This window comes from Pseudorca crassidens, chromosome 10, assembly GCF_039906515.1.
Source record: "Pseudorca crassidens isolate mPseCra1 chromosome 10, mPseCra1.hap1, whole genome shotgun sequence".
Classification (NCBI taxonomy): Eukaryota; Metazoa; Chordata; class Mammalia; order Artiodactyla; family Delphinidae; genus Pseudorca; species Pseudorca crassidens.
In genome coordinates this window covers 10,389,945-10,443,190 of record NC_090305.1, presented here as the reverse complement: position 1 = coordinate 10,443,190, position 53,246 = coordinate 10,389,945, and the positions used below count along the sequence as shown (strand labels likewise).

The 53,246-nt window shown below is 41.6% G+C and overlaps 1 protein-coding gene and 1 long non-coding RNA gene across 5 annotated transcripts; one reads left to right on the top strand and one right to left on the bottom strand.

Moving 5' to 3' along the window:
* The first annotated feature begins 18,388 nt into the window (after positions 1 to 18,388).
* Positions 18,389 to 41,379, top strand: MCUR1 (mitochondrial calcium uniporter regulator 1). Of its 4 annotated transcripts, XR_010946662.1 has the most exons (11): positions 18,536 to 19,064; positions 24,898 to 25,017; positions 28,346 to 28,449; positions 28,926 to 29,027; positions 30,018 to 30,059; positions 30,889 to 30,960; positions 35,080 to 35,133; positions 36,487 to 36,601; positions 37,592 to 37,651; positions 37,844 to 37,938; positions 38,254 to 41,379. XR_010946662.1 is itself a non-coding variant. In XM_067752033.1 (10 exons), exons 1-9 carry the CDS (start codon positions 18,665 to 18,667, stop codon positions 37,645 to 37,647), a joined length of 1,065 nt encoding a protein of 354 aa, XP_067608134.1. In that variant the 5' UTR covers positions 18,536 to 18,664; the 3' UTR covers positions 37,648 to 37,651; positions 37,844 to 41,379. The 4 variants fall into 4 exon arrangements, 2 of the variants coding, with proteins under 2 accessions (XP_067608133.1, XP_067608134.1); XR_010946661.1 differs by lacking the exon at positions 37,592 to 37,651 and having other exon boundaries at positions 18,389 to 19,064; XM_067752033.1 differs by having other exon boundaries at positions 37,844 to 41,379.
* Positions 30,778 to 43,553, bottom strand: LOC137231575 (uncharacterized). The gene is made up of 3 exons (XR_010946663.1): positions 43,355 to 43,553; positions 41,762 to 42,038; positions 30,778 to 30,933 (listed from the first exon to the last, which is right to left on the bottom strand). It is a non-coding gene; the product is annotated as an uncharacterized lncRNA (long non-coding RNA).
* Positions 43,554 to 53,246: the final 9,693 nt, after the last annotated feature.

Sequence of the window (53,246 nt, the reverse complement as noted above, 5' to 3'; positions counted from 1 at the left end):
AACATTTCAGTCCTAAAAGCATAACCCAAAATGCAATTTAAAAGAATTCCTCATATCACCAGCCATTTAACTGGTGGAAATGTTCAGACAAGTGGAAAGGTACTTTTTTTTTTCCCTCTGTCCAGTATCCATGCTGTAACAGATGCTGTTGGTTGTATAGTTCCAAAGCATCCCCTGCCTGTTTGTCCTTCACCTACTATAAACTAGAGAGGATGAAAACCTCAGAAACTTGTTTTGCCAACATACCTTGAAGGCAGGGTAGCTAAAAACCCAGTTCTGGCCAAAGGTTTGTGACAGAAATCTCCTTGGGGGAACAGGGACTATAGGAAATATATTTTAACTCCCTAAAAAGAAAAAGAAAGACTGTCATTCTGCCCTCACCTCTTCCACTTGTTTCCTATCTTCAAATGTAATCACAGTATCTGGAGCTGTTATGTCACCTGGCAACCATGAAGCAGCACAGCTTAGCATGAAAAAGTAACACGCTTAGGCTAGAGCAAAATGACAGTAGGAAGTGTCCTTGAAGACACTGTTGAGCTGCTGCACCAAACATGGAAATGCCTATCCCAACTTCTTGTTTAGTGCTATAATTACATGCTTTCTAGCTTGAACTACTCTTTGTTGGTATCAATATTATATTACTTGCAGCCAAAAGTATTTTTAACCATATGTGCCCCAAAGGGAGCTTTCACTATCAAAGGAGCAATTCTGAATCTCTGTAAATGATAAAAGGAGTCATGAAAGGTACTTAAATCTTTTGGACTTGAAAATACCAAATGTAAATAATTAACTTTGTTACACTGCCAGCTATAAGCCAGGCACTGTGCTAGACCCTTCGGGGATGTTACCTAACCTACAACCTCCTTCATATACTGACACTGAAGAGCCTCTGATTCAAAGAGCTACAAAAGCTCAGTAAGAGGCCCAACAATGATGGAAAGAAGCTCAAGAAAAATTCGTGTCCAGGCAGAGTGAGACATTAGATGCCCATATTAACAGGAAATTGTAGAACCTCTTTGGGTGTCCTGTGTTCCACCCCCCTTGACTCAGCTCTGATTTTGGTCACACCTGCAGTAGGCAGTTCCTACTAGTTTAGACCCACACCTAAGGAGCCCACTCCGAGCCTTCACCTCCTGTCTCCATGACCTGCCTCAAGTATTTCTTTGAACTCTAAGGAGCCCACTTGGACCTCATGAAGACAGGGCCTGGACACACAGGGCAATTAACACTCCTAGGGTGATCCCCAACCCATGGAGGTTGACAGAGCTGGTGGTGGATGATGCCCCAAGTGTTAACCTGTGGAGAGATAATTCTGGGAGGTACCCTACTCAGGGGCAAGTGGAATTGAACCCCCATCACCTGGATAACTCACCCATACATCAGCTTTCCCTCTTTCCTGGTCTACTTCTCTCCACTTCTTCCTTTCTTTTTCCTGGAATCACCCTTCCTTCAAGTATTTGATTCAGGCTTACCTCTCAAGAAGTATTCAAACTATGATGGTAATTTTTTTCAAAACGTGTATGTTTCATATCAACTTTTTCTTCTCCTTCTTCCCCTCCTCCTTCTTTTCCTTCTTCTTCTTCTTCATAGTGTTAGCTTTTCAAAATGAATCGATATCAAAATGGTCAGGCTGGAAGATTTGTCAAAATATTATGGACTCATATTGGAACGTCTTCTTTGTAAGATGTTGGGTTTGTTTGTTTGTGCCTGTGTGTCTTAAGCCACACAACTCTAGTTATTTTCTGCAGTGTGGTATCCCTGTGAGCAGAAAAAGAGTACATACAATTCCCACTTTGCTCAATGGTTCTGCATCAGCCTAGGGGTGTGTAAAGTAGATCCCTCAATAAGGTGTGTGCGAGTGTGTGTGTAGATACTACTACTGTAGGTCCAGTACTAGGACAAGTTTCTTAAGGTAGCTCTAAGTTTTAGCAGAAATCATAAAAATGGGCAAATACTATTTGCATTGAAAGAGTACTTAGATATCATCTTATGCCTTTTTTTTGGCCACACTGAGTGCGGCTCGCAGGATCTTTGTTCCCCGACCAGGGTTTGAGCCCCTGTCCCCTGCAGTGGAAGCACAGAGTCTTAACCACTGGACCACCAGGGAATTCCCTTATCCCATTTTATAAGTGCGGAAGCTCAGGCCCAGAGAGGTTAAGCAACATGTTCAAGGCATCTTGTGGGAATAACGGAAAACTGGGATCAAAACTCATTGATTCTGAACCCAAGTCCAGGGATCCTTCATTTATACCCCATAATAAAATATTTCAAACATTATAAAGGAGCCCATTATTTAAATGACAATGATAATAATAATAGTACTTATGGATGCTTACTCTGCTTTAAATGGTTTATCTACACAATTCATTTTGTTTGCATGGCCTTGAGATAAACACTGTTATCATCCCCATGTTGCAGATAGGGAAACTGAGGCACAGAGGGATAGGATAACCTACCCAGAGTCACAAGACTAGGAAGTGATAGAACCAGGCCTTAAACTCAGGGAGTCTATCTCTAGAACTTAGAGTTTTAAACCTTATGCTCAAGTGAAAATTCATCCCCAAATTCCTCAGTTTTATAAATGTATATCTTTTCATATAAAATCAAAGTCATTGTTTTGGGGAGAACAGAAAAAAGGGTTTTAAAGTGACATTATCTTTTCTAGTTTCAGAGGGAGCTGTGGCACTGATGTAGCTTTCTTGGGAAAAGGCCAGAGCTGAACTGCCACCACAGATGGCACCTTCTCCAACCACCAGTGCCGTGACGGCAATACTGGCCACAGTCAAATCTTCCATCTGGAAAAAGGGCTGGTGCCCTTTCTTCCTTCTCCTTCCCACAGACTCCACTATTCCTGAAGTTCACTGGAAGAGATGAGGTCTTTGTTTTAGATGCTGAATTAATTCTATATTCTAATTAACATGCCAATTTACCTAGTGCATTAGACAGCTTGGGCTGCCAAAACAAAATGCCATGCATGGCAATTAAACAACAGACATTTCCTCACAGCTCTGGAGGCTGGGAAGTATAAGATCAAAGTGCCAGCCTATTTGGTTCCTGATGAATACTCTCTTCCTGGCTTACAGATGGCCACCTTCTCACTGTGTCTTCACATATCAGGGAGGGAGCTCTGATGCCTCTTCCTCTTCTTACAAGGGCACTAATCCCATCATGGGGGCCCCACCCTCATGATCTGATCTAAACCTAATTACTTCCCCCCAAACCCCATTCCCTAATACCATCACATTGGGTTTAGGGATTCAAAATAAGAATTTGGGGGGAGGGGACACAGATATTTGTCCTATAAAATTCTTGCCTTATTCAAGCAGAAAATTAATTTAATGAAGAGTCTTAGGTAGGTTACAAAATTTGAGGGAGTATCAGAGTCAGGCTTGGAGGGTACACAGCCAGGAACAATGCCCAAACCATGCTACGGTACTACACCAGCAAAGACCCTGCAGATCACATTTGTCCTGTGCATTAGATGCCAAAGCTGCTGCCACTATTGCCCCTGTACTAGATGTCTCAACCACCATTATTACCAGAAAAATGGTGCTTGCACCTCCCATTGCTCACTTCCCAATCAAAGTCCCACTCTGACACATGTGTCTGATGGGTAGAGATTCAGTCGCATATCTAACTGCAAGAGATGTAGGGAAAGTGGCTTCTCTCTTGTAGGGGCAAGTAGGGTCACTGTGCAGACATGCAGGCTGCGCACTGCACAAGGTCCTAGTTACGTGAGTGGCTCTCCTCAGAGCTGTACAGTTAGTGTATTATTCAGGGTATGCTGACACTTATCCCAAGATCACCCAAGTCCCAGAGGCTTATCATATTAGAGGTGTTGTTTCCCACTCATATCACAGACCAATCATACATTCAGCAGGCAGTCATCCACGAGGCAATTCAAGAAGCCTGCTCCTTCCATCCAGTGGGTTTCACAGTCATGCGTGCAGGGCAAAGACCTACTGTCATCCTGTACTATTACACTGGAGAAGGCTTAGGCAGAAAATAAAAGACACAGAGTTTATGCTCAGGGTGAGATGCTGTCAGCAAGAAATGAGCCCAAGCCCACAGAAAACTATCTGTTTCAGCCATTACTGAAACCAGAGTTGAAGCTAAGAGGACGCGAAGCAGTACCCGAAAGGCATCGGAAACATTAGCTTCTACAACATTGCTCACCTTCAAAGGACCGTGATTAAGCCTAGCTCTAAATCCATGAGTCCCTTGAGTTTTATTGAACAGTCTGATACACTCAGGGTTGAGACATAAAAGGAAAATGGCAGAAGTCCCCCCAGTGTTCTCATCAATCTTAAACCAATCACAAGCCTCCATCCAATTCTCCCTGGGTGTTGAATGCTGCAAATTCACTCAATTCAGCCATCCTGTCATTTCATGTCCTTGTTATAGAAAGTTCTTCCATGCAGTTCCCCAGAATTGTTCTTTGCAAGTAGGAACTACTCACTGGCTCAGTCACCCCGAGTGGGTATACGTGCCAAGACCTGACGTCCCCAGGACAAATCCCTACACGTTTAAAAGCCACATCCTGTATGTCTTTTAGCCCTGATAAACTTCTTCTGGGGTAGGACTTTTCCACTTCGATCTGCACAAAATCTGCACATTAAACTCCCATTTCCTAGATTTCCTTTAAAGGAAATAATGCAAGGGAAAATGAAAACAAAAAAAAGAAGAAGAAGAAGAAGAAAAAGAGGAAGACAGGAAAGCCTATTCTTCGACCTTCAGAATATCTCCTCCTCCTTTTTACCTCTGGACTCATCCCCAGAGCTGCTTTCCTGAATGACTCATATGGTCGGGCTGGATCAGAGCCCACAGGATGTTCTCACCCATCTACCCAGGAGTCTTCCAGGAGTTTGGACTGGCGTGCCCCTTTCCTTAACCACCAGGTCCCTTCCTAGCTGCTCCCTGCAGGGTGGGCCTACAAGCGGTACTTCTGCAAACCTGCTGCCCCCAAAGTGCCTGGCAGGGCTCCTGGTAGCATTGTTCCTATTGGGTGCACCCGAGCCACGCAGATGTCTACACTAAGCATTCTTACTGAAGCCCCTCAACTTGTCCCTTTAAAGAATTTGGTGAGGGCTTCCCTGGTGGCGCAGTGGTTGAGAGTCCGCCTGCCGATGCAGGGGACACGGGTTCGTGCCTCGGTCCGGGAGGATCCCACATGCCGCGGAGCGGCTGGGCCCGTGAGCCGTGGCCGCTGAGCCTGCGCGTCCGGAGCCTGTGCTCCGCAACGGGAGAGGCCACAGCAGTGAGAGGCCCGCGTACCGCAAAAAAAAAAAAAAAAAAAAAAAGAATTTGGTGAAAGGGAGGCTAAAATGTCCTTTGTGGCTGCCTTAGGGAGTAAGTGAAAATAACCTCCTGAGTAAAGCTCATGATGCCAACTCAGGGCACTCCTGCAGGCTGTGGTTGGTCTTCCCTACCCTCCCTCACATCACCTAGTCTTCCACGTTTCCTCAATATCCACATGCTCAGGGCCGCCATGCAAGTGTGTTTAGGTTGTGTACTTCGTGAGATCACCACACAACATTGGCATCAGACAGCTGTATTCTTCTGATTTTTGTGTATGTGTGTTTTTATGATACCTTTTTTCTTCCAAATGTGGGCATTTTTGTACATTCAGTATAAAATTTTTCCAGAAAATGGAAGTGAAGTGTCTTGTTCTAACAGGGTAAATATAAATGATACCACTTTAACTTATTAAAGAGGAGAAATGACCTTGTTGATCTATCAATAACTGAAGTAACCTGAGTTTCTGCATGAGCTGTTCCTTTCATGAATGATGGACTAATCAGTTATTATCTTAAAATTAATAACCAATCCTCTCTTGATATTAGTATACCGGTTACATTTGGTATTTTATATTGAGTTCATATCATTTGTCATTTTATCATATCAGAATGATATTGCTGAGTTCACAATTTACATCCACAATCGTTGTATAACAACTAATAGTTATTTAACATTTATAATTCACAAACATAACTATTGTATGGAAATAAACTAGAATCTACTAATTGTTTTGTAGCAATTGTTTAGTTACGAAATTTGTCCTCAGTACAAAAATTTAACTGTTATTAAAATTTAGCAGCTTGTTATGATATATTACTTTTAAATGTTATAAATTCTAACCTAAGATGCTAAGCTATTAAATTATTTCTCTTGGAGAATATAGCTCCTCAAAATTAAATTTTATTTAAAACCTACTAAACGTCTACTATGTCAAAAGACAGGGTGTCATATTTAAGGCCATTTCTATAGAAAATAAAATACTAAAGCAAGCAAGCATTGGAATGGGCATAAAGAATTTAATTGTTCCACAAACACCTCAAACTCAACTAGTCCAAAGTCAAACCCATCATCTTTCCTAAAAAATTCCCTCGCTCCTCTCCAGTATCCCCCATCTCATCATGAGCCACCCGGTTGTCTGAGACAGAAACATGGGGTCATCCTCGGTTTCTCATTAACACACAGATCCAATCAGTTATCAAGTCCTATTGATTTTACTTCCTCAGCATCTCCCAGACCACCAGATGCCCTCCAAAAACCACACTGGCTTAGTCATTGTTTCTCCCTGAACCTTTCACTTACCTTCTAATTCTTCTGCCTCTGATCTCATCTGCCTTCCTGCAGTCATCCTGCACATTGCCTGTGAAAGCCAATTTAAAGGTATTCCCCTACTTGAAGTCCCTCGGTAAATTTCTTCATTTGGCAAACAAGGTTTCCTTGAGCCTGCCTCTGCCTAGCTCTCTAGTCCTATTCTCTTTAGGCCCCAACATAGACCCTAAGCTCCAGTCCTAACAAACTCCCAGGGTACTTTGAGTCATCCGTGTGGTCTTTCTACTCCAGGTCTTTGCACATGTTTTCTCTACCCATAATGCTGTGCCACCTCCTTGTTCACCTTCTCAAGTCTTTGTCACCTTTCATAACATAGCTCCAGTGTCACCTCCTCTGGGCAGCTTTCCCTAATTCTCCAATCTGAGCCAAACACTCCCTCCTCTGTGTTTCCCCCATAGCATCCTGTGCATCTCTCTATGGATGGAATACCACACGGTGTGAGAAGTAGGTGTTCCTCCAGCCTTGAGGGCAATGGCTGTGCCAATATCATTCAACTGTGTAGTTGCAGCTACACAGCAGCCATTTGATAAGTGTTATGAAAGAAAAAAGAAGAGTCTCTCTTTCTCTCCCAAGGGCTTGGCTGGAAGTAAAATGCTTCCGCATGTGCCCACATCCTGCTGCTCTGGTTTTCCTAGGTCCCTGAGGTGGGGGAAAGGATGCCACCTCCATAGAAGCTGACCTCCACAGAAGCCCTCCAAATTATACTAGCTCCCTGTCCAGATGATAGAGGTTGGATCAACATTCATTCCCTACTTTTGCCTTGCTTTGCTTTTCTATGAAGGCAGAGAAGGTAAATACTCGACTTCCCTGGGAAGGGCATCCCTTCCTGAAATAAAAGGCAAACCCTTAGTATGAAAAAGCTTTTAACCCTTCATCTTTTGCTTTTCTTCAGGCCTGGTATGTGGTTGTGAGGTCTAGTGGCACAGCAGTCATCCTGTAACCACGAATCCAACAAGCCTGAGAGTGAAACCTCACCCTGAGCAGGGCAGAGTAGGAAGGAGTCTGGGTCCTTCATGACATTGAAGAACAGTATCAACTCCAAATTGCCAATCTCCAATTGGATTCTGTAAGTTAAATAAACTCTTAATCGTTGGGAGCTACCATAGGTCAAATTTTCTGTTATCTACAACCAAAAGCATTTCTAAAAGATACACTACATTACGGAGGTATAAATCTCTTATTACCTCAGATTCCTTGGATTCTTATACAATATTAATAAACAAAATAAGTGCTATTTATTGATCACATACTATAGACCATGCACATTAGTAACTTTTGACCGTTCATTTTAATCCTACCTAAGAGGTAGATGGTATTATTATGACAGAATTCTCTTTAAGAATGGGATAATTCAGTGTGAGAACAAGAAAGAAATTCACCTTAGGTCACACAGTAAATGTCAGAGTGGGCACCCATGATCTTAACCACTATGCTATTCTGCAAATAGATCTTAATTTTTGGAATAATAGCTGTTAGATCATAATTGTTGGAAGATAGACAACATTCCAGGACAAAAGTCTGCCTGTTACCTGAGAATTGTTAATACAACAGAGCTTGGCTCGTAATGAGACTTACACCACCTGTCTCTCCATAAATAAAACTAGCATAACCTAATGAATTGCGATTACTGTAAAGATCTCATGGAAATTTGCAGAGTTTAACCTTCTAGAAAAACCCAGAAGGGGTCCATCTGGTTTTGAAATGCAAAGTTGCCTGGGCAGAGTCTATATGGAAAATGTTTAGACAAAATACTCTACACGATAAAGTCTCAAGAAAGTCTGAAGTTGTCAGGCAGGGCTATGAGGAAGGGAAATGGACTCCAGAAGAAAGAAGGTAGGGGTGGCAGGGTGGAGCACAGTGCGGGCAGAGCTTGCTGATGGAGGGAGAAACTCCCTCTCATAAGGGTGACGGGAAAACGTACCGGGAGAGCGTTATCATTTGAGGTCATTTTCTGCTTTTGCTGTAGTTATCCTCTGAAACTTCATAAACATCTGTTAGTCAAAAAAGCCTCATATTAGCACTGTTGTGGAGAAGGAATGGAAAGGGGTGGGGGAGTAGTGACCAACAGCAAAATGAATACCATTCCCAAGAATGATGAGATGACAAGTTCCAGCAGCGAGCCCCCCTGCTCTGTGGATTCATTCTGGGTTTGTCCCAAATCCAGTACACTCTGGGAAGAAGCAGAAAGAGGAACTAGATGCTGTCAGTAGATAGGATGGAGGGTGTGATACAATAAGAAATACATACCTTTGGTCTTTGTCCCCAATTCCTGGCACATAAAGCCCTTGGGATATCCAAAGTGATGAGTGCCTTTTGTGGGCTGAGCTGACTGGTGGCTGGGGGCCCCTGGATAGCTTCAGGATGGGAGCTGGTCTCCAGAAAGACCAAGGCATGGAAGACGAGAGGGGCTAGAGGTTGAGACAATCACCAATGGCCAATGAAATTAATCAATCATGCCTAAGTAATGAAAGCTCCATAAAACCCCCGAAATAACAGAATCCAGACGGCATCTGGGTTGGTGAAGAGAGCCATTTATTTAGGCAGAAGTACAGCCATCCCTTGGTATCCACAGGGGATTGGTTCTGGGACTTTGTGGATACCAAAATCCACGGATGCTCAAGTCTCTTATATAAAAGAGCAGTACAGACAGGTACAATCTGAGATTTGTAATTGGTACCTCAAGTGGGGACCATCTTGTGGGACTGAGCTCTTAAATACATGTAGTCTGACACTAACTCCCAGAGTTGTTGAACTGAATTATAAGACACCTAGTTGGTGCCTGGAGAGTTGGAGAAAGTCGGTGTGGAAAAACTCCCCACACATCTGTCAGAAGTGTGAGTAAAAATGGCTCAGAGAGGGTAACGTCTTTTATCGAATGGTACAGAAATAGTTGACACTGGAAAATAGAGCACTTGAAGTCACTTGGTTTTCACTGGTTTATTAAAAATTGGATGATGGGGACTTCCCTGTCGGTCCAGTGGTTAAGACTCCGAGCTCTCAATGCAGAGGGCATGGGCTCAATCCCTGGTCAGGGAACTAAGATCTCATAGGCCGCAAGGCGTGGCCCAAAATATAAATAAATAAAATAAAAAATAAATAGATAAATAAAATCAATATAAATAATAAAAATATAAATAAATAAATAAGTTGGATGAAATACAGACCAGCACTGCCTCATAAAAGCATAGTCACAAATGCAAACCACACATGTAATTTAAAGGTTTCTTTTAATATGCATGTTTAAAAAAGATAAAAAGAAATACATGGAGTTAATATTAATAATGTATTTCATTTAACCTAATATATCCAAAATTATCATTTCAATGTGTAACCAATGTCTAAAAATGCAGGCGATATTTTGTATTCTTTTTTTTTTTTGCAGTAAATCTTTGAAGCTCATTTTGTTTTTTAATTAATTTATTTTATTTTTGGTTGCATTGGGGTTTTCGTTGCTGCGTGCGGGCTTTCTCTAGTTGCGACGAGCCGGGGAGACTCTTCATTGCAGTGCGTGGGCTTCTCATTGCGGTGGCTTCTCTTGTTGCAGAGCACGGGCTCTAGGTGCGTGGGTTTCAGTAGTTGTGTCATGCGGGCTCAATAGTTGTGGCTCGAGGGCTCTAGTGCTCAGGCTCAGTAGTTGTGGCATACGGGCTTAGTTGCTCTGCAGCATGTGGGATCTTCCCAGACCAGGGGTCGAACCCGTGTCCCCTGCATTGGTAGGCAGATTCTTAACCACTGTGCCACCAGGGAAGTCCCTCATTTTGTATTTTACACTTACAGCTCTTCTCAGTTTGGACCAGCCGCATTTGAAATGCTCAGTAGCACTGAAGCTTCTCTGGTCAAGGTTTTTTTTAAAAAACTGTTTAATAATTTTTCATGGCAAGTTGCATAAAATATAGTACTATACACTTTAATATCTCCCTTTTTTGCAACTTCTTCTGTATTATAAAAGGAATACATGTTCATTTGTAGAAAAGTTGAAAAATAAAGGAAAGTACAAAGAAAAATAAATAAATCCATCTATAAACCCCCCTGCGAAGTATGTGTTAAATATTTTAATACATGCTTCTAGAATAACATATATATTACTCTCTATATATAATAATATATAGTATATATATATTCTACTACATGATAGTAACACATACTATTATTATATTAATAATACATTGATTATATATAATGCTATGTTTATTATTATTGATTATATGTAATCAATAACACATTGCTTTCTTTTTCACTTTTGAATAGTTGTATACCCAAACTGAGCTAATCTTTTCCTGCACATTTAAAAAAAATCAATACAGTTTTCAGCAGATAGCATTATCAATCTTTCAGTCTCCAAGTTTAAATATATAAACTTTGAATATTTTCAATCCTTAGTTATCTTGTCTCTTCTGTCACCATAGATTTGTGGCGGTTTTTTCTCCTCAAATGTTTTACTTTTTGCCCTTCATACTCAGTTTCAACCTAATTCATTTCTCACCAACATTACCATAAGAGTTACCTCTTTGCTCTCCCTGACTCCAATCTCCTCCATTTCAATCCATGTTGACAACTGATATAAGACTAATCTTCCAAAAATGCTATTTTCCAGCTACTGGGGGAAGGCAAGTAAAATGAGGGCTTGAATAGGCAGGTTTGACTCTAACAGAAACATACACTTGAGGAAATTTTTCCTTCTAATGGAAATAGAATTACTCCTGCATTACCTCTTCCTCAACATCCAACCCATTGTGGTGAAGCAAAGTCTATAGCAAGATACTTAATAAAACCTCAAAAAGATTTTAGAGTGCAATCTCTCCAAGAAAGGCCGGAGGCAATTACATCTGAGCTCTCTCCCATCAATGTTACAGCTTTAGGCTATGGAAAAGTGGATAGAGCACGAGAACCACGCCCTCAGGCTGAAGTTCAGACAGTGAGACAAACAGGTCTCACATCAAAATGAGAAAAGATTTGTGATGAGTTCATCCACATAGAAGCAAATTGAAGGTCTGGATAGAGTTGCCTACCTTAAGTATTAAGAAGGTGAAAACACACTATGTGTTATGAAAATATATTTTTTGAAGGAGAAGGAAACAAACAAGATTAGAAATAAAGACACAGAACCCACTATCAAAGAAAATATAACTCAAGAAGAGAATTATCTATAATGCCTTTGCTATAAAACAACTCAATAAAAATATGAATTCTATAAAACACGAGGGCTTCCCTGGTGGCGCAGTGGTTAAGAATCCGCCTGCCAGTGCAGGGGACACGGGTTTGAGCCCTGGTCCGTGAAGATCCCACATGCCACAGAGCAACTAAGCCCATGCGCCACAACTACTGAGCCTGCACTCTAGAGCCCCGAGTCACAAGTACTGAAGCCCGCGCGCCTAGAGCCTGTGCTCCGCAACAAGAGAAGCCACCGCAGTGAGAAGCCCGCGCACCGCAGAGCAGCCTCCGCTCGCCGCAACCACAGAAAGCCCGTGCACAGCAACAAAGACCCAACGCAGCCAAAAATTAATTAATTTTTTAAAACCCCACGAACTCAAAGACAAGATGAAACACAAAGCAATGATATGAAAAGAGAGATCTGTAATTCTACACAAACAAAATAAAGACAGAAAGAATACCTAACTAATAAATTGTTTCTTTTCTTTTCTTTTCTTTTTTTTGAAGTATAGCTGAATAAACTCTGTTTCTTTTATACACCCTTACACACAAGCAAAAGAGATCCCTGCCCGGGACCCTGATCTTTAGAGTGCTGGTGATCTCACAAATGTTCCAAACATCCAGGAAAATAAACTTTAAAGAACACACAGGCACCTCCAGTGCTCTGTTCTGGCACCGTGAAATCCATAGCCTTAAACTCTGCTTCATAAGTAATACTTCTCAGGCCCCAAGGAAACATTTCTTCAAATGCATTAAAGAATGTCAAATGCCATGAAGGTTCGTGTGCCTCTGCCAACCTCAGAGATGGCCACTGGTTGAGAATATGAGCAGGATTTGAGCTGATGTGTTTAGGAAAAATAAAGGACCAATTAATTAGCATATCAAATAGTCTCAGATATCATGAATCCATTAGATTCTTGTCTAACAAAATACTGCTTCCCAGTAGGCCAAGCTTCCATTTTGTCATTTCTCTTTGTATCTAATTCATTGGTTTGGGAGATACTAAAAAATCAGGGGATTAATATGAAAGGAAAATCAAAATGGAGTCAATATTGCTAAAAGAGCTCCCTAAAATGGAGCCAGGAGGCCACTGAGGACATGTGACCTATGCACATCTCAGCCTGGATGGAATCCGGTCTTTTGACCATTTATTGTCCTAACAAAGGCGTCCAGAACATCTGCTAGAAACTCGGGATACTCATGGACCCTTCCCCTAAAGTAACTTCTGACAGCCATCCCTAAAGGACAAATATTTCTTTTCCTGTATTAGAGTACAGGCTCATGGATTTTGCCTTTAGAAGCCCCTGACTCTTTCTCTTCCTTGGAACACTCTTTTGGTTTTACCCAAATCTGTGTCTCCCAAATTGCAATTTTTAAGACCATAAATAAACTCTTTTTTTATTTGCAGCCTTCTGCAGGTTTTCTTGGTTGACATTACATGGTGTCAGATGTAGGCCTTCTGTGTTGTTTTTTTTCTTCCTTTTTTGGTTGACATTATTCACAGCTGTTGCACATGGCATCCAAAGAACATTCTGCAGTATTAAACAATTATATATTATTCTTAAGTGTGTACATACATACACTCAAGACATGACATATCTGAAGCATGGTTCTAATTCTTTACATTGGTAACTATGTGGACATGAAAAACTAAAACTGCAAATAGTTTTTCAATACAAGATTTACTATGATTATATTAAAATTTGTAAATATTAAATTAAAATGTCAACTTTAATTTTGATTTTTGTTAATTGTAATTATTTTTGTCTTTGTTTTGTTGGGTTTTTTTTTTTTTTTTTTTTTTTTTTGCGGTACGTGGGCCTCTCACTGTTGTGGCCTCTCCCGTTGCGGAGCACAGGCTCCGGACGCGCAGGCTCATTGGCCATGGCTCACGGGCCTAGCCGCTCCGCGGCATGTGGGATCTTCGCGGACCAGGGCACGAACCCGTGTCCGCTGCATCAGAAGGCGGACTCTCAATCACTGCGCCACCAGGGAAGCCCTATTTTTGTCTTTTAAAAGAGAAATTTCTATATTTTAGAAGAAAATAAAAATCATCAAAGCAATTTGTTTTTAAATTTTTTACATTTACCTTATGTTTTTGATGTAAATCATTCAACTTTTGTTCAATTTGAGTACATTTTACGTTTTAATCCTTTAGATCTTTCCTATCCTAAGAAAACAAACTATGTGAAAATCTTCATTATACTGAGATAATTAGTGATTTTGCTGAAATCAATTTCATAGAGTAGACAAAAATAGATGATCTAGGAGAGTCTTTATTTCAGTATTCATCTAAGCATTGATGGCCAAAGAACAGAACACTCAAATGTGCCGAATGATAACTGCATTCATCATCTTTAATATCTTGCCAAGTTTCAGTCATGTAAAAACCATACAAAACCATGAAAAATCATGACTTTTACACATATTTTCTATTTTTCCAGTTTGAAAGTATATTTGTCAAGTGTAAGGGAAGAAAAACAGTTTTCCCTCTTCTCATCTTAGACTCATTGGCTGGGGCCCCATATATTAGGCTGATTAAAAAAGATAGATTTACAAGAGAGAAACAAACAGAAGCTTATTAACATGTACAAAGCGCATTCACCGGGGAGTACTCAGAGAGGAGTAACACAGAGGAGTGGTTAGAACTTGGGCTCACATAGTATCTTAGCAAAGAACAATAATTTTGTAGAGAAATGGCAACACAAAGGAAAAGGACTTTGAGTTCCTAGGGCAGCAAATTGTGGGAAGGCAAATACATGGGGAATAATGGTAGATAAGGGCTAGTCTGAGTGAGTTTACTATATAGATTCCTCTGATTCTGTCTCTGGGCTGGTAAGGGTTCTCTCTGGTGATTACCTTCTGTCCTTCCTAGTAGAGAGAGGAGGGGGGACAACTTTACAAATTTACGTCCTGCTTTTAGGCCAACAGGGGAAGAGTAGAGAGATTTTCTTGTATCTACTTTTTCTCAATTGCCTTCAGCTCAAAATAATCTTCATGCCAAAGTGGTATATTTGGGGGTGGCATAGCCTGCTACTCTTCACAAGGAAGAAGGACAGAACATATTTTATTTAACAGTATTTTAGCTTGATTTTCTCTGGTAGAGATCATTTACATTGCATATAATTATTACTATGTTTGGATTTAGGTCTACCATTTTACTATTTGCTTTCAATTTGTTCCCTCTGTTTTTGGATTTTCCATTTTTTCCTTTCCTGTCTCCTTTTGGGTTATTTGAACATATTTTATTATTACATTTTATCTATTGTGTGTTTGGACTATATCTCTTTGGATAATATGTTTATTGATTACTCTAGGGATTACAATGTACATATTTAACTTTTCTAAACCTATTTAGAATCAGTATTTTAGCACTTCAGGTGCAATATAGAAACCTCACTACCACAGAGGTCTCTTTATCCCTGCCCCTTTACTTTGTAGTTATGTTATATTTGTCACCTTTCTGCCACCTCCTGGTAAGTACACACTGGGCAGGCCCAGAGCTTCCAGCGGCAGCTCTGCCATCCTTCCTCTCCTTTCTCCTGGTGACCTCAGAGTGTGTGAGGCCCACCTAGAGACCTCACAGCTGGTGGACGTCAGAGGGTCTGCTCTGTGAACCCAACTCTGCTCATGGCAGGTCCCCAGGTCCAGACGTGGGGAGACAGTAGGAGGGCCCCACTTTGGCCCCATGTCCAAGCTTATTCTCCAGTCCAACTTTGTCAGAAAGTCCTGAGCCCTGGGGGTTGTTTGGCCCCTGCCTGAAGGCTTAATTTGTTGATACTTCTTTTCCATGTGGGCTTTAGATTTCTGTACCTAGTATTAGTCAGGATAAGAGGCAGAAACCCTTCTCTAGCTATTCTAAACAAAAGCAGTTTATTGGTTATATAAATAAAAACGTCGATTTCAGGCTGAGCTAGAGCCAGGAGCATTTCTTGTCGTCTTTCAGATCCCCTTTCTCCATAATAGCTTCAGACTCAGGCCATGTAGTAAGCCCCAACGGCTCAAGGTTCAAAAGCTGTATCACAATAAAATGTGACCTTCTTTTTCCAATAACTCCTAGAAAAATCCTAGAATTGAAGCTCATCAACTCTGACTGGGTGACATGCTCACGCCTGGGGCCTGGAGGAAGACTGGCCCGCCCAAACCACATGGGCTAAGAGCGGGGAAGAATGGCTCCCCATGGAAAACTGGAGTGCTGGAACCAAAGGAAAGAAGGTGTCTGATCACCCTCCATATTTGGTCAGGTTCCTCATCCTCTACCATCCTCTGTGCGACGTCCGATCACACTGGCCCCTCTTCAGCAAGAGTCCTGTTAGCTGGTTTAGCCAAAATCCCCCTTACTCCCGATGTTTCCTCTTAGTAATTTCCCATCCACTGCTCCCCACACTGCTCCTTGGCTATAAATTCCCACCTGCCCCAGCTGATTTCCAAGTTGACTCCATTCTCTCTCCCTGCCACTACAACATTCCAGCACAGTGGTCCCCGTACCTAATGAGACAGTCCACCTCCCTTAAATAAAGCCTTCCTTACTGGGCTTTAAAAAGCGTAGTTGAGGGCTTCCCTGGTGGTGCAGTGGTTGAGAATCTGCCTGCTAATGCAGGGGACACGGGTTCGAGCCCTGGCCTGGGAGGATCCCACATGCCACAGAGCAACTAGGCCCATGAGCCACAACCACTGAGCCTGCGCGTCTGGAGCCTGTGCTGTGCAAAAAGAGAGACTGTGATAGTCAGAGGCCCGCGCACTGCGATGAAGAGTGGCCCTCGCTTGCCACAACTAGAGAAAGCCCTCGCACAGAAACGAAGACCCAACACAGCAAAAATAAATAAATTAATTAATAAACTCCTACCCCCCAACATCTTCTTAAAAAAAAACACCAAAAAAGTGTAGTTGACTAATTTTTTCTTTAACAAGGGATAAATTACATATGTCCACACAAAGACTTATGCAAAAATGTTCGTGATGGCCTTATTCATAACACCCAAAAACTGGAAACAAAATAAATGCTGTCAATAGGAGAGTGGATGACCAAACTGTGGCACAGTTATACAATGGAATACTACTCAACAACAGAAAGGAACTAATTACTGATAAAACAACATAGATGAATCTCCCAGCTATTACACTGAAGACAGACACAAGACAGAAGGAAGTCAGATGAAAGGCAATGCTTATTGTATGATCCCATTTATATGAAGTTCAAGAACAGACCAAATTAGGCAATTCCCTGGTGGGCCAGTGATTAGGACTCCATGCCCTCACTGCCGAGGGCCGGGGTTCAATCCCCGGTCGAGGAAGGAAGATCCCACAAGCCATGCAGCGTGGCAAAACAAACGTGTTCTATATCTTGTTTGGGTGGTGGTTACATGAGGTATATAATTGTTAAAAATCATCAAATCGAAGTAAGATCTGTGGATGTTTATTACATGCAAATTATACCTCAACCTCAAAAACTTACAAAGGGCTTTCATTAAATAAAGTTTGTGCCACTGTTTATTTAACCAGTCCTCTAATGTTGGACATTTGTTTTTTTCCATTTTTTCACAATCATAAACTATGATACAATGAATATCTTTGTGCATATATTAGGTTGATCCAAATGAAATTACCAATCTTCAACATTTCGACCTATAAAAATGGCAAGTTCCTATGGTCCAATCTAGTAGATTTTTAATATTTTGGATTATTCTCTTAGGTTAAATTTTCAGAGTTGGGTGACTTGAGCAAAATTTACAACCATAAAACACTTTTGTACATATTGCTAAATTGCTTTCCCTACCAGTTCTACAAATGTATAATTCCTACTAACCTTTTATGAAAGTGTCTACTTGCACCTTAATATTTTTAATTCTTTATATGTTGATAGCCATTTCCACAGCCATATGCCCTCTCTTCTCTCTTACCAGCACTTTGTAGCTCTCTTATGGCTCATAACACATTCTTCTTCCCTCATGTATTGTACACATATGGGTGGATAAGAAAAGCACTCCTAGAGGACAAGGACAATCTCATTTTTCTTTGTATCTTCTAGGCTGGTGCCTTGTGCATTTCATTCCTTCATTCAAGAAACAGTACAGAGTTCACACAACGGACCAGTAACTGAGACAGGTGCAATAGGCATTCAAAAAGCTCACTGAACTGAACGCCGCTAGTCTCAGATATCTTTTTATACCAGTAGGTCTCATTTAAAACCCAAGCCCCTACGTTTGAAATTCCAAGATTGAGATTTTTTAATCCTATGATACACTAATCCGGAAACAAGCTCTGAAAGTTTAGATTTAAATGTGTGGACTATATAAGCGCTGTTCCCTCGGCCCTGTTAATAATTCCTTAAAATGCACCCCAGAGATAACACGTTGGGGGACTTCGGACGGGGAAAGTCTGGAAAACCCAGGGCAGCCCGGTGGTGCACGGACTTTTCATGGGCTTCTGAAGGGCGCCAGGGTAACTATGTCTTTATAAGGACATCCGTGTATGTCCTTATAAATATGCAAATCGTGGCAGCGCCGAGCTCATTCCAGTTCCGAGAGGGTCCACACCCACCTCCTGGTCTTCCCAGTCGCCTACACCGAGCGGGCCGGGTGCTCGCTCTGGACCAGACTCGCCTCTCCCGGGGTGCCTGCTCCGCGGGATGAGCTCTGCACCGCCCCGGGCGCCCGCCGCCCAGCCCCTCCCCCAGCGCGCACTGGGAGCCCAGCCCCGCCCCCGGCGCGAGCCCGGAGCCCCGCCTAGCCGCTCAGCTCCGCCCCCGGAGAATGCCCGGAGCCCCGCCCATCCGGCAGGAAAGCGCAAGCTCGGTACTATCGCCCACGCTCGCTCCTGCCGTCGGTGTCTGGCTGGGGCCGCGCGTGACCGGCATGAGCGCGTTCGCGGGCCAGTGACCGCGTCAGGGATGGACTGCGGCTCCGTCACGAACGAGAGGCCGAAGCGCCGCCGGCGGCTTCTGCTCTCCCTGGTCGCCGGCCGCGGTGGAGGCCCCGGAGGCCGCGGCGTCCCCACGCGCCACCTCCTGCCCGGGCTCCTCGGCGGTCTGGGGGCGCTGCGCCCCCGCGCCCCGGCGGCCCGCGGCGGCGCGTCACGTGCCTCCCCGCTGCTCCTCCTCCTGCTGCTGCCCTCCCCGCGCCGGCCGCTGGCGGACTGGGAGCGCTCGCGCGCCGGGCCCTCGGCTGCCCCGGCGGGGCGCGGCTGCGCGAGGAGGTGCCAGCCGGGCCTGGCCCCGGGCGTCACCTGGGCGGCGGGCGCGCTCCACCTGTGCCTCGGCCAGGTGGCCGCCCTCGCTTCCTCCAGGAGAGGTGAGGGCCGGGGCGGCGGGAGCTGGGCGGGTCAGCCGAGGTCGCCGGGCTCCTCTGGGCGTGGGGATGAAGGACTGTCTGGTCCCGCCCTCTGGGCCACGCAAACCTGGGCTTCCTCGGGTGAAAAGACCCGAATTATTCGGAATGCGGGCACCAGGTGTCTGGCGCAAAGCGTGATGGGCTGCGGCGGGGTGGGGTTGGGGGCGGTGCGTGCGGGCACAGCGCACGCGCGTTTGTAGAGCCGTTTTGTCAGGTGCACAGCGTTTGGGGGCTCGGGTGAAGGGGTGTGCAGGAAGCTGGCAAGTTGAGGCTCGAAGCTCTGGGAGACGAAGGGATTGTTTCACAATTTAATTGCAAACTCTCGTGGGTTCATTACTCTGCCTGGCACTTTTCTGGGAACTCGGAATGGTTATCAGTCAACAAACTCTTTTCCTTCTTGGCGCTTAATTGTAGCAGAGGAGATTAATATATATACATATATAATAATATTTGGTAAATGTTGTCGGAAAAAATAGAGGGGGTAAAGGTTAGGAGGTGGAGTGGGCCTTCAGTTGCTAATTTAAATGGAGTCCTCGGAATAAGTTTGCTTCATTGAGAAGTTGGCATTTCATTAAATACTTTAAGGAGGTGAGAGCAGTCACGGCCTGCATGAGATTAGACTCAGTTTACTAGATTACAAATTGCCGATTAAAAAATCATCCGGGAGAATCCTTATTAATTAGCAAACTTGGCAAAAATCTAACTTTGGATAGTCTATGCATATCCATCAGTGGCTCTCAGTAACTACACTGATGGCTATTTAAGAAGACGTTTTTCTCAACAGACATGGTCGGTAAATGTTAGTTGCATCTAAAATTTAAGAATACCTTTGGCGGGGCTTCCCTGGTGGCGCAGTGGTTGAGAGTCCGCCTGCCGATGCAGGGGACGCGGGTTCGTGCCCCGGTCCGGGAGGATCCCACATGCCGCGGAGCGGCTGGGCCCGTGAGCCATGGCCGCTGAGCCTGCGCGTCCGGAGCCTGTGCTCCGCAACGGGAGAGGCCACAGCTGTGAGAGGCCCGCGTACCGAAAAAAAAATACCTTTGGCTGGGGGAGAAACTGGTTGGTAGTGCAAAGAGTGAAAGCAGCTTTATGTCCAGAGGCTGGGAAATGAGTGGTGAACTCTGTCAGTGTCCTGCAGTACCTGTGAGTCTTTATTTCTGTACTTTGCCTTTTGTTGCTCTTTTTTTGACAAACTGGTAATTTGTGATTTGGTTTCCTCTCATAATTCCATCAGCTAATGAGAATTTTGACCCTTTGTCTTCAGGCTAGTGGTCTGTTTGGTGTCCAGGGTTCTCAGTAGAGCTACTTAGACTTAAGGATGTTTATGAATAGGAAATTTGTGCTCAGTTTCCTCCCCTGTCCAGGGCTAGCTTTGGGCTCAAATAGTGTGTGTGTTTTCACATCCTTTTGATATGCTGATGGCCCCCCAAAAGGAGAATTACATATTACACTTTAACATAGCTCTCTTTACTTGTTTCCCGGTTATTAGTGGGAATTCATAGTTCTTGGGCCTCGTTTTGTTGTCACAATAAAGGAGGAAAAGTGAGTCAGAGGTGTTCCCAGTGCCAGAGTACTGCTGTGTCCCAGGCGCTGCCCTGTGATAGAGGCAAGACGGAATTCACCCTCCATCAGCCAGAGTTGAGGGCCAAGTGACGAGTGACTAGGCCCTTTCTCCTCTTTTCAGCCCACAATATATCTTTGAAATAAGCTTGCCTGCAGTTTTGTTTTAAATCACATGAATGATTATTGTTATTAGAAAAAAGGAATTTGGGACTAGAATAATCCCATCAATTTTCCCAAGCCAGTTCGAGACCCAGATGTTCTCAAGCTCCCTGACCCACGGGACAGTCCAGCACGGTTCTGAAGTGGGCAGGGTAGCTTGTAAAGAGACTTATACATATACATATATATTTATATATATGTATATATATTATACATTGCACCTGTAAGAGGTACAATCATTCATTCATTCATCTATCTACCATCCAGCTCGGGCTGTTCTGTGTCAGGGTCTCTTCTCATGGAGGCCCAGGGCTGGAGATAAAGGATGGAAAAAGAGGTGCCAGATTTAAGTGAGCGCCCTTAACGTGAAAAGGGAAGACCATAGGTGAGGAGCAGAAGGGAGTTCATCTCAAACTCTCTTTCTATATAGTCTCTAGATTTGGATCTTAGAATTCTTACAATTGAATTTTCTTTTAAGTTATTTCTGGCCTGCAGTATACCAGGCCCTCTCCTAGTGACACAAAAGTAACTGGCCGCTCTGGGGGAGCTTGGACTAATATACAGACATGGGAATAAACGTAAGTGCTGTGGTAGAGCTATCTGTACCGGGCTGAGAACACAGATAAGGAAGCAATAAAGGTTGCTCCCTGACCTGGGAGGAGGGAGCAGAAAGAACCTTACAGGGTAGCATAGTGCCCTGCCCGGAACATAATGGATGCTTACCACGTTGTCACATTGGATGAGGAAGGGTAAAAAGGATGCTTAAAACTTAACAGTTGAGAAAGGGGAGCAAGCCAACCTTAAGGATGGAGTACCAAGGTCTGCACGTGCAGTAAACAGAATAGTTTAGGTGGCTAAAACAAAAGCTGAAACGGTAAGTGGCTAAATTAGGACAGGCTTTGTATGCCTTGCCAAGGGCCTTACACTATAGGCTAGTGCTTCTTTGAATCTAAACACCATCCGGCCCACCTTTTTTTTTAACCATTAAACACACACATGCATACACGAGTTGTTGCATTTTATATTTTGTCAGTCTGCAAACCGTGTTTGGTACAGAGTGATTCCTGGCTCTCTGGTACTTACCTTGGTGCAGACTGTGACCACAGCCACCCCACTCCTTCCACGTTGCTAGTAATTTGGGAACCACTGCTGTCGTCTTACAGAAAAGCAGCAGGTCTGTAGGGTCCTGTCCATGTCACATTTTTTGCTTACTTGGAATTTCCTTTGAGTGTTTACGGGTTGAGAATAAGCGTTGATTAGCTGAAGTATTTTTCTGGTCATTTAGGACAGGTACTGAGAAAACCTTTGAACTTTGAGTTAGTAGATGACTATTTTGTCTTCTCCCTCTCTTCTACAACACCTGGCATCATGGAAAAATAAGAACAAGTATGAAGCAAGATTTTTATATAGCTATGTTTATTACATTTAAATGAAAGATTTTTTTATTTTATATCGTCCATCTCTCATTTTCTGTCAAAATGCCTTTTTTAGTGTGATTGTAAGGAGGTATTATGTTTAAATGTCCTTTCTTGACAAAATTACAAGTTCGCATTGCAATTGTTCTGTTTTTTTAAAGCTGTTTTTTGTGGTTTGTGGAATACAAAAGCCAGGAAACCATTACTATCTACCTCTTTCAAATGAGCACCTTGAAACAGGTTTACAAAACAGGTTGGATCTGTGGTTAAACGCACAGAAATCCATAGCAAAGGTAATATATAAATTGTTAGAACACATCTCTCCAAAGGTAGGCTTTTGCAAAGACAAGGAAAGAAAACTACAGACCAATATCTTTATGAAAACACTAGCAAACCAAATCCAGCAATATGTAAAAAGGAGTATATACCATGACCAAGTGGGATTCTGTCTCAGGAATAGCAGGTTCACTTAACATCTGAAAAATCTATTCATGTAGTACGCCACATCCACAGCATACAGGAGAGAAACTACATGATCATCACAAAAGACAAAGAATTTGACAGAATTCCATACCTCTTCGTGTTAAAGAACACTTGACAAGTTTGGAACAGAAGGAACCCGCCTCACCTTATAAAGGGCATCTGAAATACCCACAGCTACCATCATACTTAATGGTGAAAGAAGGAGTGTTTTCCCTCCAAAGTCCGGAGCAAGGATGTCTGCTGTCACCATTCCGTTCAACACTCTACTAGAAGTTCTAGCCGGGGCAGTTAGGCAAGAAAATGAAAAGGCATCCAGATTGTAAAAGAAGTAAATTATCACTGTTCACAGATGACATGACCTGGTATATAGAAAACTCTAAGGAATTCACTAAAAAAACTATTAAAGCTTATGAACAAATTTAGCAAGATTGCAGGATACAAGATCAATATACAAATTGTACAAAAACAAAAGTCAGTTGTATTTCTATGTACTAGCAACGAAAAATCTAAAAAACAATTCCCTTTACAGTAGCATCAAAAGGAATAAAATCCTTAAATTTCACCCAAAAAAAGCACAAAAGTTATACTCTGAAATATATATAACATTATTAAAGAAATTAAAGACCTAAATAAATGGAGAGACATCCCAAGTTCATGGTTGGAAGAATTTAGTATTGTTAAGATGGCAGTACTCCCCCAAACTGACCTACAGATTCAACGCAATCTCTATCAAAGTTTCAAGTGGCTTCTTTGCAGAAATTGATAAACTGATCCTAAAATTCACATGGAAATGCAAGGGACTCAGAATAGCCAAAACAATCTTGAAAAAGAACAAAGTTGGAGGACTCACTTCCTGATGTCAAAACTTACTACAGAGTTACAAGTAATCAAGAACATGTGGCACTGGCAGAAGGGCAGACATATAAATCAATGGCATAGAATGGAGAATCCACAGATAAATCCTCCCACTTATAGTCAGTTGATTTTTGATGAGAGTCACAAGACAATTTAAGGGAGAAAATAGTGTGGGACAACTGGACCTCCACATGCAAAAGAATGAAGTTGAACCCCCATCTCACACCATATACAGAAATCAACTCAAAAGGATCAAAGACCTAAATGTGAGACCTAAAACTACAAAACTCTTAGGAGAAAACAGATGTAAATCTCTGTGTGCCCAGATCAGCCAGTGGTTTCTTAGATATGACACCAAAAGCATAAGGAACAAAAGAAAAAGATAAATTGGACTTAATTAAAAAGTTTTGTGCTTCAAAAGGCACCATCAAGAAAGTAAAAGCCAACACACAGAACGGGAATATTTGCAAATCATACATGTGATAAGGAACATGTATCTAAAATGCATAAAGAATGCTCTTAATTCAGTAATAAAAAGATTACCCAAATTTTTTAAATGGGCAAAGGGTCTGAATGGATATTTCTCCAAAGAAGATACACAAATGGCCAATAAGTGCATGAAAAGATGTACGTCATTAACCATCCAGGAAATGCAAATCAAAACTACAATGAGATACCACTTTACACCCAATAGGATAATTGTAATAAAAAAGACAGATAATAACAATGTTGAGGATGGGGAGAAATTGGAACCCTCATACAGTTAGTCCTTCAACTGATGACGAGGTAAAAAATAATTGGCATATCTATACAATGAAATATTATTTGGCAATAAAAGGAAATATGCCGACATACTACACTGGTGGGTGAACCTTGAAAATATCACTGTATGTAAAAGAAACCAGTCACAAAATATCACATATCCTAATGATTCTATTCAAATGAAATGTCCAGAGTAGGCAAATTCATAGAGACAGAAAATAAGTGATTGCTGGGGGGAAGTAGGAAGATGAGGGGGTGATAGCTAGAGCATAGCTAGAGGGTATAGGGTTTCTTTGGAGATGATGAAAATGTTCTGAAGTTTATTGTGGGATGGTTGCACAGCACTGTAAATATACTGAAAACAACTGGACTATACATTTGAAATGGGTGAAGCATATGTATCTAAGTTATGTCTCAATAAAGCTGTTGTAAAAAACCAGATAGACTTTTGAGGTATGCCCTGTTTTTTCATGGTGCTGAGTTGCTTTTGTTTACCATCAAACATCCACCTGTTTACCATCCACCTGTTTTGAACTGTATTGTCCTTTCCATTCTAGAGCTTAGCGTCTGTGCTGGGAGCCTGCATCTGGAGAGCAAAAGGAGAGATTTCACCTCTTCTCGGAGTAGGAAGCTCTACTTTGACACCCATGCCTTCGTGTGTTTACTCGAAGAAAATGGTAATCCTCTCTCATTTGGTTACTCAGTGCCATAGAAAAACACTATAAATTAGGACTTCCCTTATGATCTTATCGAATTTCTCATATTTCTCTTTGACTTTTAAGTCTGTAGGTAATCTTTTGGTCAGTCTCCATTTTTTAAGTTCTTGTTTTTTGTTTAAGGACATTTTTGCTTCATCCATACAATTGAGACTTTTCTCCCACATACTCTCTTTGTCCAAGTGAAGCGTATGTTTATAATATTACTCTGGAAGTATGGTATTATAGGTGAAAAATTAGACATAAACCAGTAAAGCTCAGGAATGATTCCTGTGACAGCTGTCTAAGCACCAAAGTGATGGTTTTATTCCTGTGCATCTTGTGTGCTTTAAAATTTTTATGAAATTAAAATGTTGCTGAGCAACAATTATTGATAATTCCAGCTTGTGATTTTTTAAAAATATTCAGACTTTTTCTCTTACTGCTGTTGAGTTAACTAATGTAAAAGATTGCTGTGACATGTATGAGTTATTGAAAGTGCACTTAATATATAGGTAGCATTCTCATATTTAATCTTATCTAGACAAATATGCAATTTAATACACATTATAATTCTCTCTACTGTGACACATATATTCTCAAAATCAGAATCTCAGATATCATAGCTTATGTCTGAAATAAATCTGTGTTTTGACTTTATTGTATAGTTATTCATCCTGTTGTGTGTGTTCATATCTGAAAAGCTGCCCTGTGTAGACGTGCTTTACATGCCCAGGACACTGTGTTGGGGTGGATCTCTCTGTGCTTATGTGGGACGGTTAGCAGCTCTGGATTCGAGCTCTGCCACGTTCCAGCTGCTTGGTCTCACAGTCCTTTCTGCCTTCTCAGTTCCCATTTCTCCCTTGGTAAGAATTCCAAAGAGCCCTTTGAGTGTTAAGTAATGTACTTGAATGCACTTTGGGAAAACTGTCACATGCCCTGTGATAATTTTTACAGCTTTTCTTCTCAAACTTGAAACAGTTAGTCTTTTTCACCAAGACTGCTTTCAGCTCAGAATTTAAAAAAGAAAAGTAAAAGTGAGAAGAGGGGCATCTAAAATTATCTTGTTAAGCAGAAGTCTTTCTACTTTTCTTTTTCTTTCGTTCTGTTTCTTTTTCTTTTTTCTTTTTGATGGACCTGTGTTCTTGTATTCAAAGTAACCAACTGTAAAAAGACATCTTAGAGATAATAGGGGCATCTCAACATACACTAGATGTTTGATGATATTAAAGGAACATCATTAATTTAGTTACGTGTAACTATGGCCAGGTAGCTGCAGTGGTCGCAAATCCTGTTTCCCAGTGCGAGGTGGTATTTGTTTCCCCTCCCCCCTTTCAAAATCCATTTATTTATTTATTTTTGACAAATTAGAAATAGCAGATGTTGAATGTTTAAAATATGATGTTTCAATATATGTACTGCCTGCTTTTCTTGATTTTCAAACCCTGACCCATGAATATTTGCATATTTCAAGACCAGTGATGTGAAGACCCCACTGGATGTAGGGTGTGAAGGTGCTTACATGAATGATGGGTGTCTGCGATGGCTGGGTTAGGATAAGGCCAGGAAGGACCCCTCAAGGAATGCTCCATCCTTTATCCCTTTTTCTCTCCAGAGTTATGTCCCTTGATTCACAAAACTTTCTCTGTGTCTGTAATCTCACTAGCCCTGATTCTGTCCCGTTCTCTCATTCCTACAAAAAATTAATTTGCATATGGCAACCCAGGAGGTTTTCAGGCTTCTCCTTTTTCTTATCCTTTCTCCTCCTATAGGTGGTTCTAAATTATAAGGCTTTAAAGTTTCTTTTCTTATCAGTGTAAGTTCTCTTTGGTCTCCCTCTTTCTGTTCTTCATAATTCCCAAACCTAATTATGTTTAACTATGAACTCTTATTAATAAGTTTTAAAATTTTCAAAAGACATGTTCATTTTTAAAAAATTAGGAAGACAGAAAAGAAACAAGAAAAGCTACTCTGATTCCCAGTACCAGAGTTAAACAGTGTTCACATTTGGGTGATTTTTTTCTAGCTGTTCATGACCCACACATTGAAAATTAAAGGATTTTGAATAAAGTGAAAAGAGTAGGTCTTTGGAGGTCTTTTTGTCTCCTTTAAATTTGTTGCTTTCTTTTTTTTATTATAAAATATGCTTAATCTCATCCAAATTGAATCAGTTATAACTTTATCCAAACAAATGTGCCATGGATTAATTACAAGAATCAGTAAATTCTTCTGAAGTTTTTACAGCTGGAAGTATTTTTTTTTTTTTTTTTGCGGTACGTGGGCCTCTCACTGCTGTGGCCTCTCCCGTGGCGGAGCACAGGCTCTGGACGCGCAGGCTCAGCGGCCACGGCTCACGGGCTCAGCCGCCCTGCGGCATGTGGGATCTTCCCGGACCGGGGCACGAACCCGTGTCCCCTGCATTGGCAGGCGGACTCCCAACCACTGCGTCACCAGGGAAGCCTGTAGCTGGAAGTATTTAACGGAAAGAATTGTATTCCAGGGACTTATGCATCTTAAGCATTTAAAATTAAGCATTTTAATTACAATTTTCAATGTGAAATATGTTACTACCTAAAGTTATTAAAAACAGTAGCACTGCTGAGTTGAGTCTTTAGGTAATTCAGTTCAGCAGCATTTATTGAGTATAAAAGAATATATTTTTTCCAGTTTGAGCACCCCCCACTCGTGATTGAGGAAAATTATGGAAGAAAAATATAAGAGCCAATTTTGTCTTTTAACACTAAGTAAATTAACAGCTGAATTATTATTTATATAGCCACTGATTTGACTGATTTGTGCTGGAAATAAAATAAGCTTTCTCTACTTAAGTAAATTATTTTTTACTAACATATACATTTTGAAATTAAGGAAGTCACATCCATTATAGAAAATTTAGACAACACAATTACCTAGAATCTTTGTTAAATTACAGAAGAAATAAATTGTATCTATAGTTTTGAGTCTTGCATCTTTTCACTTGACCTTGCACTGCAGGCATCCCCTGTGTCATTATGCATTCTCTTTTTGAAAACATGGTTTTTGATGGCTAGGAGGGACATCAGAGCTCAGTCATCCCAATCCCTCATTTTACACGAGGAAACACTCCGATGTGTCCTACTTGTTCCAAGTGACAGACACATCACAGCCTGTGGCTAGACTCTACCCTCCTGCTACACTAGGCTTTCCACCTGCTTCTGAATTCAGACATCCACTTGCATGTGTCAGTTTGCATTCTCCCCCTTTCTATGAAGGATTTTTTAATTCTGGCAACTAGAGTCTCCTGAGTGACTGTCTTTGTGTGTTTGCCTAGGGTTTACTACTCAACAAGCAGAAATCATTGTCTCTGCCTTGGTCAAGATCATGGAGGCCAACATGGATATCGTCTACAAAGATATGGTCACCAAGATGCAGCAGGTAGCTTTGCTGGGGCACTTGAGCAAATTTGAAATCTAATGAGTATTATTTGTAATATATGTTTTGGGATAATATTCTGTTGAAAAGCATATAGTAATTTTAACATAAACGAGAGACAGATGGTTACAGTGGCATAAAAAATATTTATTCAAAGCTATTTAGTCAGCTGTTACAGAATCACTTAGGTTTGAAAACTGACTATTCTAGTCAACCGTGCTTTAATAAATGGAGATGTGGCTAGAATTACAGCAGCTGGTCCTCTGACTGCCACCCTTTTAACTGTGATTCACTTGATGCCGACACTGGAAATGAGTTCTTATTCTTTTCTCATTTTCAGACAGAGGAGGACCTTGCTGAACCTCTTTCTTTGTTCCCATGTCCTTCTAGTTTCTCAATAAGATGATACTGGGTAGAGACAGTAGGAGGTAGAGTTCCTAGGCCAGACTAGGTTATATGTTTTGTTTTTCTTTTCCCAGGAGATCACTCTTCAGGAAATAATGTCTCAGATTGCCAATGTGAAAAAAGATATGATTATTTTGGAGAAGAGTGAATTTTCAGCCCTCAGATCAGAAAATGAGGTAAAACTAAAGAACCACTCATATTTACCAAATGCTTTATATTAAGACATTGAGATATGATTTACACACACAGAAGTGTACAAACAAGTGTACGTCTCGATGAATTTTCAGTATAGACTATCAGTCAAATCAAGAAATAAAAAAATATATATATTAAAAAAAAAAATAGACCAGTGCCCCAGAAGTGCTGCGGACGCCCCCTTCTGGTCACACCTCCCGCAGCGGAAACCATTATCCTGGCTAACATGGCTATTGAGTGGTTTGGCTGTTCCAGAACTTTATCAGATGGAATCACAGCGTGTCTTGCAGTGATAGGTCATTCTTTTGCATTGTTCATAGTATTATAGGAATATGCCGCGTTATTCTACTGCGACGTATATTAGAGTTGTTTCCAGTTTGAGGTTATTATGAATAAGTGCTGCTGTAAAATATCGCTTCGTTTCTTCAAGTGTGGTGTTTGGGATCAGCGTTTAAATAAGTGCTATCTTCGTGTCTTCCTTTATTTTCAGCCTTATTTAAAGTCCCATGAAGGAAGTTCATTTATTATCTGTTGGTCTTAATCTTATAAGAAACCGCCTAGCAAAAGATCCTTCTTTTGCTAGGAAAAGGTAAACTGTGAAACTGTCAAAGTTGTCTGGAACTCAGTTATTTGAGGGCAGAATTAGTTCAAAGAAAAATTGAAGGAGGAATTAAGAGCCCCTGCTCTGAAGGGAGATGAATATATTGAAAACCGTTGTGTTACTAATTTTATGTGGCCTTCAAGATGGATTAAGACGTATCTCAAGACACACCATGATTGTAGTACCATCCTGGCACGACAGTCATTTCTGCCACTGAGACTATTCAATTATGCTTGTATTCTGAACGTGGCCGAATTTGTGTTGAATGAGGAAAGAACTTGTTCACAAATACATGTTCTAATAGTTGTTTATTATGTTTTTCATAATCTTCTAAATATATCCTTGACATTTCTTGTTAATGTGTTTTTAGAAAATAAAACTTGAACTACATCAGTTAAAACAACAAGTAATGGTAAGATCTTCATTCCTGTTTGCTTGCTTGTTTATAATTACATAAGCTTAGTAATAAATATAATGTCCGAAATACTTATATGTTCTTAAAAACTTAATTCTGTGTTAAATATTGGTGTGATGTGTCTCGAAAGTGCACATTGGAAGATTTAACCAAGAACATAGCCAATGAATAAGTTACTGATGTCTGTAACCAAATTCATTAAAAAAATTGCGATCTAGAAGGAATGAAGTCATTTTTAAATTAAAAATTTTCTAAAATAGCCACCTGGAACCCTTAGATTATCTTAGGAGAGACTGTCTTTAGAGAACTACACGTGATTTTAAACTGCTGACTGTGCCAGCTGTTTGATTTTTTTTTAAGTCGAAAGGACATTGATGTTAAAGAAGAAAAAATTTTGATGAGTGTCAGTAGGAAGACTTTACTTAAACCAGAATTTAATATTTTACTTTTTTGAGTCCATCTCTGCTTTCCAAAGTTGTCCAAGGAACAGCTTGATTCATAAATTTCACAAGGTGATTGCATTGGGAATCTTGAGGTTAAAAGCAACAATAACCCACTCTAGACTGACTTAAACATCAAAGGGGGACTATTTGTATATATAATTGGGAAGTCCCAGCAGGGCTGACTGCAGACGTCGCTTAGCCAGTCTCCCGACCCCGCTAGTCTCCAGCTCTGTTCCTGTGCGCGCCCCTGGCCCCGCCCTTTCCCCCTTCCCCTTAGCCCCTTTGGGTGGAGCAGTGGAAGCAGCAGGGAAGGCGCACATCCTCAGAGTTTGGATCTCTTACTTTGGATTTCTTTCTTTCTTTGTTGTTTGCCCTCCCACTAGGATGAAGTGATCAAAGTCCGAACAGATACCAAGTTAGATTTCAGTCTAGAAAAGAGCAGAGTAAAAGAATTGGTATGTTTCTTTACTAAAAATATAGTATGAATTAATTTCTTTGCAGGATGGAACATTTGGTCAAGTCTGTTTACATACCATTCAGAAGTATTGTTAAATATTTACCTGTATATCATTGTTAGACACAGTTTTTTCTTTATTTTGACTATATTTTGAATTAAGGCTTAAATTTGATGCTTTCAAAAGTAACACTAAAATTAAAATCTTGGTCAAAGCAAGTTTGAATCTTGTATGTTTCAGAGATACTAAATTATGTGTCACTTAGGCATGAATAAAGAAATTAAATTCAATCTTGATCTATTTGATATTGACTTAAACCTCGTCCCGATTTTTAAAAGTTAAGTTGATTATCTGATTTGAATAATATTAAATTATTAATATTAAATAACATTAAATTCTATGTTAAAAATTAAAGATTTAAAAAATATTTCCATATTTTTTTTTAATAGAGAAATCTTAATGACTTTACTGCATTGTTTTAAAGTGCAAATTCTAAATGATTCTTGAAGTTATATCAAATTGAAATTTTCTATTAGGGAAAGTAGTGCTATATATTTGTTACCAAAAAGATATCACAAAATGTGGGTTGTAAATAAGTGGAAGGGATATATATATATATATATATATATATATATATATATGACATATATATATGTCATATATATATGTCAGTACAACAACTTGTGGGATCCATGCCCAAGACCTAAGAAAACTGTGGAAATATTGCTCCGCTTCCCTTTGAAATGCCTGTTTATGTGCATTTCAAAGGTAATACCTATAAATACAATGTTTTTCCCTCAGGGCTTTCACAGTAACTTCTTGTAAATTTTTTTAATTTTAATGAGATATAATTGACATACAACATTACATTTCAGGTGTACAGTGTAATGATTCAATATTTTTATATATCGTGAAATGATCACCACAGTAAGTCTGGTTAACATCCATCACCCACATAGTTACAAAACTTTTTTTCTTATAATGAGAATTTTTAAGATCCCCTCTCTTAGAAACTTTCAGCGGTACAGTACAGTATTATTAACTCTAGGCACCATGCTGTGCATTACATCCCCAGAACGCAGTTATTCTGTAACTGGACGTTTGTACTCTTTGACCCCCCTTCTCCCATTTCACCCCCTCCCCGCCCACCTCTGGCAGCCACCAATCTGTTCTCTGTACCTGTGAGCTCGGGTTTTTTTGGGTTCTTTTAGATTCCAAATATAAGTGAGATCACATGGCATATGTCTTTCCCTGTCTGACTTAGTTCACTGAGTGTAACACCCTCCAGGTCCATCCGTGTTCTTGCAGATGGCAAGATTTTTTAAAATTTTATAACTGAGTAATACTCCATTGCATATATATGTACGCACTGCGTTTTCTTTATTCATTCATCCATCGATGGACACTTAGGTTCCTCCCACGTTTTCGCTATTGTAAGTAGTGCTGCAATGAACATGGGGTACGATAAGTTGGATGTTTTATATGTGTTGGGTTGCCTCTAGTGACTTTTAACCCGTCTGTCTTCTTGTTCAGGCTGTATTTGCATTTCTTTATTTATTAGTTAGATACCTTTTTTATTCTCAGCATAAAAAGAAATAGGGCATATACAGCATTTCTTACTAACAAAGAACTGGATGCACATGCAGAAACTGAGTATTCACAGTTTTTCATTGTCTCCTCATTTTTCACAATTTACTTTTAACCAAACTGTGCTACAATGATAAATGAAGCTAATATTGAAATTCAAACAAGTACTTAAGTGTATTTTGAAACTGCCTCTGGATTTCAAGAGTTAAGTTGAGCTTTGTTATACAGAATAATTATTATGTCCGTGTTACCTGTCTTTCTAGTCTTGAAACACTTTTAACCTTGAAGATTAAATCACTTAGTATTACTAAAATATGTGATGATCACTAGCATATGACTAGTATCTAGAAGAGGAAGAACTCTTTTGGTTACCTTTGTCCTCAGGGTTGTAGACTTAGCAGGAATTCCTTATTCACTTGATTTAGGAAGATTCCTGTAGCTAACCGAGCCAGGAAGAACTTCATTTAGGAGATTGGGAGATAGGGGATGTGAACATGGATTAAAGCCAGTGAATTTATGTGACTTACTAACCTAGCTGAGAAGTCGTTCTTGGTAATCCTAAATTCAGATTACTCTGAAGTGCAGGACAGTAGTATATTAGTATGTAGCTAGCATGAATTTAACTGCACTGAGGAAGATAAGCTATTCAAACCTCTCATTCTCTTGTTTAATAAAGTTATAATACTGTTTCAACAAAATTAACTGTGGTGATATTTACAGCCAGTTTCAAAAGCAATGTAGCCCGTAAACTGCTTTGGGGTGCAGGGAGATGGAGCTATATAGATGTTATTTTAAAAATCATGGCAGTCTGTCCTACAGAGTGAAGTAAGTCAGAAAGAGAAAAACAAATACCATATGCTAACACATATATATATGGAATCTAAAGGGAAAAAAATGGTTCTGAAGAACCTAGGGGCAAGACAGGAATAAAGACACAGACGTAGAGAGTGGACTTGAGGACACGGGGAGGGGGAAGGGTAAGCTGGGACGAAGTGAGAGAGTGGCATGGACATATATACACTACCAAACATAAAATGGATAGCTAGTGGGAAGCAGGCACAGGGAGATCAGCTCTCTGCTTTGTGACCACCTAGAGGGGTGGGATAGGGAGGGTGGGAGGGAGACACAAGAGGGAGGGGATATGGGGATGTATGTATATGTATAGCTGATTCACTTTGTTATACAGCAGAAACTAACACAACATTGTAAAGCAATTATACTCCAATAAAGATGTTCAAAAAAAAATCATGGCACTATCAAGACTTAGGTTTTTCCTTTCTCTTGTGGTTGAGTCAATATTGACTTAGTGAAAACTGGAGTTTTAAGAGGTGCAGAAAATCCCATTCCACCCTGCCCTCTGGTGGTGATCTGGTGCATAGAGCTCTCTTTCTCTCTTTCTCTCTCCCTCTCTCCCTCTCTCTCTCTCTCTCTCTCTCTCTCTCTCTCTCTCTCTCTCTCTCTCTCTCTCTCTCTCTCTTTCTCCCTCCCTCCCTCCCTCCCTCCCTGGAGTTGAGCATTCTTTGGTCCTGCAGCTAGTTCTTGGTTTGGGGTTTTGGTTTTTTTTCTTTTTTTTTTTTTTGCTCCTAAGCAATGCTGTTTCTATACTTTATCCCCCTAGTAGTCACAGGGGAACACTGTATAGCTATAAAGTTTCTAGATACTTCAAAACCATTAATTTTTTCCCCTATAACAACGTTAATTTATTGAAGTTTTTTAATTCTTCACTTAAATTATAGATTTTCATTTGCTCAGTTAAATCCTAACGCCCACCACTAAGGAGATGTGTCTGATTTTGGGCTCAGTGTCAACAAAATTGCACAATATCTTTGCATAGATTTTAATAGCCAAAGGCAAGATACCATTTTAATTCTGGGTAGAACTAGTCAGTTCCCTTAATAACACTGGATTGTGACAATGCCCATGTGGGTTTGTTTTTTGTTTTTTTCAATTAAAACCAACATGTGACGGTTTAGTGTATTTCTTGTATCTGTATATTTACATAGTGTTTTATAATCACAAGGCGACATCTATGTCACAGAATAATATTCCTTGAAACTTTTTTTTTCCCAACTTTATATCTTTTCTCTCTTCTGTCTAAGCCTCAAATAGTGACCAATTTTGTTTGTGGTTACAATGGGATAGCTCCTAAATTGAATTGTTACCCCACTTACTTCAACCCTCTCAAAGCCAAAAAGCATATGTCCATCTAAATTGGTCCCAGGGAATGCTGTTATAATAGTGGGAGGGACCTAGAGACAGACATCCCAGCGAAGAGATGAAAAGAGAAAACCAGCAGAGAGTGGTGGAGGATGACAAAAGGGAATCCAGATGTTGGAGCGATGAGTGAATATAAATAAGAAACCCCAAAACACAGATCAAAAGGAGAAGGCAAGTAGGCTACTTTACCCTAGGGGTGGCTTCTAGTGGTACATATTCTTGGAATTACTGAGACCAGAATATTTAAGGCACCAGAGGAGGAGGAGGGAGAGGGGAATAAATCAGAATCTGACCTGTGTTACGTGTTTGTTTCAGTATTCATTAAACGAAAGGAAGCTGCTGGAAGTAAAAACAGAAATGGTGTCATTGGTAAGAAAAGATTCACTTTGCATCTTGCAGAACTGAAACTCTACCCTTGAAGCACCAACCCCTCCTTTCTTCCTCCCCTGGCTGCCACCATTCTATTTTCTGTTTATGAGTCTGACTATTCTAGGTCCCTCATGTAAGTGGAATCATACAGTATTTGTCCTTTTGTGACTGGTGTATTTCACTTAGCATAATGTCCTCAAGATTCCTCCATGTTGTAGCATATGTCAGAATTTCTTTCCTTTTTAAGGCTAAATAATATTCCATTGTATGGATGTAGTACATTTTGATTATCCTTGTGGCCATTGTGAATAATGCTATGAACATGGGCATACAGATATATATTGGAGTTCCTGTTTTCAATTATTTTGGGTATATATACCGAGAAGTGGAATATCATAGGATTTTTTGGAACACAAAATACTTAATTATCTTAATGAAACTTTAAATCTCAGTGATTGAAGAATAATAAGGAATGGAGATGTATTATTATATTTTTAGCTTATGGCATGCATAACTTATTTACCATCCTATATTACCTGGGACCTTTGAAACCTGCAAGAGACTTCCATGAGAGAACACTAAACTATTCCTCTGGAATATTTTACTCATCCAGGCATTTATTTCCTTATTCATTACCTGAATTATTCATCACAGGGAACCACTTACTTGCCCTAGGACTTTTAGTGAAGTATTTCCAATGCTTTTATGCATTAATGAAATGTTACAAACCCTTTATAACATCAGCCAAACTTACCACCCTTTGGGAGTTAATTGTGTATCTGGTTTAACTGTATTATATTTGGGAAAGAAGGCATATAGGTCCTTGGTATAGCCAAGCCTCATAATAATAAAACACTTGGCATTCGAACTATAAAGGAAGAAAACTTTTTAAAACTGAATAGAAATAGCATCAAGGCGAGCGCTGTTGCTTTTAGATTGCCTGAGATTCCATTCATTTTGTTAAAGCACTTTCTGTATACCTTTCACTAAGAGGAATTCAGAAGGATGAGGCTTAGTCATTGCCATTGAGAACAGACCAGCTTCATAATCTTAATCTTATTTGCAGAGCAGTCTATAATTTAAAAAGCTTCCATCCATCAGTTATCACACTTGATTCTCTAAACAGCTTATGTGAAGGCAGGGCCAGTGTTACCTTTTTCTTTGTCTCAAACAGAAGGAAACAGGCCTAGAGATAGCTACAACCCTGACCAGTACAATACAGCATGAGGCTAGTAGAACTCAGACTAAAGCCCAGGTCTCCTTAATCTGAACCTGCTGGGAAGGGACTCTAGGACTAACAGCAGAGGGGATGCATCCAAAGTGGTTTAATGCTGTGAATCTTTCTTTTAAAAGCACGCCCAGCAAGATCGGGCCATCACGCAGACAGACAGGAAGATAGATACCGAGGTTGCTGGCCTCAAAACCATGCTTGAGTCACACAAGCTTGATAATATTAAATATTTAGCAGGTAAGCCATTTTTTATCTAGATTAGTTAAAACAAGCTGAAAATAAATTTAAACAAAAAAAAATTTTTTTTTAATTTTTTGGCCATGCCACGTGGCATGTGGGATCTTAGTTCCCCAACCAGGGATCGAACATGTGCCCTCTGCAGTGGAAGCATAGAGTCCTAACCACTGGACTGCCAGGGAAGTCCCAAAATAAATAAAATTTATAAATTAAGTCAAAGACAGATATTGCATTTGGTTGATTCTAACACAATTTTTTTTCATGTTTTAACATCTCTGAAATTGGAAGGCATCTTACAATTTCCAATAGATGGAATATCATACAATAATTGGCATTTTTTCTTTCTTTGTAAAGTACATGATTTTATTTACTACTATTGATGGAATCTTAAATTTCATGAGATGCTGGCATTGAACTATAGTTATTTGGAGTTATTTTTCGTAACATTCGAGATGGAATATTTTACAGATAGTTGAGTTGTGATCTTTTCTGCTTCAATGGGTGACACTCCTTATAAGGTGTTATTTTCCTTTTGCAGTTTTTGAGCCAAAAGAGGGAAGGAAGATTCATGTACCAAAAAATATTACTTAGCCATTATTTTAACTCAGATTTAACATTTTGGATCAATCAATATTTTGAAGTCTAATAGTATTTAGAAGTAGGATTTGCTCATCAAGTTAAAAGGTGTGTCCCTGTGTGTTACATGTGCATATACTTTGTGACCACAGAATTGTTGTGATTCTGTACTTTTACTGAAAAGTTTTCTTGGATATTGGATGCATTTGTACTTTCAAGATGATGGTCTCAGGTGTGGGGTTTTCTAATAGGCAGGTGTTTCATGGGATGTGGCACATCAGTGAGCAAGCCAAGTTTCTTGGGTTTGGTTTTACTTTCTTGGTGGAAAAGTGTCTGTTTTCTTAATAAAAAGATGTTCCCGCAAGTAATCGTTCATAGAACTAATACTATGCACAATTGTTTTTTTTCTTACAGGATCTGTATTTACGTGCCTAACAGTAGCTCTGGGATTTTATCGTCTGTGGATATAATAAAGTATATATTTAAAGAGCATTTTATTGTTTTGCCTTAAAATACCAGATTGCTGTGCTTTTTTTCCCTCATTTCCAATTTTAATGCTGATTTTTAATTTAATGCATATTATTTATTGTATGCAAATTATGGACATATAACCAAGGCAGAGAAGTGAGAAATTTCATAACTGCTTCTTCCATCTTTTCTGTTTAGTTGACTTTATAACTCTGAGTGGTGGTGGATGAAGCAAGGAAGACTCCACTCAGCTGGGCCAGTGAACTTGGTCTAACCTTTGGGACATACCAACAGTAAATATTTGTATAACTCTCCACAATTTTAAATCTTTTGTTTTAATCGAGGATTGGGGGTCTCCATTTAAAAGGCACAGGAGCTTTACTAAGTGCTGAAGAATCATTGTAACTGAATCCTCTTCACCTGCTGACCCAGACCCTAATGTCAGCCGGTTGTGTTTCAAGGTTGTTAGAGGTTGTGTTAGAGGTTGTTTCAAGTCCGCTTGGTTGGTAGCCTCATGCTACATTGTACTTTACGCCCAAAAGAGATTTTTTTCTTGTAATTTCCACTGTCTTAGTTATTGTTCTGTTCATTTTCTGTGTGCCTTCCAGCTAGAAAATCTTGTTGCCTGATGAAGCACTGTGATTGGGATGCAGACTCTCTCAGCCTCCTAGAGTGGTAACTTCCTCTCCCTCCCTCCCTCCCTCCCTCTCACTTGGCCCCTTCTCCTCTCCTCCCTCTTGGTGTGAGAGTTGTTACAACGCCTCAGGTGTGGCACTGCCTCCCTAGAGAACAGGCTCGCCCTCGGCGTGGAAGTCTACTTCAGTCTGTGGGACAGGCTTTCTTCCTTCTGGTCTTTCAAGGGAGGCACAAGGTGTAACTTCTGTAGCAATATCTAGATGTGTAGATAGTGCACGTACTTTCCAGAAATGTCTTTAATGAATACACCTTTGCCCATTACAAGCTCAGGTCATAGGCTTTGAAAATTAGATAATTTTCATGCCAGGTATCCTAATCTAGGTTGATTTCTTTGGTTGTTAAAGACATTCTCATACCAACCTTACCTCTGTATTTAAAACAAATTCCAAGATACAACTGGGGGCATTTTGGAAACGCACATTGTCCTCTTACTTGAATGACCTGCACGTAGAGAGAATAGCATTTGAGAAACGATGACACTGAATGGCACCTTCCTGTCTTTCTCCACATGCACGCATGTGCATATAACCTGGTCCAGTGGAGAAACCACATAGAGACTTCTGGATCAGACTGGTACAAGTGCCCATCGTCATTGTTCCATCCACACTGGTGAAAAGTTACCCTCTGTCCTTTGGGTGTCATTTCTAAACTTTGTAAAGTGTAAGCCATTGCCTTGTTTGAAACATTTGTGTAGCATAAAGATTCCGAGCTCCAGATAAGTATAAACATCAAGTACTTTGGCATGAGTGGTGTAAGTTTCAAAGTGAATAATAATTTAATCTTTTTTCAACTAGATCCAAAATTATCTTAACTGGTTCATAAAACATTTTATAGATATATTCTTCCCCTTTCAGAGAAGGAGCCCCAGAAAATACTGTACATTTTACAACTGCGCTAAGTATTAAAGAGTTAAATAAATGACATACCATTCAGACCACCTTTGCGATATAACTTTGGCTAGTAGGAGCCTGAAGGAGCTTGGAGCACAGACACTCCTCCAAAAAAAAGAATCCCCAAGAGGAAAGAGTACTGTATGCAATTTTGTTTCAAAGCAAATAACTTTTACAGGTTAAAAACAGAAAGTGAAGTGACCTTATATCCTGACAAGATATTTTTTAAATAACATTTCAGTTGGGTGACTTTCTGTCCTCTGTCAGAAGTATTCCAGATGACATTCCTACTGGTGATGCTGGGGGCCACATCAGTCTGTCAGTTAATTTGGACCACTGATTTTGCTGCAGAGTTCTCTGCAGTACGGAACAGCCCCCCCACCTTCCCTGCCTTGGGAACAGTGCACTTTCCTTTTGGTGACCTGGATTGCATGCGTATACGGAGGCTGGGACGGTTCAGGACCATATTCCCTTTCTTTAGTCACGTGTATTGTATTTGAAAAGCATAAGAGCCAGAAATACAAGTGTACCCTTCCTGGTGTGGACCCAGACGTCTGTGAACACGTAAGTGACTGGGACTGGACACAGTGTGATGGCTCCTGAGCTCACCTGGCTTAGAGGATGCAGGTCACTTTAGGAAATTCGGCATTAGCACTCATAAGGGGGAAGATGCCTGGCAAAATTCCCAGATACCCTGCGTCTAAGCACACGGGGAAATTAGCCATAGCAAGGTCCTGAAAATTACCCCTCCAGGCACAGGTGCCTAAAGCAGAATGTCAGGTGGACAGAATCTGTATTTCCTGTTCATGCACAAATCACTTAGGAGGTTCCTCCGCCCTCCTGCTTTCTCTCCCCTCCTCTACTCTTTATCTTTTTTTAAAGAGCTTAAACTCCAACCCCACTCCTTTCCTGGACCCTTAATAAGCGAGCCTGTTTGTGTGTACGGTTCTTTACAAGAAACCTGAATTTTTTTTTTTCTTTTTTTGGCGGTATGCGGGCTTCTCACTCTTGTGGCCTCTCCCATTGCGGAGCACAGGCTCCGGACGCGCAGGCTCAGCGGCCATGGCTCACGGACCCAGCCGCTCCGCGGCATGTGGGATCCTTCCCGGACCGGGGCACAAACCCGTGTCCCCTGCATCGGCAGGCGGACTCTCAACCACTGCGCCACCAGGGAAGAAGCCCCAAGAAACCTGAATTTTGATTTCTGTGCTGGTCTTAGTCCTCCGCTGGTTTTCCAGCTCAGTATCTAACAAAACTCAGTCTGAAGGTCTTCATCTTTTCCCTTAAGTATGCCAAGTACCTCAGCTGAGAAGTCACAAGTTCAGGAAGAAAGGCTTGACTCAAAGCAGCCATCTTACTGGAATTTGTCTCTGAACTCTTTAAAAACCAAAATCCTGAGCTGCGGTGTCTATGTCGCTGCCTGGGTGGTGTCCCTTGGCCGCTGCATGGAGCTACGGGCTCTTCCCTCTGCTCCAGGCTCCTCCTTTGCAGCCTCTCCTCCTGTTAATTAGCTGTGTCAGCGTTGGCAGGCACCTCTCTTCCTCCCCCCTGCTATGCCGTGTTCATAAGAATTTTGGCGTCATTTCTGAACAAATGTCATATAGATGGCACCATGGAGCTCATGTCTAGAAAAGTGGCTCTTAACATATGTTTATCAAATGTGTTGTGACTTTTCTGACACTAAAGCAAAAGCATGTTAATCAGGAATAATTTATTCTTTATATAAAATGTTTGAGACTGTTTAGCCTTTTATCGGAATTTCATTTGGAAAATATCAGTCTTTCTACAGATTTATAACCTATGTTCCTCTGATTATAACCCAAACCATTTCTTATCCCTTTCGTTACTTAAGCAAATATTCAATTACATTTTACTATATAATAGAGTGGGCATATTTTTATGATGTAAAATAAAATATTTAATTCTCTATATGTGACTGATATACTTTTCTATCTGTTCCAATTGAATGTGAAAACTAGAACTTCTGCCTACGCTGTATTTCAACTATTATTCCCTCCAATTGTGAATGGTAACATTGCTGTATTATTTTAAAAAATCTAATACCTAAACATTTGGATTTGCATAGAGGATACGTTTGAAAGTGATCGTTTGATTTACAAAATAAATTTTTTTTACTATTCAAAAGAATTCTTTTTGCATGCTCATGTAAAGTGCTTTAACTCCTTGCTTGAGGGGAAATGAGGTTTATACGCAAGTTTTTAAAAACTGCTGAAGATTCAGGTTACAGGTGATAAAATCCAAATCAGACTAGCTTGAGCAAAGAATTTGCTTTTCTTGGCTTACATGATCAAAGTTCAGGAAGAGCAAAACGAAAATGCCATCAGAACTCACCTTCCGGCGCCTCACACCTCTGCTTTTTCTCTCAAACCAACTTTACGTGTGGAAGAGCAGCCAGCACATGCCCTAAGTCTTAGGATGGGAGAGTTCCACTTTGGAAAAGCCTGGAAGGAAGACTCCAGAGCAAGCACCTAAGGTAGAAGAGCAAAACGAAAATGCCATCAGAACTCACCTTCCGGCGCCTCACACCTCTGCTTTTTCTCTCAAACCAACTTCACGTGTGGAAGAGCAGCCAGCACATGCCCTAAGTCTTAGGATGGGAGAGTTCCACTTTGGAAAAGCCTGGAAGGAAGACTCCAGAGCAAGTACCTAAGGTAGCAGCCAGAGGAAGGGTCCTGGGCGGGTCCTCCACGCTTCTGCCCCCGGACCTGTTCAGCAAACGTGCCACCTCTGAAAAGTTGGGCTCTTCTGAGTTTCCTGCAGAAGCTGACCTTCCACGGGACAGACGTCTGCTCGAGAGGAAAGCAAAGGAACGTGTTGGGAAAGTGGGTAAATGAAAGCCTGGAAATTAATTTTAGATACCATTTTCTCGTGACTCTTAACTCAAGTTAGAGAGTCACATAAAAACTGCCTAGGTTTGAGGGGGAGCCGTAAAGTTTCTCAAAGGCCCTGCATGATCTGCAAACCCAGTCTTCGTGTGAAAATGGTGTCCCAGATGCTGGTCACCCATCTGCCTTCTCACCTCAATCCCACTTTCGCATCTGTGATGTGCAGACAAACTAAAAACCTGTTCTTTGCCATGGGTCTTTGATTTCTTTAAAAGTAAGAAAATTGTTTCAAAGAAAGACATTTTTAGGAACAGCTTTGTCTCTGGAATCTAAACCCCTGGCATTCCACAGCAGAATCTCACCACCGTTCAGTGTGCTGGCAGCCATGTCTCTACCTTAGTTCTGCAGTTTCCACTGGAGGATCAGACTAAGACACCGGCAAGGGATCGTGGTGGCCACCGTCACCCACAGAGTCTGAGCCCAGGCATTTCTAACACATAGGGAGCAGTGAGCTGCTGCTCTTTCACATTTCGCAGGTATGTAGAGAACTATTTTTAGGCCAACACGCAGGAGTAAGAAGTTGATACATGCTCACATTTTGCAAGATCCTAACTATTCCTTTCAGTTTAATCTTTTTTTTTTTTTTTTGCATGCAGTCTGTGCTTTGGTAAACCCGGATCCGTTGTAAATGATTCTGAAGTTTCAAGTCAGCTTATTAAGCCCAGGAGCTGCACTCACAACCTCAGCTCAGTGTGTGGTTTCTGCACTTACTGTCTTTCAGGAAAAGTTTTTTTAAAACTTTCCTCCTCAGCCGTCTCAGACTCAGACTCCACAATACACATTCCCCCAGGAGAAAAACTGCTTAGCGACCTCTTGTCCCTCAGCCTGAAAGTCAGTGTCTGCCTAGCACAGAAGTATTTTCCACTAGTTCTCTTTTACTTTTATACTAGTTTATGGTTTGCATGAACCTCACAGCATTCCCAGAGGCACTGTAACAGGCAGTGTCTCTCTCAAACCTGAAGAATTGCTATCTTGAAAATCTCAGTGGTAAGACTTTGTGGGGAAAAGATGGAAGCCTGGGGGAATCAAGATATTCAGTGAACCCATGAGAGCACTTAGAATTTTTTTTTTTACATTTGTATCAGTTGGATGCTTTCAACTGCAAGTAACATAAAACTAACAGTGACTTATACCTCATGAATTTTATTACTGAAGTCTAGAAATAGGTGATTCTCAGGATTGGTTGGCAGCTTAACCCTTCATCTTTTCACTCTTACCTTCCTCTGTGTGTTAGCCCCCAACTTCACCCTTGGGATCACCCTGATCACAACGTGGCTGCCACAGCTCCAGGCATCACATCCTCACACAGCAGCATCCAAAGCAAAAAGAGATGCACAAAAAGGGCTCTTCTCATATGTCTGTCTCTTTTTAATCGGGGAGAAAGATCTTCCACCCTTCCCACAGAAATCCTCTTATGTCTCATAGGCCAGGACTAGGTCACATGGTAGCAAGAGGTTGCAAAAGGGAATGTTTAACTGTTTCAGCCCCTCTGGTAGGAGGCCAGCAAGGAAGAAGGAGTCTGGAAATGGTTGTTGGTTGGCATTCAACAGTGTTGGTTACAATGTTTGTGAAAACAAAACACAGGCTACAGACTAAACAGAGCTATATACTAGCTTGATCTGAAATTTGAGTGGTTGCAGGAAGTGCAAAAAGTAAGTCTACATTTGGTAGAATTCGAGGTCGAGAAGGGATGTCTGGGGCACAGGCGGTGGCCCTCAGGCTTGTTCAGGGTGGGTGGACCTAGAAGGCATCGTGTTCTCTACTGAACAATATGTTTTTTGTGAAATGCTGCAAATTACTGACTTATCTACTTGCTTCCTACAACCCAGGAGAGGTGTACCTGCAGAAAGTCTGCTTCTGATGCATGTATGCAATTAAATCAAAAGGTCAGGGGTTCATGGAAAAAGAATGTAGCTGTTGAACCAAGCATGGCCAGTGAGATCTGGGTTTTCTGCATTAATATTTATGTGAATGCCTTTGCTTGGCTATGAACACCAGCAAGTGGTAGGAGGCAAATCAGTAGCAAGTCCACAAAGTTTAAGAAAACTCTAAGAGAAAAAGTGAAAGATGGAGAAAAGTCTATTAACTTCATCCTGCCAATTAATAAAACCATGATTATTTTGTTTGGACAGCACAATATCTTGGTCTGGTTGCTAAAGACCAGTTTTTACAGGCAGATAGTTTCACAACCACTAATATGATGAGTCAGGAGTCCTGGGCTTAGCCCCCTTACCAGCCTTACCACTTGCTTCTTGGAAAGTCATTTAACCTTGCCAATCCTGAGTGCCACATTTCTAAAATAATAATAACAGCAATAATAATGATAATGGGAATAATTATAGAGCATTTGTTTACTGTCTTACACTAAAGCCTTTACATGCTCACTGAATCTTCATCGCATCCCTAGGAAGTACGAACTGTAATGATCTCTGTTTTACAGATGAGGAAATGAAGGCAGAGAGAGTTGAAATAACTTGCCCGAGAGTACCCAGCTACCAAGTGGTGACTCCAGATTCAAGCCCAAGGGTTCTGACTCCAAAGAATAGAGACCCTACCCAACTGAGAGCACTTGGTAAGGATCAAGTGAGGCCAAACATGTGAACATGTTTTGTAAACTGTAAACCCATACGTGCATGGAAACATAATGTAGTCCATGTGTAATAACTGGAATCCTACTTACACCACCACCCAAACAAGTCCATTTCCCTTAGCTTGCTCCCTAGCAGCCCCAGAGCACCAACACAGATGATGCAGTATCCCAGCAAAAGAACATAATCCTCTGAATGGCTGCTGTATAGATTAGAGTAGGTATTAGAGGAATATAGAGGACCTAGTAGAGATAAGTGTTATACCACAGCAGCCCTTCATGTAAATCCCAGGGTGATGGTGACTGTTGACATTTTTCTTTGGAGGTCTTTCTATAAAAGGATTGGTGCTGGCATGGAGCCCACTGTCCAAGCCTTAGATTCATCTAAAAGTTTAGGCCTTAACTAATTCCTTACTGCTTAGTTCTGCACCCTTCTTTCTGTGACACGATCATTAACTAGGATATTTCACTCTTAATCAACCAAGTCAACCATCTGCAGCACTTTTCAAAAATTTCAGCCGCTTTTCAGGTTTCCCAGGAAGCTGGGCTACCCAAATCCTGACCAGGCCCTTGGGAACGCTCACATCCCTTCCAAATTTTGCTTTATTTGTGTAAAACCTTTCTTGCCTCCTCTCAGCTTTCCATGGAAACCTTGTGTCTCGTCCTCTTCTCAAGCAAAGCAAGACTTCAGATCTCAAGGAGATGGGAGGAAGAGTAGGCACACAGGGCACACCATGCTTCCACCCCAAATGTTTGTATATATTATACACACACACAACTGCACGAGAATAGACACACAGGGCACACCATACTTTCACCCCAAATGTTTGTATATACTATACACACACACAACTGCACAAGAATAGGCACACAGGGCACACCACGCTTCCACCCCAAATGTTTGTATATATTATACACACACACACACAACTGCATAAGAATAGACACACAGGGCACACCATGCTTTCACCCCAAATGTTGGTATATATTATATACACACACACAACTGCACAAGAATAGACACACAGGGCACACCATGCTTTCACCCCAAATGTTGGTATATACTATACACACACATACACAACTGCACAAGAATAGGCAACTCCACAGAGACAGAAAGGGGACTGATAGTTGCCTGGGGCTGGGGAGTGTGGGAAAATGAAGAGTGAAAGCTAATTCTACTATTTCTACAGGGTTTCTTTTTGGAGTGATGAAAATATTCTAAAAACCAATTTGGGTTATGGTTGTACAACTTGGTGAATGTAATGAGAACCACTGGATGGCATATTTTAAATGGGTAAATTTTACATTGAACTCTATCTCAATAAAGCTGTTTTAAAAAAAAAAATGTCCACTCTACACCTCCAGTTTACAGATGAAGCACTGAAGCCTGAGAATTGTACATTCGACTGCACGGGTCACACAGCAGTGACCGGGGACCCAGGCTGGGACCTGAGGGGCCAGCTCCTCCAGTGGCCCCGTGACTCCTGACTAGTCTCCCGAGATGATGCTTTGGTAGCTGTTAAATCCTAAATTACTTTTTATTAGGGTTCAGTGAGGACTAAATGACATAACCTAGTCGTCCACCTTATGTTTGCAGCGTTTTATGAGGGGCAGAGTCGACTCCTGATCAGCAAAGGGAGAGAATCAGAACTCGTCCATTTATGAGTTTGTCTCTCCAAAGACACCGTAGGCCCCCCGCCCCGGGGCAGAGTCGGGACTTGCTCCTCTCTCATCCCCAGTGGCCAGCAAGATGCGTGTGGCAGCCAGGGTGGGACGCGAGGGGACAGAGGCCTCTTCTAGGGAGCGAGTCAGCATGGGGCCAGAAGGGGGCGCTGTAAAAGGCAGCAAAGCCCAGAGGTCAGCCATCCCAGGACCCTCATCTCCCCACTCTGAGTGGACTTTGGTGATTCATCCCCATGGACTTACCCAGGCCTGGGTAGGCAGGTAACTGTGTTCCACAATTCCCCAGCTGTGGACCGGCTTCTTAGGCTCCGGTTTCCTCCGAGAGATGCCCATCCCCCTCCTCCCCTCCTCGTCCTTCCTTCCCCCTCCCCTCCCCTCCCCTCCCCCTCCCCCTCCCCCTCCCCTCCCCCTCATCCTCCTGTCTCAGGCAGCGGCATCCAGGTGGTCCCGTGAGGGAGGGTGTGAGGACCTCCACGGAGAGCCAGGAGGCTGGGCGTGCTGGTCTGGGCACTGCAGAATCACTTTGAGCTTTAGTTTCTTAGTGCATAAAATAAGGAGGGTGAACCTGGTGCTTTTATTGTCCTTTCCAGACCGTAACTCTGGTTCTAAAGCACTTCAGTCTTGGAATGCGGGCACCCCAGGACCCAGGACTCATGGAACAATAAAATGTAAGTGTTTAAGGAAGAGACCTTCCATTAAAGAGTACCCATTACAAACACTAAAAGTAACATAGGATAGCAAAAAGGGGAGCATTTTTCTTCTTTTTTCAACTCTAACTCATTCTCATTTACCGCCAACATTGCCCTGAATCTCTATCATTCTTTGTTAAAACTTACCGCCTCCAAGAAGCTGCCTGGATCAACTCCACTGCTGTCTGTGTTCCTCCCTGTGGCTTGGTTAGGAACGTGGCCTCCAGAGCCAGGCTGCTGCGGTTTGAATCCTGTGTGACCTTGGGCAAATGACTTAAGGGAGTGCCTCAGTTTCCTTCTCAGTAAAAAGGGATAATAACAGAACCTACTTCACAGGGCCATCGTGAGGATTCAATTAGTTTATGTATCAATACATAAGCACCCACTACCTAGAAACAATTTGTGTTAGCACAGAATTGAGTGTATTTTCCACATGTTGACATGTTTTATAGTTGCTTCCAAACATCTTTGGAAGAACTGTCCTCTAACTGATGTAAAAATTCTGATGGAGGACTTTCTCCTAATTTGAAACAGATCGCTCTGGGAAGCAGCAGACATTTACCAAAGACTCTGTGTGTGCAGGGCATTATTTTGGCACTGGGAAAGGACACCAGTTAGAGAACAAAGTCCTCCATCAGAATTTTTATCAAGGATGGTCCGCCCTTATTGTCAACTCAGATGTTTGTTGGAGACCTGTCACCTACTTGTTTGCCTTGTTCCTCTGAAGCCTTGTTTCATATTTGGCCTGAAAATGTCCTGTAGCTGCGCCAGCCTGGTACCTCGGGACTGCTCTGTACTGGGCTTCAGATTACAGGTAAAAGCCTGCTCACTCTCCGAGGGGGACCAGAGGAGGCAGGAATACAGTGGGAGTGGACGGGGTGGTGGGCTAGAGGGGAGAGCCCCCCGCAAATGTTGGCATCCACGGAGGGGGCACGGGGCCCAGGGATCCCCAAGGTTATAAAAATCCTGAATTCGTGTCATGGCTCATGCGTCTTTGCAAAGGTCTGCTGCTGCTATGTTTTCGCAGCATTGACCACTAGAATCCTGCAGATTGTTCCTTTTGTGATTATAAACTGTCTCTGGAGTAGCATGATGTGGGCGGCTGCAGTTTATAGAACTACTTGGACGACTCGGCCTACTCCTCAAAGGAACGCTCGCTTTACAGTCTTCCAGGCTCTTTCTTGCAAAACAACATGATACGTCAGTCTGTTTGGGAGGAAAGGAGAAGAGAAAGGGCATCTTCCAACTTAGGGACATGAAGAAATACCGGAGCACAGGCCAGCCCTGAATAGAATTCAGCAGGAACTCTCTTTTATGCATCTCCCTCTCTGCTCTCTGGGCCTTTTCCTCATCCCATGGTCTCCATTCTTCTGTCAGACGCCCACTCCCTTCATGTATTCTCAAGACCCTAACCCACCAAAACCAAACCTTAAACCCCTCTACTCTCAGGAAAAGTGCAAATCTCACCCTTTCATGGCTTCATTATAAGGGTGGGCTTTGACAAAAAACCAAGAGACCTGGGTTCGAATCCTCGCTCTTCTGCTTCCTAGTTGTCTAAACTATTGCAAATTGCCTGACCTCTCCTATGTACAATACAGGTCATAACACTCACCGTACGTGGTAGTGTGTTTTCAGCTGCAAGTGGCCAAAAAGCAAACTCAAGTAGGTTTAACCAAAAGGAGATATATTGACCCACATAATCGGAAGTTCAGAGGTGGGACAGGCTGACTGAACCCTGGTGTCAGGGGCCCAGGTTTCTTCTGCATCTCTGCCTTCCATCCTCAGTGTCAGCTGCACCTTAAGACTGGCTTCTTTCACAATCAGGGTGGCTGCCAGCAGGATAGAGAGGGCAATGCCCTCGACCAAGAACTGATAACTGATACCAAGGGAATGCTATGTGCTGATTGGTTTAGGCCTGGGTTCTTAAACCAATTACCAGCAAGGTAGGGACATGATTACCATGATTGGTATACATACCAGTGGTTCTCAAACTTGAACATCGTCAGAATTACCTGAGGATTTATTAAACTACAGAAACTCAGTGCCAGAGTTTCTGATTCAATAGGTCCAGAGAAGAGCCTGAGAATTTGCCTTTCTGACAAGTTCTGAGATAACACTGAAGCTGCTGGACCTGTCTTTGAGAACCACTAACATAGACTAATCAGGGCTACCCCTGGACTGGGGTCAGTTCTTCAAGTTGCACAGTGAAGAAAGAGCGAAATGGATGTTACAGAGTTAACTGTGATATTCCAAATCTTGTGGAGTAAATGCGGAGATTGTTACAGTAATCTGTTGCTGTGTAACAAAATGCTCCAAAATGTAGTGGTTTAAAACACCAATTTATTACTATTTCTAATAGTTCTGTGGATTGGCTGGGCTCAGCTGGGCAGTTGTCACTTAGGGTCTCACATATAGTTGTAGTCAGATGTTGGATGGGGCTGGAATCACCCAATGGCTACTTTGAGCTGGATGGCCAAGATGGCTTCTTCATTCACATGCCTGGTACCTGGCATGGGGTGGCTGGGCATCTCTTTCTCCATTCAGCCACCCCACATAGTTAGCTTGGGCTTCCTCAAAACATGGCAGTTTTAGCAGAATTGAATTTCTTTTTTTTTTAAATTGAAGTGTAGATTATTTACAATGTTGTGTTAGTTTGAAGTGTACAGCAGTGATTCAGTTTTACATATATATATATATATATGTTCTTTTTCAGATTCTTTTCCATTATAGGTTATTATAAGATATTGAATAGAGTTCCCTGTGCTATACAGTAGGTCCTTGTTCTTTACCTATTTTATATATAGTAGTGTGTGTATGTTAATCCCAAACTCCTAATTTATCCCCCCTCCCCACCAAGAATTGGATTTCTCACATGATGGTTGACTTTCCCCAGAGTGACCGTCCCAAGAGACTGAGGCAGAATCTGTAAGGCTTCTCCTAATCTAGGCTTGGAAGCCACAGAGTGTCACTTCTGTCCTATTCTACTAGTTACATGTGAGTCACAGGGCCAGCCCAGGTTCAAGGGAAGGGCACTGCACAAGGGCATGAATATGCAGAGGCAAGGGTCATTGAGAGGCCATCTTAGGGACCAGCTACCCCAGGGATTAAAGGAGATCATTCATATAAAGTCCTGAATATGAATGTAAGTGAAGCACTTACCGTAAGTCAGTGCTCAGGAAATGAGTATTATTATGATTGCTGTTCTTCTCAGGGGACTTTGCTTGTTACCCTTGCTCTGTTAATTTAGGAATTTAAGGCTTTCTCAACTAGCAAAGGATTTTCAGGTGCTAGCCAGCAGGTGAGGTACTATTTTCTCAGCGAGTGATCTTTCCAGGGTCCCCCAAAACCATACCCACAAGTAACTATTTCCTTAACCAGGAGTAAGCCCCTGCACTCCCAAGTATTTCCATAATACAGTGGAAAGGTACCTTTTCTGTTGGCTTCCACATGGCTCCTATACTAGAATGTTGGCTTCTGATGAGGCTCCTATAGACTGGCTGATTTTACTGGTAATTATGACAGCTCTTTTATTCTGTTTAGTACTTTGGTAAAAGCTAGCCCACCGATGTCCTTATTCACATTTCAGTACGGAAAGTCTCTGGAACAACATCTTATACAGTTACTCTGTATCACTCCCAGTCAGGCACCTCCACTCGGAAGACAAATACACCTTCCCAGTTTGAACAACACTTCCCATCACTTAGCTCCAGAATAGTCTGGTAGATAGAACAATTTTTCTTATTTCTGCCAAACATGTACCTATATATCTTAACTTTCTACTTACCAGGTTGTTTTCCCCCTTTCCTTCAGAGCGTGAGAGTGAGTTGGGTTTTTATTCAACTGTGTGACCCAGAGAAACTTGAGGGGCTCTCCGTTTCTGCGTGTTGTTGGGAGTCGGGGGGTGGGGGGAACAGGTGCAATCTAGAAGAATCTACAGGTTCAGAGGGAAGAAGCAAGGGGAGCCTCAGGAACTAGAATGTTTCGTCTGTCAGCTAATGTACCCCCTGCAGCCCTGCCAAGCTCTGATGTGTTTAGACTTGAACTTCACGGGGAAGGTCGCATAAAAGCAAGTTCCTGGGATTTGTTCTGTAGTCTGAGTAGGCTGGAGTTTTCTCGCTGGGCTATTTCTGTGCAAAAAGCTGTCTGGAACCATCTGAGAGTCACTAACCACTGTAGTTTACTGTAATATATTTTCTAGTCACTTTCTGTTGCATCATTTCCCCTCCATTTTATGCTTAAGAGAATGACTGCGTGTATGCTTGTGCATGTCTGTGCGAGTGTGTGTTGTGTGTTTTCCAAAGTTATGTTACCATGGAGAGTTATTTGGAAAAGGCGTCTTATGAACCACTTCAGCTGACGTATAAAACTGCATTTCAGAAATCAAAGCTCCTCTTATATGCATAGACTCTGCCTGGAAGGACACGTGAAAAAGTGGTAAGAGTAGCTGCCTCTGGGGCAGAGAACTAGGGGGCCAGTGGCTGAGGGAGACTCACTCTTCACTGTGTATTATTTAATTTTTTTTACCATGAGCATGTAATACTTTTTAAAAATGAAATCTGGAGATTCAGTGCCAAGGCTTCTTTTGGAAAATATTCACTGACTCACATGTTCCCTTTGACTCCTGTACTCAGCTCCCTGGGAAGAATTTGGGACTCTCTGAACAATCATGGGCTGAATATTGAAGGTGGGATCTGACTGCCTTCTTGGGTGCACATAACACATCTTCAAGGCTACTCCTCACCCCCGTCCATTGGGATGGATAAAGGGGGTTGAGTGGAGATACCATGTCTGTCAGATTCAACAGTAATCAATAATGGCTTTAAACACATTCTTCCTGACAGTATCACAAAGAACACGTAGCTGGTGGTGAATGTAACAGCCCACTGACTGCAGGGAGTGAAAATATACATGATGCCTGAGGTTCTGTCAAGCCAGCATAAAACGGCTCATCCAGGTTGGACAGGGAAACTCCACACCTGGTCATGTAGAAGAATGAGCACTTTCATAAACACTTTCATAATGTGTCTACACATGTTTTGATTCCCCAACAGACGATGGCTCTGACTTCAGAAGTTGTGGTAACCTTATTGTGTATTTTCATATTCTCTGTGCTGAACGGATGACCCACTTCCAAACCAAGAGTACAAATTACAGATGAACATCCCAACTGCATTTCATGTTCCAGCCTCACTAGACTGGGAGTCCATGAAAATAAAGAGTGTCAGCACAGCACCTCTCATGGACGGTAGGTAGTCAATGTGGGCTAACTGGCTTGTGCTGGATGCAGTTCTGTTCACTGGAAATCATTAGCCAGCTCAAGAGGGAGGAAAATGGAATGAAAAAGAAAAACATTGCCCATCACAAAAATAACTCAAGAACTGTGCAGTCTGCCAACATCGGTCATTTGTGTTGAACTTGCTTTCAGCACTCTGTTAAATATACCACACCCTACCGCGGAAGCCATCATTCCTTTCCTTTTGAGTAGCAAAGTAGTGGGAGCTAGAAAAACTTCTGTGAATTTGGCAAGCGTTGGGGTAGCTGTTTCCAGTCAATATGGCAAAGGTGAGGATGGCAGAGGGAAATCCGTCTATTCATAGTGCTTTAGTGTCACCTGTTCATTAAAGGCTACCTTCTGGAGGTTGAAGCCATGCTTTCCTGTACCTGAGACAATGCCTGGACCTCGTATACTTGGCTGACAACGTAATTTTGCTGCACAGATTATTGTTGTATTGTTCCAATATGTTTGAAGTGATCATGGAATTTCACGTAATGCTGAATGTGTTCCCTTGGGAAACACTTTATGTTGCACATAGAGCCACCCGGTCTGAAAGTTCCCTGCTGGGGACGTTGTGCTACTCCACTGAACACAATGGGGCAGATGTTTCAGAGGATTTCAGTACAGTTGAGAGAAATTTGCTGACTGCCAGCCATGTGCCAGACCCTTCCATGAGTTTTTCACGTCTTCATGTGTTGCTGACAACCACTCTCTAAGGCTGACGTCACTGACTGCTATCCGAGGGCGGAAGCTGGAGCACAGGGAAGTGGGTGCCTTGCCGAGTGTTTTCCACTGTAAGTGACAGAGTTGGGCTGCTGCAAACCCAGGCCCTCCTGGTCCAAATGCAAACTTCTTTTCCTGTAGCAGTGATG

Bases quoted from the DNA above. Each gene is read 5' to 3' on its own strand.
- MCUR1 (XM_067752032.1), top strand. From the start codon at position 18,404: ATGAGCTCTGCACCGCCCCGGGCGCCCGCCGCCCAGCCCCTCCCCCAG. The intron at 30,060-30,888 runs GTAAGATCTTCA...CCCTCCCACTAG, and splicing joins AGTTAAAACAACAAGTAATG to GATGAAGTGATCAAAGTCCG. The intron at 35,134-36,486 runs GTAAGAAAAGAT...TTCTTTTAAAAG, and splicing joins AAACAGAAATGGTGTCATTG to CACGCCCAGCAAGATCGGGC.